General features: G+C 47.7%; 2 protein-coding genes across 2 annotated transcripts in view; both read right to left on the reverse strand.

Moving 5' to 3' along the window:
• The window catches only part of SEC11C (SEC11 homolog C, signal peptidase complex subunit), a 15,004-nt gene extending 13,372 nt beyond the window's left edge, over nucleotides 1-1,632 (reverse strand). The window contains exon 1 of the mRNA XM_066247264.1: nucleotides 1,437-1,632. Coding sequence (XP_066103361.1) covers nucleotides 1,437-1,523 — 87 coding nt within the window. The 5' untranslated portion in view covers nucleotides 1,524-1,632. The remainder of the gene's footprint in view (nucleotides 1-1,436) is intronic.
• Nucleotides 1,633-26,134: 24,502 nt separating this feature from the next.
• On the reverse strand, nucleotides 26,135-60,566 carry LOC136315030 (O-acyltransferase like protein-like). Its single transcript, XM_066246234.1, has 12 exons — nucleotides 60,562-60,566; nucleotides 58,276-58,517; nucleotides 54,102-54,281; nucleotides 53,300-53,402; nucleotides 48,262-48,363; nucleotides 43,377-43,542; nucleotides 41,624-41,703; nucleotides 33,688-33,801; nucleotides 31,843-31,972; nucleotides 31,133-31,319; nucleotides 27,223-27,365; nucleotides 26,135-26,922 (listed from the first exon to the last, which is right to left on the reverse strand). Exons 1-12 carry the CDS (start codon nucleotides 60,564-60,566, stop codon nucleotides 26,788-26,790), a joined length of 1,587 nt encoding a protein of 528 aa, XP_066102331.1. The 3' UTR covers nucleotides 26,135-26,787.
• Nucleotides 60,567-71,767: the final 11,201 nt, after the last annotated feature.

Consider the following 71,767-nt stretch of genomic DNA (forward strand, 5'->3'; position numbering starts at 1 on the left):
AAACAAACAAATCATATGCCTAAAGGATTAAGCTATGCCCTGCCATGGGCACTGCCTCACTCCTCAATACAATAGGGCAAATGAAACAGGACGCCATCAAAATCATGAGAATACCATTTCCAAAGACAATCACAAGTTCCTACTAGGAAAGTTGCATTTTTCTTAGCACACTTCATTATTAGTATCAATAGAAGTATTAGCATCCATTAATATCCATCATGGTGTTTGTGCTCTACAGGTCTTCTAGGTCAGTGGTCCCCAACCCCCGGGCCGCAGACCAGTACCAGTCCAGAGAAAGAATAAATAACTTACATTATTTCCATTTTATTTATATTTAAGTCTGAATGATGTTTTATTTTTAAAAAATGACCAGATTTCCTCTGTTACATCCGTCTAAGACTCACTCTTGATGCTTGTCTCGGTCACGTGATACATTTATCCATCCCACCCTAAAGGCTGGTGCATGAAAATATTTTCTGACATTAAACCGGTCTGTGGCCCAAAAAAGGTTGGGGACCACTGCTCTAGATTCTCTATCTAGAAACTTATGAAATCTCATTTTGCTTCCCTTCTAGTCCCTACTCCTTTTGCTTTATACTGAAAAGAAGACCCAAAAGAGAGTGAGCTAGACCAACAGCTAAGAAGAGGGCGAGAAGGAATTTTTCCTCTGAGGTCACAGAATAATGAGGAATCAGCCCCAGCTGCGAAAGACCCCACACTAACTGCCTCCTACATTCAAGATGCAACCAGACGGCAAATTCTGAGAAAGAAGTTAGAGGTACCCGACACTAAGATAATACTGTAAGTCAACTGTACTTCCATTTTTAAAAAATAAAGAAGTTACAGACTCCCTTCTGGAGCACTGATTCAGTCCACGATGATGAACACCAACCACCACTTAGCTCTCCGGGCAGAAACCACTTTCCAGGATGGGCAGTAGTTGCTCAGGGAGGCACTACTGTGCAGCTCCCCTGTTAGAAAGCCTCTCCTTCCGCGTGCCTTTCTGCCCCTTCCATCGGCAGGCTGCACTCCTCTGGGCGTCAGGCCTCAGGAGCCCCGCCAGAAAACCTGTTCCCCCTTCCGCCGGGTGGCCCTTTAAATACTTGCAGACAGCTGTCACTCACAACCGAGTCAACTTTCCTCGCTTTCTCAACCACGTCTGACATCCATAGGACTGGATTTCGTTCTCTTTCCTCTCCCAGCCACCCTCCCCTAATTGGACTCTTGTCAGTGCAAGAGAGCACACACAAGTGCCCACACTTGGGTCGGTGCGGACTCGAACCCAGGGCCTATGAGAACGTGGCGCGGGAGTCGCGTGGAGCTGTCCATGCCGCAGCCCCAACCCGAATGACTCCCCCTAATCACAGCCAGCCGGGGTCTCGGTCCCGGTCCCGGTCCCGGCCCCCGGGCGCGCCCCCCACGCGAGCCACCGTTACCTGGCGCTTGTTCATCTTTCTCAAGTCCCCGAAGATGTCCAAGCCGGACGTGGGGAGACGCGTCCCCACAGCGCCCCCACGAACCATGCCGGGGTCTCGGGGCCAAGGGGGGGACCCGCGAGCTCGTGGAGTCACTGACAGCTGCGGAGCACCGGACGGGCCCCCGCCCACCAGCCCCGCGTCCTTGCCGGACACGTGACCAGCGATTCGCTCAGGCATCTGGGAATCGCAGTCTCGCGAGTCTTGGCCACCAGTGAATCTGGAAGGAACCGTGAGGAAGAAAACTACGACTCCCAGAACTCCGCGGGGCAAGAGCCTCGTCCAGTGAAGACCCAGGGCTCCTGGGGAGGGCAGCGATGGGGCTTAGGAGCTTGTCCGGCCCTTCTAAGGGATTCTAGGGGAGCAGGTGATCCTGTATTTCTCAGAGGTAACTCGGGGAAGTGACTACTCAAGAGGAACAGAATTCCCCAAGACTCTGGTCAGGCGCCAAGAGGACACCTAAAGATTCCTCGCGTTTACCTAGCCGTGTATCTTGGCCATTGGATGACTGCACAAGGAAGGCGGGGCTTCTACCCTGGGCGGGCTCTGCTGAATTAGGGAGGAGCCTAAAAATGGGCATGGTGGGTGGGCGGAGCTTGAAAGAGGCGGGACTTTTGTAGCCTCTGGGTTCTGTGCTCTTCAAGGATAGTAGGATTTGAATGTAAGAGAGCAGGAGGATACAAAGATGTAGCCCAGGGGTCAGGAACCTTTTTTACTGAGAGAGCCATGAACGCCACAAATTTTAAAATGTAATTCCGTGAGAGCCATACAATGACCTGTGTACGTTAGGCATTATCCAATAAAAATTTGGTGTTGTCCCGGAGGACAGCTGTGATTGGCTCTAGCCACCCGCAACCATGAACGTGAGCGGTAGGAAATGAATGGATTGTAATACATGAGAATGTTTTATATTTTTAACATTTTTTTTATTAAATATTTGTCTGTGAGCCAGATACAGCCATCAAAAGAGCCACATCTGGCTCATGAGCCATAGGTTCCCGACCCCTGATGTAGCTTCTTGATCATAGCTGTGTCGCATAGGATATTAACTGAATGAAGAAATAATCAATTAATTTCATACACGAGGAAACAGAGACCCAGAAAACTTAAATGACATGGCCAAGGTTAAGTGGCAGAGTCTGGAATAAAATTCAAATTTTAAAATTTGTAAATCATAGATTATTACAATCCTGATGCTAGATTATCTTTAGTTCATTCATTCACTCATTTTGCATTATTTATGTCATTCATATGTACAAATCTTTTTGGATCATCTATTATGCACCTGGCCCTGTTCTAGGCACCTGAGAAACATCAGTGAACAAAACAAGCAAAGACCCTTGCCCTCAGAAAGCTTACATCCTAGCAGGAGGAGACACAGTAAGTTATACACTACCTATAGGAAATAAGAAAAGGCAGGTAAGAGAAATAAGGAGCTCTGGAGAAGGGGGCAGGTTGCAAGTTAAAATAACCCAGAAGCTGACTTACCATGAAGCTAATGAAAAGTGATATTTGAGATGCTTCATTTCCAAAGGCCCCTTACAAAGGCTTGAAGAAAAATGGTCATGTGGTTTTGCAAAACTTTAAAAACAAGATATTTGAATCAAAATTGGTTGAGTCCTGTTTCTTTGCATTCCAACTTCCTTTCCATCATACATACCTTCCCTCATGTTGGACGGACAGGGGGCATTTTGAGAACTCAGCTAAATGAAATTTGAGTTTAGGGGTACATTTCGATGGTTTACTGGATATATGTATGTGGTTCATGATTGTTTCCTGACATCCGTGTAGGAATAGCTTCTGAGAATACTGTCACCCACTGTGCCCATTTACCGGATATCCTGGCAGGAAGTTGCACTGGGGGTGGTTTCCTGATATGAGGGTGCCCTAGAGCACCTGGCCTAGCAAGTATGTGGGTAATGAAGGAAAAAAAAGGTTTTAAATTTATGGAGCCAAAAGCTAATCTATGTAAGGATTCTTTCAAACCTGAGATGTATAAAATCAAAAGTGGAAGACACGTTCTCTTCAGTCCTTCAAAATAAACACAGTGATAATTAAAATTAACACTAATAGTTGTTTGAATTATTACAGGTAGTAGTGAAGGTGTGTTCAGATTCTGGGTATATTTTGAAGATTGAGTCCTTGAGATTCTTGAAGGATGCATATAGGGATGAGTGAAGAAAGGAACTTAAAGCTGACGTCAGGGTTTTTAGCCTGAGAAACTAGGAAGATAGAGTCGTCTCCTCAGCTGAGACAAGGAAAGCTAGGGGTGGGGCAGGTTTGTGGGAGAAAGTAAGAGTCCACATTGCTGTGGCCAGACAGCCAGGGTCCCACGTGTTCGCAGCCCAGTATCCGCAGGTCACATCCCTCGGACTGCCTCCATGCTCCGGCTTAGGCTGAGCACTGCATAAGGGGGTGCAGAAAGATGTAGGGTGGGAATCCCCATGAACTGTCCAGCGTGGAATGGTTGATTAACTTGCATGAGCCCTTCTCCTCATCCATAAACTAAACTATTTTGGTGACAGCCCTTTTGGAAGACAGTTTGCTTCTTACCAAAGAAAGCCTACTTGTACCATACGATCCGGCAGTCGTGCTCCATTGTATGCACCCAGAGGAGCTGGAAACTTATGTCCACAAACCTGCACATAATGTTTATAGCAGTTCTCTTCATATTTGCCAAAACTTGGAAGCAGCCAAGGTGTCATTCAGTAGCTGAATGGACCAACTCTGGCACAACCAGACCATGGAACATTATTCAGTGCTAAAAAGAAATGAGCTGTCAAAATATGAAGGAAACTTTAAAGCATATTACTAAATGAGAGGAACCAATTTGAAAGGCTAGATGCTGCATTATTCCAACTCTGTGACATCCTGGAAAAGACAACTGTGGGAATAGTGAAAACGTCAGTGGTTGCCAGGGGCACTGGGAGGGATGAACGGGCAGGGTGCAGAGGACTTTTAGGGCAGTGACACTACTACTCTGGGTGGAAACACGTCAGAACCTACAGAATCTACAACACCAGCAGTGAACCCTAGTGTACACTAAGGGTTACAATAATGTGTTAATTTCGGTTCATCAGTGATAACAAATGTACCACTCTGGTAGGGGATGTTGATTATAAGAAGCCTATACCTGCTAGGGCAGGGAGTATATGAGATATCTCTATTTTCCACTCAGTTTTGCTGTGAACCTAAACCTCCTCTAAAGAATAATAAAATAAAGATTATTTTAAATTTTAAAAAAAAAACTATATTGGCAGTATCTGACCTGTTTGTCATAACAACCACCGCTATAACTGTGCCCACCAAAGTAGGGGCTCATAGTGGTCAAGGAGTAGATGAAGTCTTAGCTCAAGCCTGACTCACAGCGGACGAGTAGGCATATGGACTCATCTGTGGTTTTATCTCAGTTCTTGGATATCTATTTGGAATAGAAATACTTGTCATATTCAGAATCCCCACATTCTCTCTCTCATCTGTAAGTAAGAGCCATTAGAGTAGAAGGAGCTAACTAGAAGTCCTTACAATGCACCTCCTTACCAAGGGAGTACACCAGAAGCAATAGCCCATCACTGGGAGAATGACAGAGAAATAACTTTTCAGTGTTACACAATTAACGAAAGCTGGAGGCGGCAAAGAAAAACCCTTAAATTGTTTTTTTATTATTGCACTAGGCTTTAAGGAATTACATTTAAAATAATGGTCAGATATTTAAATCTTGTCAACCCAAAGTAAAGTGGAGAATTTGTCCCACGTTTCCAACAAAATCATCTGTGTTTCAGTCGTGGGTGATTTTAGAGCCTGAATCACCAGCTATTGGGCAATTTCTCTATTTAGAATCATAACAGCTACTACTTCAAAGGGATGAAGAACCCACCTGGGCCAAATTTCTACCCATGGCTGGCATCTCTGCGGAAAGATTGGACGATCAGAAAGCCTCTGTTGGAACATTACTGAATGGCTCCTAGATTTTCCAGCAAAAATAGAGCAGGGACACCACTTATCAAAATTTATGCTCAACAACTGTTTAAATTGCACTTCCTTCACATTAGTCCCTTAAAAACCAGAAAAGGGGCTTATTCTATGGAGAAAAAACAAAAGCAGAAGCCGCAACACACCATCTGCCATCCTTCCAACCTCACACCCCAGCCGCAGGGCAGGCTCCTCTCTCAGCAGCCACACATCCCCTCCGAGGAGGCGGCATGGCCGGTGTGATCTCGGAGATTCTTTGCACACCAGTTGTGGATGCTGCTGGGTCCCCAGTTTTGTCCGTTTGACTTGTTCTTTCAGAGGAAGTCATTAAAGTTAAGTCTTAATGGACCACCAAGCACCCCAAGAGTCTCCAGCCCCACCCTTGACAGAGGCTCAGCCTTCCTCTGTTCTCATCTCTCCATCTCAAATCTGTGATCTCAAACACAGAGTCTGACCTCCTACTGGCCTGTTTCCACCAAAGACCTAGGCACAGGGTTTAATGAGTATTGGTTCTACTACCAACATCTAGGGAGACCCAGTTTAGCTAGCACCATAAATCAAGCCTTTCTCTGCCTAGGTCTTGATCAGTCCGCAATTGTCTTTGATTTATTGTGTATCTTGAACCAAAAGACAGTATTGCATTATTTCTCCTTTTTCATGGAGAAATAAACATATTAATCTCCCAAATGTAATTCCCTAAACACAGGTTGACACCACGTACCCTATCTTTATAATTCTCAGGCAATCCCACTCCCTTCAAGTGAGATAATCAGTAAGAAAACTTGAAGAAATCATCCACAGGACAATTGCCTTGCTTATTGATTGACTTATATGCTCCACAGTTGAAGCTGTAAGCAGGCAGCCATGATGACCATACAGTATAACAGGTGGATGGAGTAGCCCATAATGAAAGGTATACACTCTGGTTTAGAAACCCCACCTGGGTAGCCTCTGTTAGTAGGGAGAGGAATTGCTCAGAGCTGATACCAGCTAACATCTTTGCATGCTTATTTTATATCAGTTAAGTGCCCTTTTCTATTTATTATCAATCTCATTCTTACAAAAAATCAATTTTAAAGACAATGAGAAATAAGTCTCAGAGCTGCTAAGTAACTTGTCTAATGTCACAGAGCTAACGGGAGACAGAGCCAGAACTTGAATGCAGCTCTGCCGAAGCCAATGTCACCCTCTCATCCGCTACCCTGCAGTCTCCCCTGGGTTCTTTTCTGCCCTTCGAAAACCCCCCCCCCAAAAAAAAAAAAAAAACCTGCATGAGCAGACATGAGGCCAGGTGGGAGTTTCAACTTCCACTTTCTAAGTTCAAGTTGCTGCCTGCAGACAGATGGTGTTAGAAATGAATGTCAGCTCAGGTCACAGACACTGTGGAGTCTCAGGGACCCTCGTCACTTGTGCTTGATGAAGAGGGTAGGACTCATTCTTATACGGAGCACAGACAGGAAGACATCTGATGGATGAGTCAGAATTCGGTCAGTCCTCGTAGGAACGCTGGAACCTGGCTCCCTGGGTAGGAGTCAGTTGTGCAGGCTCAGATCTGAGTCATCAGCACCTGCCTAATGCTGCCAGACACCAGCTTTCTGAGTCACTCTCTGCCTTCGCTGTCTTTTGCATCTGTGGAAGGCTATGCTCCAGGAGAACTGCATTCATGCCCAGGGTGGAAATTGGGCTGCCTCCCCTGTCCCTCAGTCTGAGTCCCGCTGCCCAAGTGCTCTTGTCAAAATAAGCCGTTTCTCCAACTAGCACCCTCTTCTATTTCAGCTGGCTCTAATCACCTCCCTTTGTCTTACAGCTGTGACAAGCGGCCACATGGAGTCTTATGCTAAGGAAAGTGTCAAGAATAGGAGAAAGAGAGAGAGAGAGAGAAGAGAGAAAGAGGAGGAAGAAAGGAAGGAAGGGAAGGAGTGAGGAAGAGAAGGAGGGAAGGAGGGAGGGAGGGAAGGAGGGAGGCAGGGGACATTTATTGACCAAAGACATTCATTTCGTTGTATGTCCTATCATGAGACAGTCAAGAGCTTTTAAAATTTGGCTTCTAAGTTTAACTGAATGCTCTACTTGAAAAAAAAGAAAAGGCTAGGGAAACATTTCTTACATTTGCTATAAGCTGTGGCTCAATACTTTCTTCAAGAGTTTGATAGAGCCTGACCAGGCAGTGGCGCAGTGGATAGAGTGTCAGACTGAGACATGAAGGACCCAGGTTCCAAACCCCAAGGTCACCAGCTTGAGTGCCAGGTTGAGCATGGGATCATAGACATAGACATGACCCCATGGTTGCTGGCTTGAGCCCAGGGCTTCTGGTTTGAGCAAGGGGTCACTCAGTCTGCTGTAGCCGCTCTAGTCAAGGCACATATGACAAAGCAATCAATGAACAACTAAGGAGACTAAGGAGCCGCAACAAAGAATTGATGCTTCTCATCTCTTTCCCTTCCTGTCTGTCTGTCCCTATCCCTCTCTCTGTCTCTCTCTCTCTCTCTCTCTGTCTCTCTCACACACACAAAAAAAGAGTTTAATAGACAAAAAAAGGAGCCCCCTGTGGTGCTGGGTACCCTGGAACAAGACTCCTCCTGGCTGTGCCCCCACATAGCAGTGTCACCTTGAACTACCTTTTCCTTGAGCCTCAGTTTCCTCTTCTGTAGAAACAAAATCGTGGCCTGGAATGTTCTGTGGCAAGAATAAATTTTATAGTCACAGCAAAAATGTAAACCATACTGTTGTATAACTTAAAACAGTGATGTTAGAGCCCCTCCTGCCTGGTTTGCCACAACTTAATATATTCAATTCCAGATTTAAAACTGGGTCGACTTGAGATTATTTAAAAGCTCTCTCACCCCCTCCTTCTCCTCCCCAGATCCCTGATGGCAGCCCAGTTGAGGGGAGCACATCCTGACTTCCCCGGCCACGTCGGCATCTGCTTTTCCTTCTTGGTCCGCCTCACTCGGGCTCCAGCATCCTTGGAAAGGTAGCCTCTCTGATCTGGTCCTGAGATGTGGCCTCATCCACTGCTCCATCATTGGCTCTGTCCTCACTGCCCACAGAGAAGTACCTTGAGTCCTGCTATGGCCTCCGGTCTGCACAGCCACATGCACCGCTGGCCGTCCAACCTCAAGTCCCAGATTCTGTGAGTCTACCAGTCCTCCCTCTTTCCGTCATTTCTTGGACCAAAATTTCCTGAGTGTTCTATTCCCAGGTGAGTTTTGGTGCGGTCACCTCATATTATTTGTCTTTAAAACCCTCCACTCATCTCTATTCCATGGTCCTACCACCCCTGTGGCCCCGGGGACACTGGCAAGGCACTCAGGGGTCCAGATGATGCATCTCTGCTCTGAAGCAGTCAACCTTAAAAAGAATGTATCTTTACATCTGGCTCTACCTTCAAGACCCAGCTCAAAGGAAGGATGCAAAGACAGCCCTTGTAATCTCCACTAATTCTCTTCTAACTGTTCTCGCCACACCCTAGCTTAGAGTGTCGAAAGGAGATCAAAGATAACTTGGTAATGCCAGATAGTGTCCCCTTCAGATCTTTGGTTTTACATCTGAACAGTACCTTTGATCTTAGAAATCAAAAATGTATCACCATAGTCTGAGACTCTGAAGTGACCCCTTATTCTGCTAAGTGGGTAACTCGTGTTCGGTTGTCTATGCTGGGGCAAGGACAGAGGCTTGGGCACAAAGGAAGAGGTTATAAAGTAGGACATAGGGAGGCGGAGCAACTCTATTAGTACTACATATGCCCATGCTATGGCTGAATGACTTGACCCTGCTAAATGCAAATGCTAAATTTAAAATCAAGGGTTTGCTGTTCTTAAAGAAACTCATTAAAATGCATATATATATATATACACACAATATATATATATATATATATATATATATATATATTGAATTCTCACTACTTGCATTGTTCTAGGACCTGAGAGACTTCAACAGTGCACAAAACAGATAAGGTTCTTGCTTATATGAGATTTTATTCTAGTAGGAAGAAAGACAATAATCAAATAAACAAATAAATAATTAGAAATGTTTTAGAAATTGTTAATATTATTTATAATGATGAGGAGCCACCTGTGCCATCTAAATCTTGGGAAGATTTAGAACCTGAGTTCATGTCTACAGCTACCCCTCAGACCCTATGGCAGGTCCTGGGAGACAGGACAGGACAGGAGAGACCTGTCCAGAGTCCCACATGGTGAAGGAGAGAGCTATGGTACAAGCAAGCCCTCAGCTTCAGGGCCAACATCTAAGAACGGGGTATGGAGACAGGTAGGAGAGCTAAGGAAGGCAGGAGCAGGTTGGCCAACCATGTACAAGAGCAGCTGCCATGTTCCAACAGGATCCTGATCGCAGTCACGGGTCCTGGCAAAGAAGCCCAAGCACACAGGGCCAATCAAACCATCCAGTCCAGGGGTGGGCATCTAATGCAGCTTGCATGGTGAGGCTTTCCCTCAGCGTCTGTGGCTGCCTGCAGTTACATGTCGCTGCAACCAGAGAAGAGACAACGTGTTTGTAGAAAAGAGGGAGAGGAGAACCAGATGGGACACAGAGAGCCGAACAGAGACGGGAGCTGGAGAGGGAGCCCTGACCATGCTTGAGCTCCATGTTCCAGAGGTTCCAGGAATGACCCGCTCCTGTCCTGCATTCCATCAGACCCCTGGTATCTTTATAGTAAAGTCCCCTTTGGGTTTAAGCTGGATAAAGCTAGGTTTCTGTCACCGGCTACCAGTAAAGTCTCAGTCAGTGCAGAACACCCTTCAGCAGCATAGGTGGACTTGATGGGGGGTTAGGGGGCTGGCTCCAGCAACAGGAGAAATTCACAGGCTGCAGCCATTCTTCTGTCCTTACCGCCCTGACCCTTCCCCACACAGAGGCCATCTGCACCTGGGTAAGAGGAGCCTAGGCTGCTGCCGACAAAGGCTCAAGCGCCAACTTGCTCAGAGGCTAGTAAACTGGTCACAGGACAGATGTTGCACAAAATGTAACTTAACTTCATTAGCAATTTTGATTTGCCAAGATTTGTCTTTGCCAGCCCATTGGGGTTTTCTGTTTGTTAGAACTGAACAAGACCCCGGGGAGTCCTGGCACCAGTCACAGGGCACCTGGCACATTGCTGCTTCAAGTCCCGCTGGTAGGGAGGAAGCACAGTGAGCCCCACAGAACTGGGCCCCTCCCTGTCCTCACGGGGCGGGCTCTGCACAGATGCGGCTGATTAATGAGCAGCAGCCCTTCCAGACCAGGGCTACTCACCCCTCCCTCCCGCAGAACCCATCCTCCCCCCCTACCCCACCCTGGCCCCCCTTTGGGCCCTGCAAGAAGCCACAAGTGCAGGTGACAGGAGCACACAGGCATTGCCCTGGTCCAGCAAGGCCCTGGGTAGCAAAACGTAATGAATATGCAACTGCTGAAAAAGTCAGTTGGAAGGACTTCCATTTTAATCAATATGGCAAACTAGAAATTCAGAGATGTCTCTTTCAATTCAGCCTACTGAGCTTTTTCTCTTTTTCTTTTTCTTTTTTTAAATTTAAAGCACAGTTGATCATCATGAAAATAAAGGAATTCCTCAGAGACCAGAAATGGCAATAGAGCTTGAACTCAGAGGGCAAGCAATACTACTCTGCTGGTGTTTTTTCATGCCTGCTAGTCTACCAACCTGGATTTTAATGGGCCACATGCACAGGAGATGGGAATACCCAATATGCTCTTCCAAAGGTTTAAAAAAACACAATCTTGTTCAAATTCGTAGGGAGCATGTGTCAAAGTTTTATGTAACTCGTTAATGAGAGAACCCGCAGAATGATGCAGACAGTTTAAGGGAAAATAACCAGAAACTTGATTAGATACAAAGAGAGATAGAAAAAATTTTGGATTATGGTTCCTAAATGATATTTTTTTAAATGGCTTAATATTCTGCAGGAGGAAAAAAAAGACATAACTTTTAGAATTGTCTTTTCTACCAACAAAAATCATTTGCATTCTGTATCTTACCAGCAACTGTTTTCTACAAACTATTATCTAACTTTCTAGATCATAGGCTTCTGGGCACTAATCAATAGGAAACAATGCTCCCTTCCTCTCAGCTAGAGTCACATCACCTGTAGGAAGTCTATTAGAGAGTCCTTTAAAATGACAATGAAGTTAGGCCTTTAACTGGTGGGTTTGTCATACCAGACAAAATGACACCGATTCTCAAATACATCTCTAACTGTGTGTCCGGCCATTGACAAGGACGAGGTAGAAGTCTTCAGAAAAGCCTCTCCCATCCTAAGATAGCAGCCTCGCTCTTAGACCCGGCATCTGCGGACTTAGGGCGCCTTCCTCTGAACAATGAAGATCCTCTGTACTTGGAGCAAGGACCTACGCCCACTCATGCTCTCAGAATTTGATGAGCAGATCTTCCTGGGTGCCCCTGATCAGCTGAACTTTATTTTCATTTGCAAAATAATATATATTCCATCATTTCATCTGCCTTGCTGGTGAGAGGTCTCTGTACTGAGATGGCCTTCCAGCTCCTCACCCAGCATATGCAGCAAGCCTGTTCTAGGTCTGGTTGCCTTCACGAGCCTGCCGAGGCGGGATCGGCAGCAGTGCGTTCCTGAACTGACGCACTGCGGTTCATCGGGATCGAAGTTCGTAATCAGCCAAGCCCAGCAGGTAAAAAGTGGGGACGGAGCCCTATTTGCAATTACCTGTTTGTGCAGAAACCCTGTAGGCGTGTGTGCAGAGCACTGGTCTTGGAGACAGTCCCCAAGCACCCACTGCACTTCCTGCTGGGTCTCAGCACATGCAGCAGCCACTGGGTGTCTTCTTCCCGCCTCTTCTACCTCCTGCGCCAGGAAGACAGAAGGTACAGAAAACAAAGCCTTGAGGACAATGAACCCAGGGCTGTCTCCCCCCATTCCCAGTGCTGCCTCTGAAACACTCAGAATCACATTTTTTTAAGTGAGAGAGAAAGATAGAGAGTCAGAGAGGAAACAGATAGGGACAGATGGGAAAGGAGAAATGAGAGGCATCAATTCTTCATTGCGGCTCCTTAGTTGTTCATTGATTGCTTTCTCATATGTGCCTTGGTGGGGGGGGGGGCTACAGCGGAGCGAGTGACCGCTTGCTCAAGCCAGCGACCTTGGGGTCAAGCCAGCGACCATGGGTCATGTTTATGGTCCTACACTCAACCCAGTGACCCATCCCTCAAGCTAGTGAGACTCCGCTCAAGTGAGATTGAGCCCTTGTTCAAGCCAGCAACCTCAGAGCTTGAACCTGGGCCCTCTGTGTCCCAGTTCGATACTCTATCCACTGCGCCACTGCCTGGCCAGGCCAAAATCTCAGTCTTATATGTGTGCTTAGAACTCTCCTGCCCAGCAGGCTGGTGGCATACCTTGGCCTCACAGTCTAAAGCAGGGGCATTGGAGTCAGCCAATGGCAGGTGTATTGGTCGGCCGGAGTGACCTTACCCAAGTACCACAAACTGGGGTACATTTATTGTCACACCGTTCTGGAGGCTAGAAGTCCAAGATCAAAGTGTTGGCAGGGTTGGCTCCTCTGAGGACTCTGGGAGAATCTGCCCATGCCTCTCTCCTGGCTCCTGGAGTTTCGCTGGCCATCTTTGGTGTTCCTCGGCTTCTCTCTTGTGCCTATCTGTGTCCAAATTTGCCTTTTTTTGTAAGGACACCAGTCCTGTCGGATTCAGTGACCCACCCAAATTCAGTATGACTTCATCCTAACTAATTACATCTGTGATGTCAAAATAAAATCACATTCTGCGGTACTGGGGTTAAGACTTCAAGATATGAAATTTGGGCCTGACCTGTGGTGGTGGCACAGTGGATAAAGTGTTGACCTGGAACGCTGAGGTCATCAGCTTGAAACCCTGCACTTATCTGGTCAAGGCACATATGGGAGTTGATGCTTCCTGTTCTTCTGCCCCCCTTCTCTTTCTCTCTTCGTCTAAAAATGAATAAATAAATAAATAAATAAATAAATAAATCTGAAGTTGGAGAACCACCACTATGTTTATATTAAAAAATATGAAATTTGGAGGAGACACAACTTAGCCCAGGCGAGTGACTGGACAAGTATCTCTACCTCTCAGATCCTCAGCGTTTTATCTCTAAAGTTAGGAGAATAAGTTTACCTTGCAGGGACCTGTGAGAAGTGAACCAGCGTTGTGCCCGTCACACAAAGGTCAGTCAAGTTTTCTTCAAATAATAGCAGGACTCCAAATGTCCTATGCCATTGCATCCAGGTCAGTTTGGCCCTTAATGGTTTTATCAACCGGGTTACACTTCTGTTTAGAAAAAAAGGTCTACTTTAAAAATAAAGACACACACTGAAGTAAGCCAAGCAGCACATCGGACTGTGAAGAGTCCTACACAGAGATCAGAAGCACAGGGTCCGACCTCATGCTGGGTGGGGGTACTCACTGGCAGGAAACCCCTGAACTCCAGTGCGCTCAAGTGAGAAATGGGATAGCCACCCACAAGCAAAATAACTGATGCAAAAGCCTTCTATGAAATGTATACTGTGAAAAAGAATGTAACAGGCTGTCTAGCCACACTCTGCGTTCAGAAATAGGAGAGGGATTCAGTTTACGTTCACACCAGTTCTCCCCCATTCGTCAGCTGCATATCTTATTGATCCTAACACTCTTCTGCTCCCTTGTTTCATGCTGATTTACAGGGCAGGGCTAGACCTGAGTTGCCTGTCTCTCCCATTATACCTCATGCCACCAAGAAATCAATATAACTGCTTCAGGAAAGATCAAAAGTTTTTAGAGTCTGCCCCACAGCAATAAACCAAGCCAAGTGCTGGGGACCTGCTGTTCAACTCGGCTGTAAGTCTCAGGAAAAGTGAGAACAGGAGGCCGAGGGAGAGAGAAATCAGTATCAGGAGAGGTCAGGACCCCTAATACAGGCTTTGTGACTCGTTCAGCAGGGGTTCCGGGGGCTGTTAGATTTGTGACCCCCAATGATTCAAACTTCTTCCTGCCCAGAGCATCCATGAAACCCCAAAGACCCTCCAGGGATAAACTCTTTTGGTCAGAAACACCAACCCAGTTACACCCATCAGATGTGTTTTTAGTGATGCCCCAGGTGAAGCGGGACCTACAGGAGCCTGGGGAGGAAGGAGCCAAGGCAGATCGGTCTTCCGGACCCCACTGCATGGTCCGGCATTGGAGGGACGCGCTTGTGCAAGAAATCGGCTGGGCTGGTGAGAAGTCGGACCGCGAATCCCTCTTAGGCCCTCAGAGCCCCTGCCGCCCACAGATGTCTCTCCCCACGCCACGTCTGCACCGGCTCGCAGGCACTAGACCTGGCTCCTTCCAGGACGGGGATTCGCCACTGCTGGGGCTCCAGCTCCCCACCGATTGCTGACGTGTCCTTCCCGACCTCGCCCCGCCCCCGTTTCACTCTCCGTCAGCCTGTCTACATGTTTGACCTCAGCTCTGTGCCTGTCCCTAGCGTCAGCATTCCGGGTCAGTGCAGAGATTCTGGAGAGACTGTTTCCTGAGCAATGCGGTGACCCAGCGCAGTTGAACAACCAGGACTCCACAGGAATGAGGAGCTGTGAGGCCAACTGGGCAGAAAGCGGAGATAGAGCCCAGAGAAGAATGTGGACTTGGACAGGAGGGCCGGGCAGCCAGGGGTTGAAACATATACAGTGGGAATCGTGGATAAGCAGGGGGCCAGCCAGAGTTCCCTGAGGCTTCGGGAGACGCAGGGCAGGAAACCAGGGAGTAGTCTGGTCACACTCCAACACGATGTCACGCACACTGTCGTAGACTAGACACATGACCCTGGAAGTGAAAATCAAGAGGACCTTGACCCTAAGGCAAATGTCTAGCCCAAGAGAAGAACTTTCTAGAATTCTTTCTCAGGGATGGGTCAAGACAATGGAGATAGGAGGTGGGTAACTGCACCCTCCCTGGACAAGAAGACCTGGGAAAGGTGTGGACACCAGCCTTCACCTGCTGCCCTCCATTCTGGACCGTTCAGCCAGGCCACGTGGGAGGGGAGGGGAACAGCTCAGCCAGGCCACGCGGGTGGGGAGGGGAACAGCTCAGCCAGGCCACGCGGGTGGGGAGGGGAACAGCTCGGCCAGGCCACGCGGGTGGGGAGGGGAACAGCTCGGCCAGGCCACGCGGGTGGGGAGGGGAACAGCTCAGCCAGGCCACGTGGGTGGGGATGGGAACAGCCTCATGTGTGCCCTGAGCCTTGCTCCGAATGGGACCTCTCAGCCACCCAGGGGCCCCAGCCACTTCTGTGTCATCTCTCTCTGGCCCCCCACAGCTCACTGGCTGGCTTTTTAGGAAGAGGCTTTGCCGGCACATGTCAGTGATGAGAAGTGTGCAAAAGAGACCCTAAGATCTGATGGGCAGGACGAACGAAGGGAAGTATCATCACCCTCAAGAAGCAGGTCACACACTGACCCTCCCAACTGAAAACAAGAACCCAGGGACTGCTCGCCCTGGAACAGTGCCTTCTCCTGTCCCAGCCGCGCGTCCAGGCCGAGTCCTGCTGGCCTGGCATCTGGGCTGCCCACAGCGGCTGCCCCCACGTGGCCCTCGGCTCTTCTGTCCCACAGGCATGCCTGGTGGGTTCAACTGCAGCCACCCACAGTGTTGGGGGCCATCCAAACAACAGAGTGTCAGAAATCTGCCTGCGACCCAGGGGGGCTGCGGGCCCAACAGGAACTGCCCTCCACAGTCCCGCGCTTAGACCCTGAGACCGGGCCCTCATGTGGGAGAGGGGGCCGGCGCTGCCCTTCTGTGTCTGAGCCCACAGTGGAGCTGTAGTGGGGGCGGGAAGGCAAATTCACAGTGTGGCAGCTGTTTCTGCCTCCCCTTTCAAAGTGCACTGCAAAAATAATAGACTTCGCGGATGCAACATGTTCTGTTTCGATGCCGAGGCTCGCTGTGGACTCATGGAGTGACAGGAATGGTGTCCACAGAGCCAACTTTGCGTTTCCGTGTTCTGAATGGCAGCTATCTCCTGGACAGCGATTTCACTTTCATTTTTAAGTTTGTTCCACACAGCGCCTCTTTCGGTCTCAGAGACATTGTCCAAGCCGTTGGACAATGTTATGTATTGAATTGTGTCCCTTCTTCCCCCCACCCCCCAGATTCCTATGTTGAAGCCTTAACCCCAATACCTCCAAGTGTGGACTTATTTGGAAAGAGAGACCTTAGAAAAATAATTAGTTAAGCCTGACCACGCAGTGGCGCAGTGGATCGAGCATCAGACTGGGATGCAGAGGACCCAGGTTCGAGACCCCGAGGTCACCAGCTTGAGTGCGGGCTCATCTGGTTTGAGCAAAATCCCACCAGCTTGAACCCAAGGTCACTGGCTCCAGCAAGCGATTACTCGGTCCGCTGTAAGGCCTGCGGTCAAGGCACATATGAGAAAGCAATCTATGAACAACTAAGGTGTTGCAACGTGCAATGAAAACTAATGATTGATGCTTCTCATCTCACTTTGTTCCTATCTGTCTGTCCCTCTCTGACTCACTCTCTGTCTCTGTAAAAAAAAAAAAAAAAAAAAAAAAAAAAGAAAAATAATTAGTTAAGCCTGACCAGTGTTGGCACAGTGGATAAAGCATTGACCTGGGACGCTGGGGACTCAGGTTCAAAACCCTGAAGTTGCTGGCTTGAGCACGGGCTCATCCAGCTTGAGCTTGAGCGTGGGATCATCAGCATGATCTCGTTGTCACTGGCTTGAGCCTAAGGGTAACTGGCTTGAAGCCCAAGGTCACTGACTTAAGTCCTGGGATAGCTGGCTTGAAGGGGGCAAGGGTCACTAGCTCAGCTGGAGCCCCAGGTCAAGTCACATATGAGAGGCAATAATGAACAATGGAAGTGGTGCAACTACAAGTTGATGCTTCTCATCTCTCTCCCTTCCTGTCTGTCTCTGACTCTCTCTCATTAAAATAATAATAACAACAATAATAATAATAATTAGTTAAGATAAATCACACTGGAATTGGGTGGGCCCCTTATCCAATAGGACTGCAGTCCTCATAGACAGGAGAAACTCACACACAGACACACGTAGGAAGAGCATGTGAGAAGGCAGAGGTCACGATGAGACAGCAGAAGCCCAGGAACACGGGAGACAGCCCATGGGCCTCAGAATCCAGGTGAGAGTCATGAGTCAATTCTCCCTCGCAGCCTTCATAGGGAAGCAACCCTCCCAACACCTTGATCTTGAACTTCTAGCCTCCAGAGCTGTGAAAGAACAAATGTCTGTCGTATAAGCCTCCCAGTCTGTGGGAGTTAGTTAGAGTGGCCCCACAAAGCTAATACAAAAGGCACTGACATGCAGGAACAACGAAAGTCTAGTTGAAGGAAGCTCTTCAGTGCCATCTGATGCGTTAGAAGATTCTGGGTATTGAGAGAGGGTGAAGAGTCCGTGATTCAGAAGAATATTTCACCTTCCTGAAATGTACTGTGTCCCTGGAGAAACAAGGTAGGCATTCAGGGGTCAAGGCTTGGGGCTTTAGCCAAATTCCAATCTCCGGTCTTTAAAAAAAAAAAAAATAGCATCATAGATATGGTGATCTCAAGTCTCACAATTCTGGTTCCCAATTCCGTCCTACCGGCAGGCTAAATCCCCTGGCCCAAGAACCAATGGTCAGTCGTCTGAGATCAGGGAAGGTCCTCAGGGCTGCTGTGTGACAGCCTTCCCTTATTCCCACTCTCCTTAGGGACCTGCGCAGGGAAGGGACAGTTTAAGTGCATTTAGCATGTCTACAGCAGGGCAGCCCCAAGAGCCTGGTCACCCACTGGGCACTGGCACTGAGCCCTGGAGAGCTCTCTGCATGAGGAAGTGAGGGTGGGTGATGTTCCTGCAGCCAGGGGGCAGGTAGCAAGTGGAGTACAGCTGCCCTATGGGCCACAGCCTCTGCTCTTCTGTTGCACCACTGCCTTGAGCATCTTTGTTCTCAGAGCCTGCAATTTACTGCTCTGAGGACTGCCTTCTGCTCTGTGCTTGAGCACTAAGTAGAGCCCAGGAGCAGCTGGCCTTGGTTCAAACCCTTCTCTATCAGTACTAGCTGTGTGACCTTCGGCAAGTTACTTAACCTCTATGACTCTCACTTTCCCCAGCCATATTATGGAAATAAGAGTAGTGACTCTGGGTTGGGTTAAGTAAAATAAACCATCTAAAGGAATTAGCCCATTTTCAGGTCCCTGGCCGGTCCTTAGTCCATGTTAACTCCTTTGTAAGCTCACTTCCACAACTGAGAAAGGTATCACCCTGTTTGTTCCTCTCCCCTCTGGGAATCGCCGCCATCTTGTTTAACCAAACCCACTCCCCCTGTTCACAGCAGCAAGCAAAGCTTTCTCTTGTTGCTGTGATGGACCACAGCAAACCGCATTAGAAGTGGATCATTAGATACTGACGACACCCATTCCTAAATAAATCGTGCGTCCCTGTCCCCCATCGAAGGGAACCGCGCAGGTCCCTGCAGTTGGAGAACTGCGTGGCTTGTTCCCCTGCATGTGCAGAGAGCACTGTCACACTTTAACAAGATATGGCATACCCGTAATGAGAGGACACTGGTTGACCGGGAAGCACTGGGAAATTGTATTCTTCCAAAGCTAGTTTGCATCTGAATTTGGGAGATACAGAGTTAACTGAGACAGATGAAATCAGTGTTACTGAATTCATAAGCAGCCAGCATATCTCTGCCCACACGGCCAGCTGTCGGGCTGGCTTGGCCTCGGCTGTATGTAAGCAACACGTCTGTCTCTCCTGGCGGAATCGGGAGATATCAAGCACTTATGTATATTGGCATATAAGTTAAGTAAATAGATGTGGGTTTCTTGTCAACTATTTTAAAGGACTTCTTTTTTTTAGGTAGCAACTTTAATTGAATTTCCCCAAACACGTTTCTGTTGCTCACAGGTGACTGGCTGCAGGACGGTTCCCTTCCACACCTGTGAGGGCACCATCAAGTGCGGGTCTCGGCCATGTCCCACCCCAGGCTGCAGGGACAGGGAAGAGCATCCCAGGTGGTGGCACGCACCACTCCTGCTCACTGTCTATTGGACGGAGCCTGGTCACATGGCTACACCTGCAAGGGAGGCCGGGAAATGGCATCCAGCTGGGTGACCATGTGCCTATCAGGATGAATGATGTCGGTGGACATATAGCAGTCTCTCTCACAAAGAAGGAAAAGGTAACAAGATGGGGAGGGGAGAGGATTAAAGAGTGAGAAAGAAATGAGAATAGAGAAGAAGAGAGAATTATGGGTGGAAGAAAAAACTCCGCGTGCCAAGGGAGAGCCCAGGGCTTGGACTCCGGGCCGTGCCTGCAGCACTGGAGCCTGTCACCGGTTGTTATTCCGGGACTTGGGGGGCGGAGTGTCTGTGACTGCGGTGGGGAAGGGCCCCTCTTGGGTTCCCTGGCCTTACCAGTCCGCACGGCAGGTGCGCCTTGCAGCTTCCGAGTGTGAGCTCATGCTTCAGACTTTTAAAAATGGCTTTCCTTTTGTTCCCTCTCATCTGACCTATCTGATGAAATAATTTGGCCGGACAGCCTGAACAGAAACAGTGAGGGGACAGGCGTGAAGGACACGGGGTCTCCTGAGAGCTTGACAGTATGCAGCACACTCCCTTCCCTTGATGCGGTGGCCAAATGTCTTCACAAGGTTCTTAGAGCTGTCACCTGTCCTTTTATGACAGAACACCGAGGCAGGGAGAGCCACATTAACAGGAAGTAGCCGTGAGGCCCAGCCACGAGAGCCACAGGCCGGACCGGAGCCCAGCTTCACTGCTGACTGGCTGTGTGATCTAGAGGGATTCAGGCCACTCCTCTGAGCCCTGTGTCCCCCAACTATGAAGTGGGGACATCAATACTATGGACTTCCACAGGTTGTTTAGTACCCACTTCAGAGGGTTGGTATAAGGATTAAATGAGAGAATCCTGTCTGGCCCGTGGTAAGCACTTTATACATAGGGAAACTGAGGCTCGACTGGCTTGTTTCACGATTCAAAATCAGAACTTCAGCTTCCAACTCTACTGCAGCTCAAGGCGTAGGTTTTGTGGACTCCACGAGACAGGCAAGTGGCTTGCTGGACGAAACGAAGATTAATTCAAGCTTCTGAAACAGCACAAACTCTGCGGTTGGAGAAGGAAACTCAAGGCGTGGCGACAGCGGACCACCAGGAAGATCGCGGAGGGCTGAGAGAAGAGAGCGGGAGCGGAGGTAGACGGAGGACTGGCAAACACGCCCAGGCCCCGAGGCTCTCCTTTCCCAGGCAAGGAAACCGAGGCACGAGGCAGTCACATGCAACTCCAGCAGCTGGAGCTGCGGGAATCTGGCAGGACTCCCGTGTGAAGGAGAACGTGCTCGTTGTGGGGGAGGTGCCGATGGGACACACCTGCGACAGCTGGAGCCTCCCGGGCTCGCGGTGACATTTTCAGGAAGCACTCCGGACTCTGGCCTCCAGCTGCCCCCTGTCAGATGGGCACCCCTCCTCTCTTTCGTTTTGTTTTCATCTTTCTAGGTCCAGGAGACAGATAACCTTTCAATAATCTGAAATCCCAATAAAAAGCAACTCTCTCCGTAACGTACACAGTGTTGGGGAAGGCTTTCATACCGAGTAGACGTGGATGATTTTCACCAGTCCTGCATTTCTCTGTGTGCTCTGGACGCGGGGAGCGGACTGGCGTCAGCTAAGAGAAAGAACACCACCATGAGAGATGGTATTAAGTTGCTGATAACACCCACAGTTCCCTCACACACCAGGCAGGGGAGGGGAAGCTCTTCCACACTATGTATGCTCTCTGTTTTTACTGTTTTCTATAGTCTTGCTCTCATCGTCTCCCTAATTCACGTCAAGCTTCAGCTGGCTTTGCAACCATGAACATTTCCACTTAGATACCAATTGATACAGCTGAGACTTGAGCCTGCACTGGAATTATCTGAGGGCCCACTGAAACAGAGAGATGGCTGGGTCCCCCTGCCCCCACCCCCGAGTTTCTGATGCTGGAGTTCTGGGGTGGAAACTGAGAGTCCTCATTTCCAACAAGGTCCAGGGGCTGCTGCTGGTCAAGGGGCCACCTGGAGAGAAGGACCTGCTCAGATAAACCCCGCGGGCTCTGTCTCAGCCAGTGTCTCCCAGTCCCTCTGCGCTGGTGTCTCCCTGTGGTTCCAACATCACTGATGTTGTGGCATTTCATGCGACACCCAAAGAAGCACCGAGGAAGCTTCCAGAAGAGACTGTGGCGGTCAGCCCGGGGAGCAGAGCCATGCCACGTGGCACTGGGTCTTGAGCATTGAGTCCCAAAGTGACCCCAGGAGGCACTCAGACCTTTCCTCGCTCCCAAAGGGGGTGTGGGGCCCATGTCTTTCCTGAGGTCTGTGTGTCTCTGGACTCCCCACAGCCGGCCTCCACCCAAAGTCCGGAGACCCCCAGAGCAGCCTAGAGCTGGCCTTTCTCCTGGCTGTCCTCTGACCCAGGGATTCCAGCACCCTCCAAAGAGATCTCCATCACCAAGGACGGAGGTCCAGCGTTGTCCCTCAACTTGGGTGCGGGTGGCATTTGTCCCGTGCATTGGGTGTTAAAGATCCAAGAACATTGAGGTCAAATCCGACAGGTGGTCCTCATCTTAACAACTGAAAAATAAATGAAACATAAGATTCATTTCAAGTTCCTCAGAAAGAAGGCAGTGAGAATTACTGCAAAGATGTTGTTTTCAGTTGAAAATAACATACTCGATGAGAAATCATAGTTATATTTCCAAAAGAATTAAGTGGAAACCTGTTCTGGTCCTCATGACCATCCAAATTTCCTTGTGGGCTGGCCATGTAAGAGGAGGGAACCATGAATCCTTTGACTCTTGTAATTCACAGTTCAACAAGTGCAGTTTTTCTAGGAAGCTTCAGGGGCATTTCAGCAAGGCAACGGAGCCCTGCACTGGTCTGGTAAGTGCTGCCCTCTTGTGGCCACCTGAATATATGCAGCTAACACTTTCTGGAGTCTGTACATCTTTTCCTTCAGATCAAAGGGAACCGAGCCCAGAAACTGACTTCTCCCAGCCGAAGGGGAAAGGTGAGGGACATTTGCCACACTCACATGTTTCCACAGGATAGAAACTGTTGCTTTGATGGCTGTCTGCTTCAGCGATGTTCTGCGCACAGAGGAAGTAAGAGAAACTGTCCAGACAGGTAATATTGATATTTCTAGACTTTGTTAAAGAGAAAACTTGGGAAGAAAGAGAACAGGTTTGTATATATGAATATGTATTTATGCATGCATGTATACATGTATAGATGGACACATATGCCTACATACGTTGCACGTGCCTAAGCACATGCATTGTATTTTGCTCCTCTGTCCTGCCCAGACAGACGAGCAGGAAGAACAGGCTCTGGTCCTGGCTCCCTGGTGACTGGAGTGTGAACTTGGATAGGTAACGATCTTCCAGGGCCTCAGCCACCTCACTGCAAAATGATGCCATTGACACTAATACAAAATAATATGGAATGCAAACTGTAATTGAAAAAATAAGACAAAAAATCAGCAAACACATACACAAAGATCACATTGAATGCATCATCTGTAAAGTCCCTGTCCGTTCCAAATTCTGACTCCACTTAAAACAAAATCAAAGAGAAACCGTTTTCTGTCGCCCATGTCACATTCCTGAGCTGGCACACCTTGCCTTCCTTCTTCCTCTTGCTGCTCTTGGCGTATTCCCTAACAAACAACTCTATCATTTTGGGTTATTTAGCTGCTACCCACTTTTTGCACCTATTGAGATTTCCATATCATATAGTGAAAATTTCCATGTTTCTTTTTTGAATCCTCAGCCAAGGGCCACCCTCTGTCCCAGTGCCCATAGGCTCCCAGTGCCTCCAAGAAAGAAGGACTTATCTTAGGTGAGGAGACAAGAGCAGTTTTTATGAGGCCACGGTGAGCACCCAAAGCCTGAATGAGGGGGCACAAGTGTGGGAAGAGGGGACGTCTCTGCGTGTGACATCTGTGGAACCCACTGTGCTCTGAGTGGTCACAGTGGCCTGAGCACCAAGCCAGCCCAGCCCACACCCTGTGCGGAGAAGTCACGGGAGAAGGCGGTATGCTTGGCAGGGTGGCGTGGGGACGGCGGAGGGGGTAGAGACACTGGCCCTGCCAGCAGCTCTCAGCAGCTCCGATGGCAGAGCAGGTGCGGGTGGAGGAGGACCAGCTCCATCAAAGGGAAACAGCAGAGTCCACATGTTCACAGACAAGCGAAGATGCCCCAGGCTCTCCCAGAACCGCTGGGAGGAATGTGAGGAGGCTGGTGTTCAGTACACCCACCTGCTGGGGGGATTCTGTACTGCTGACATTACCTATTTTTACCCACAGGCTGGTTGTGAAGAAGGAACATGGGTTTCAGAATTTAGGAAGAATCAGAGGATGCTTACTCTATGCTGGTCCTGCTGTCTCCAGAAATTTGTTTGACTGTATTCTTATACAAACTTCAAGCATATAAAAGAAATAGAGAAAATCCTATAATGAGGTCCTATGTATATACTTAAAAAATTATTAGTACATCACCACTCTTGTTTCCTCCATCTCACTTCCTCTCAATGTTACTTTTAGGGAAATACCAGATTTTTATTTCATCTTGTTCATAAATACTTCAGTATGCATCTAACAGATAAAGACTCTAAAAAAGAAAAACATAACCACAATGCCATTATCCTATTAAAAAATTAATAAGTCCTTAATATCATCAAATGCCCAGGCAAGGCTCGAGTGCCCAATTGTCTCATAAATGTTACATGCTTTTTTGCAGCTTTAGAATCCAAATAAGGTCCACACAGTCTATAAATCTTCAACCTCTGTATTGAACTCTATATTGAAACAAAATCTAGAACAAAACTGATCTTCTCTTTATGTTTTATGAAATTGCAGTAGTGAGGAGGGTATATATTGTTTTCCTTATTTTTTTTAATTATTTTTATTTTTTATTTATTTTAGAGGAGACAGAGAGAGAAGGGGGGAGGAGTAGAAAGCATCAACTCCCTCCCATATGTGCCTTGACCAGGCAAGCTGAGGGTTTTGAACCAGCAACCTCAGCATTCCAGGTCGATGCTGGATCCACTGCGCCACCACAGGTGAGGCCATGTTTTCCTTATTAAAAAAAAACAAAAAAAAAAAACTTCCCACCGCTGTGTTAATCATCGGGAAGCTATTTCCAAGGGCCCCAGGTTTCTAGCCTCATCACCGGAAGCACTTGGCAATCGGTGGGCCCAGCCACGTTGGCAGGAGAGTCCTTTCCCGCTGGGAACCATCTGGGTCTGTAGTGTTCCTCCTTCCTGTAAATGCCACCCGCCCTCAAGGTCTCCTCGGAGGCCTCATTAAATCAGAGGGCTCGTGTGTCGAATCAGCCACCAGGGGGCTCCCGAGGAACTCGAAGACCTTCCGAGTTCCCCACAAACCCTACTTGGTGTGCTTTATTACAGAACATGCTATGGTGGGTCTCCTCACTCAGGACAAAGTCTGCCAGCAGAAAAGGCCAGATCTTGGGGAGATGTGGCTTTGTTCCCCAAAGCCAGCTATCCACCGCTCTGACAAAAAATGTAAGGTGGGCAGCCCCCACTCCCTTGGTGGTCTTGCCTGAATAACCACTGGATGGCAAAGAGAGCGTGCGCAGATAGGGGGCGTTCCCAGCTAATCAGTTCCGTGTAGCCCCGTGATTATGCATACATTTTTCTATTCATACGTACACAAAGAGGGTGTTGTTATAAGCAATGCTAGACACGTAAGTAGGGATAGTCAGCGTGAAATCACATACTCAGGAAGAAACTGGACCTCCAGACTCTCCACTGGCCTCACCAGTCTCTCCCCATCTCTAAGCCTCATGGCTGGAAACTGAAGGGTGGGAACAGAAGCCACGTGCGGGGCTCTCCTTCCTCTCCACGGGGAGTTTTTGTTGGAGGACTGTATTAGTTTGCTAGGACTGCTGTAACAAGGAACCACAGACTGGCTGGTTTAAAACAGCAGAAATGTCTCACCTCACTATTTCAGAAGGCTGGAAGTCCTCAGCCAAGGTGTTGGCAGACCCGTGCTCTCTTGGAGGGCTCTGGGGAGAGTCCTTCCCTGCTTCTTCTAGTGTCTGCTGTTTGCCGGCCACCCGGGGGCTCCTTGGCTTGTAGATGACCATCTTCTGCCTTTACATCATCTTCCTTTGGTGCATATCTACCTCTGGGTCCAAATGTCCCCTTTTTGGAAGGACACAAGTCATATTGAATTAGGGCCACACACACACACACACACACACACACACACCATGGCTTCATTTCCCATGATCACCTCTGCAAAGACCCTATCTCCAAATAAGGCCACACCCTAATATACTAGGGGGATTAGAACTTCCTATCTTTTGGGTGGAGATACAATTTAAACCATCGCAGGGACCACGTTGTAGAACAGATAATATTTAGAAGACTTATAACAACAAACACATGAATTGCGCACCCTAGTGAGTCACATCATCCCGAGGGTCCAAGGAAAAGTTAGAGTCTACAAAGGCGTTACAGTAACACAAAGACTATTATAATGAGGAAAACTGCATACTGTGATTTTAATAAGAAAGGTGAGTGTTTTTAACCCAAATTACATTCAATTCACTGCAGTTGATGTTCTTCTACAGTCACTGATACAGAAAATAAATACAGAATGAGACCAAAAATATTCAGAATATTTTTTTTGGCTAAAAATATACATCAAAAGATAATTATTATGCTACTAAAAAGATTATCATAGAACTCTTGTATATAGTTAACACTTAGAATTCTTCTATAGATTAAACATAGAGGACTTGTGTTCTGTAAATATTCATAAAATCAGGTTCACACCCACTTTCAGGAACACAGGCTTTTGTCACATAAACAAGGCCACCCTTGCATTTGTCCTTCACTGCCAATAAAGGGCCATCCATTCTTTCTTTTTTCTTTTTTTTTTTTCTTGTATTTTTCTGAAGCTGGAAATGGGGAGGCAGTCAGACTCCCACATGCGCCCAACCGGGGTCCACCCAGCACACCCACCAGGGGGCGATGCTCTGCCCATCCGGGTCGTTGCAACCAGAGCCACTCTAGTGCCTGGGGCAGAGGCCACGGAGCCATCCCCAGCGCCCGGGCCATCTTTGCTCCATTGGAGCCTTGGCTGCGGGAGGGGAAGAGGGAGACAGAGAGGAAGGAGAGGGGGAGGGGTGGAGAAGCAGATGGGCACTTCTCCTGTATGCCCTGACCGGGAATCGAACCCAGGACTTCCGCACGCCAGGCCAACGCTCTACCACTGAGCCAACCGGCCAGGGCCTAGGCCATCCATTCTTTAGGGGTTTTACTACAACATCCCTGGCCCTGCAGGCATCGATCCCAGAAGGCACTGCTTCAGGTCCTGGCATGGTCTCTCAATGAACAGCGTCAGAGCCAGCCCAGCGATGAAGGTCAGCAAACAGTGTCCGAAGAAGAGATAGAACTGGAGAGAAAGAGGGCACAGCGGACACAGTCTCACTATAGGAGCTCTCTTGTGTTTGGATCTTAAAGTTGTACCGTCCCGGTGTGTGAAATGGCTCTGTGGACAAACAGCCCTACACATTAAAAATAAAATAAATAAAGCAAAGATATCATCCAGCACTGAAGCCTGCCCTTGAATAAAACAAAGAACAATGGGCTCCCAACAACAACAACACCAGGCTTCTAACAAAGCCAATGGGTTGCTTTGTTGGCCAAGAAGAGACCAGCTGGGTGGCCACAGCGCGGAGAGCTACTGACTCACCATGGTGGCCTCCGTGTAGTGAATGAGTGTCTCCTGAAGCCCGTTGTAGAGGATGATGAGGACGGGGTGCACCAAGTAGCAAGCGTAACTGATGCTGGCCAGGAAACCCCAGACACGGCAAGAAAGCAGCTGGTTGACCAGACCTGGAGAGGACAGCACCGATTCATGGAGCCATGAGCCCCTCTTGGGCCTGTGAAGACACTGTGTCATTGCCACTCCTGGGAGCCACACCTGAGTCTGTGCGCCTCTTCTAAGAAGGCCTTCATTCATTATCATTTTAAGAGAATGGACCATCCCCCCAAAACACCCCTCTCCCCATTGCAGGAAGATGGGAAAATAAGAGATGCTAGTATTGAGTTTACAGTTAGTTTACTTCCTTAGTGTGCTTTTGACCTCTGAGCACAAAACCTTCCACCGATAAAACAAGGTGCAAAGTCTTTCCGGTGGCCTGGGTTCTGGCTCAGAGTGCAGCCACACAAGCTTCTGGGCCTGAGCACGAGGCAGTTGACAGCCGGGCCTCAGATTGTTCATCCATTATTGGGCGGCTTGCCTGCGATCAACCTCTAGGTCCCTTTCAGAACAAACGTTCCACTACTCGGATCCCAAAGACTTCTTATTCTTTTAGAATGGGCCCATCTAGTATTGAAGTTTGAGGACCACTGTTGTGGGGGACAGGGCCTCACAGAAAGATTTTAACTGGAGGAGTAACATGGGCACCTCAACAGAGTAAGACCTTGAACGGAACCGGACCAGCATGGGTTGCATTGGCTCTGACTGACAATGGCGGGAAGGGTGATTTGAGCCCTCAGGGTCCCTTTTCGTCCTGAGAGTCTCAGTTAAACACTTCTTCCAATGTCCTTTGATGGATATGCTTTTCTAAAGGTCATCACGTGGACACATATTTTCTCCAAATTTATCTAACCCATCACCTCCCACATTCACCTATTAATCAACCGTGATATCTTCAAATAGTGCTGGAGACACAAACTTGGGATATCAGTAACACCTCTCACTGTGACTGGCTAAAAACAACACACTTTGCAAAGATAAATCACTCAAGAATGAACCAAAGGGCTTGCTGGTGCCCTGGGTTAACAGAGGCATCATTCGTCCTTAGGCTGATGATGGATAATAGCAGCTACTAGTCCCTCTGTAATGATACAACCGCAAATCTGTTTCATCTTCAGACAACCTTAGTCCCTCTTCTCTAATCAGAATAGGCACGAGCCCCTATTCTTCCTCCAGCAGGACTTTTGTGACATTGCCACCACACTGTGGGCAGCTCTGTGGACAGCTCAGGGTCATTGTCATCAGTAGGGAGCAGTGTGAGGGAGGGTCACGGGATCCAAACAACTGCCCATCAATGCAGATACACGTCAGAGGAAAGGCAGCCGTCTTCCCTTTAATGTCATTTCTCCATAGAAGGCAACACTTTGAAAACTAAAATATTAAATTAAAAAAAAAAACCCTCATCATTATATAATCCTAAAACTCAAGAACAATTTGAATAACCAAACATCTAGGAAGGGAAACTATGGAAAAGACACAAAGAACACAGGTCTTAGGCTTCGCACCTGGTCCCTGGTTCACTTTCCAGCTCAGCCACGGCCCAGCCATGTGACCGTCCCACATGGCTTCATCGCCAGACATCGTCCTCACTGAGAAGCAGGGCTAATTAGAGCCCTACCTATATGGGTGTGGCCAGTACCACCTGGGACCGTGCAGCCCAGTCTCCCCGGGGCCTGGCATGACCCTGTGCTCCGACCATGGAGTGGTATGATCACTGTATCATTTTTCTCCTTAAACCATGGTTTCCAACAATCTCTGCTGACTGGATGAGGTTCACAGGTCAAAATTTAAACCCATCCTCATTATTTCCCAAGGGTATAAAGCAGGAGTCCCCAAACTACAGCCTGTGGGCCGCATGTGGCCTCCTGAGGCCATTTATCTGGCCCCGCTGCACTTCCGGAAGGGGTACCTCTTTCATTGGTGGTCAGTGAGAGGAGCACATTGACCATCTCATTAGCCAAAAGCAGGTCCATAGTTCCCATTGAAATACTGGTCAGTTTGTTAATTTAAATTTACTTGTTCTTTATTTTAAATATTGTATTTGTTCCTGTTTTGTTTTTTTACTTTAAAATAAGATATGTGCAGTGTGCATAGGGATTTGTTCATAGTTTTTTTTATAGTCCGGCCCTCCAACGGTCTGAGGGACAGTGAACTAGCCCACTGTGTAAAATGTCTGGGGGCCCCTGGTATAAAGGGTAAAAATGGACGACAATTGCCGGGACGCAGAATCTCAAGGGATTGAGGAGATGTTCTGCACAGTGGCAGTTTCTCCGGGATTGTACACATTGGAGTCAGAGGGGAGGGCGAAGGGGTTGTGGAAACCATGAAATCCCCTGGTCGGAGGCAGGAGACCAAGCAGGAAAGCCCTGGGATGGGATCGGAAGGAAACCAGTAGACACAGACTTCTTTTACAGATCCGGTATAGGATGGTTAAGTTAGCCACGAACAGGAAACTATCACAATGAGGGTATAGGATGGTTAAGTTAGCCAAGAACGGGAAACTATCACAATGAGGGTATAGGATGGTTAAGTTAGCCACGAACAGGAAACTATCACAATGAGGGTATAGGATGGTTAAGTTAGCCACGAACAGGTAACTATCACAATGAGGGTATAGGATGGTTAAGTTAGCCACGAACAGGTAACTATCACAATGAGGGTATAGGATGGTTAAGTTAGCCACGAACAGGTAACTATCACAATGAGGGTATAGGATGGTTAAGTTAGCCACGAACGGGTAACTATCACAATGAGGGTATAGGATGGTTAAGTTAGCCACGAACAGGTAACTATCACAATGAGGGTATAGGATGGTTAAGTTAGCCACGAACAGGTAACTATCACAATGAGGGTATAGGATGGTTAAGTTAGCCACGAACGGGTAACTATCACAATGAGGGGACGTGAGGTCTCTGCCCTGGCACTTGGTCCTGCTGTGATATCCCAAAGGTATGTTATCAGCTATGTTAACTCAGATGCCGAAAACACAGGCTCAGTTCAGGTGGAGACTGGCCTTTGTTAGAGACAAATACCGCCCTCGGACATGACTGCCTGCCATGACTTGCTGTTAGAAAGTTGTGATCTCAGATCATCCTGTGTGGTTACTTCAGATCTCTGAATGTGAAGGGTCGCCATGCAGGCCCCCCTTGAGCTTGTTGGGTTCGGTGTGTGGCCCCTTTTTTGTCCACATGGGCCTCCACCTGGCTCTAGGGCCACCGCTTCGGGGCCCCAGGGCAGTGAGGGGCTGGCGGCTTTTCTGAGTGTCTCCTGCCAGCCTTTGTCACCCGCTTACTGACACCTCAGTGCCCTGGCTCCTACCGCGTGCCACACTGAGGGGTAAGGGGAGAGAGCATCAGGGGAGTTGCACAAACATTTCTAATCTGGAGAACATTCCTTTCTTTCCATTTAAGCCCCCCTTTTTCTGCCTGATTTTCTGCATGGTGACGGCCGGGCTCAACAGGAGCAGTGTCCCTGGTTATCAAAGGGCTGGAGGGGACCTTGGTGGCTATTCAGTCTCTACTCCCTGACAAGTGAACCAAGGCCAGGGTGGGTTTCCCCAGAATCTTGTTCCCTGCCCTGGGGTTTTCTGTTGTGCTGCCTATTCACTTCCATCTTCCAAACCGCCTCCATCAGGGGCTGCGTCCATTCCTCCGAGGACCTGCATTTGCACATAAACCAGTGTAAAAATCCAAAACAGAATCTGGGGCCGTTCACCCTCAAAATATAAACAAACGGATGTAGCTGAGTCATTCCCCAGCAGATAAAAGCCCCTCTGTGCACACTATTTTCACACCTGTCACCTTTGAAGGGGCGGGGGTGGGGAGACACACGCGCACCCTACCTCCATAGCCCTCGCGGCACGCGAGCAGGACCCAGCCCACGGCCGCCGCCCACAGGGTCCGGTGCAGCGCCTGGTAGAGGGCGGCGGCGGCGGAGGGCGTGGCAGAGGTGTCGTCCAGTGCGTAGGCCACCGCGACCACCGCCAGCAGGGTGGACAGAGAGCACGCCCACCCCAGCAGGGCCTGCACCTGCAGGGCGAGGGAAGGTGCCACTCACAGCTCACCCTGGCCACTGCACAGTCACTACCCTGTCATGTAGTCTTACTTGTCACGTCAGGTGTGTATATATAAACCTTCACCGGTACCCAGATTGGACTAAAATGGAAGGCTCAGATTAGGGGTTACAAGGGTTAGGGCTGGGCAGGGTGGGGGTGGGGTAGGGCTGAGGCCATGGAGGCAGCACTGAGGAGCCCTTTGTGGTGACAGAGGAGTTCTGTGCCTTGGCTGTGCCGGTTACACAAGTCAACACACGTGACAAAGCCACACCCAACTGTCTACCCACACATAAATGAGTACACGCAACACTAGCGGGCCTAAGGTCCCTTATTGTCCAGTGTCACTTTCCTGCTTGTGACTGTGAACCATAGTCAGGTCCCACGTTACCGGGGTTGGGGGGGAAGCCTGGGTCACGGGGACACAAGACCTGAACTGTTCTTGCCACAGCTCTTGAATCATTTTTAAATGGAGAAAAAGAAAAGAAAAGAAGGCTTACCTTGGTTTTGAGAAGGTTTGCCTGGTTTTGGTGCATGAAGAGGCTCAGCAGGAGGCCCACAAGGAAGGGCCCGAAGCGGCAGTAGGGCTTGGTGTAGTACTCCGAGAAGTACAGCGCGGCTGCCTTTTCCCTGCCATACACAAGGGAATAAGACAGAAGGTTATGTTGGACCTGGACACAGAAAAGGGGGTCTCTCAGATGCCCACTGAGTCACTCAGCACATGCGAAGTGAAATCTGGGGTGCATGCTCCTTTCCTCAGTAACGATCCATGAACAGTGACCTCATGACCCTGCCATAGCCCACAGCTGGCTTGCTAAAATTCCAAATTCCCCTGGGCCCTCCACCCCAGATCCCAGGAAATGAGATGCTTCCATTCATTTTCAGTAGTTGTTTCTGGTGGCTGGTATGTCCGAATGACTTGAAAAACATGGTTCTCAGAAGTGAACCTCTCCTGCAGAAGTGACTCTCTTCCTGGATGCTTGCACAAAAGTCGGTTGCCTGGGCCACACCCCAGTGGTTCCCCTAGAGGACCCTCATGTGCATCAGAGTTGGGTGAGGCAGAGGTGACCCCCTCTCAGTCACCTGGCCATGCCCACAGAGGCCAACGACAAGGAGAGAGGGCATGATGTTCTTCTGGTTAAAAGTCTTAGGGTGTAGTCATTCACTCATTCATCCTGCTCACAAGTACATATTAGGCACTTATATACCAGGGATGGTCCTGGGCTATTTTATTTTACATCAGGTGGTCAGTGAAGGCTACTCCAAGAAGGCGACATTTCCATAGACACCTGTAGGAGCAAGCCCTGCCAAAATCTAGATTCTAAAGGGAAAGCATTCTAGCCTGACATGTGGTGGTACAGTGGATAAAGTGTCAACCTGGAATGCTGAGTTCAGCAGTTTGAAACCCTAGGCTTGCCTGGTCAAGGCACATACATACAAGAGGCAACTGCTGAGGATTGATGCATCTCTCTCCTTCCCCCTGCCCTTCCCCTCTCTCTCTAGAATCAATAAATAAAATTTTTTTTAAAAAAGGAAAAGCCTTCGAGTGTAAGGGAACAGCAAGTGCAAAGGCCCTGAGGAGGGAGCATGGCTGGTGTGTTTAGACTCAAGGAGGCTGGTGTGGTTGGTCTAGGAGTCAGCAAGTAGGGGAGTGATGAATAAGGTTAGACAGGGATCCTGCTTTGAGATGAGTGGATGGCCACTGGGGGAATTTGAGCAGATGACTAACAGGATTTGAATTTCATTTGCCTCACTGATGGCCACACTGAGAATAGATTAGCAGGTAATTGTACCAGTTTTATCCTGTATAATAATACACAGGGTGGTTATAAGGAAGAATTGTTAGACGCATCTCTCTGGGGAGGCAAAACAGCATAGTGCGTAAGGTCCTAGGTTCAACTCACACCTATGCCACTTACTAGCCATGTGACGTTGATCAGGTAACCCCCAGCTTCCTCAACATTCAGTCTCCCCATCCAACACCAGAGCCTCACAGCCGGGTTGCCGCTGAAGGAGAAACGCAATGCAGCCACACGGGGGCGCTCCTCTCCTCCGAGTAGCATTTCAGTGGCAAGAGGACCCCCCCCACACACACACACACACACACACACACGCCACCCTCCCACACACACGCCACCCCCCAATGCAAGCTGAAAGATTCATAAGTTTGGAAATAAAAGTGCAATCAACTTTTTCATCTGGGACAAATATTTCCCACCCAGTTTTCCCACCAGTTGTGCACAGTGCGAAACGCCTGCCATTCATTCCCCAGCCCTCCCTGGGAGATCTTGACCATTCTCAGAGCAGACGAGGGAAAGAGTCCGCGGGCTGAGGACCGCGGTTACCTTGCTTCTGATGGCGCCACCACGGGAAGGTTATAAGCCAGTGTGAGCGAAGCAGCGGCAGTGAAAGATGCCAAGAACAGCATGGCCCCGAGGAGGACAAGGACATGTTTACTTCTGCAAAGAAGAGAGAACATTGACAAGAGAGCTTATTCTCTTTCACCGCAAAACGTGTGGACATGGGAGGCTTGAAACCTTGGCAAAGGCGGGGGTGGGGGGCTTCCGTCCAGCCAGGCTGATGGGGGGGGCGGGGTGGCTGAGGGAGCGCGAGCTGGGCTGCAGGTGGAGAAGCGGAGTTAGGCTGCAGAGCTCACCATGCACCAGCTGCGCGACCCTGGGCAGGACCTTGAACGCGAGTTTCCTGTCTAGAAAGGGATAGTAAAGGCCTCCTTACCCGCCTCACCCTGAAGTTGACTGTATAGCTCAAAATGAGACCATGCTTGGGACACTGGGCACACAGGGGAGGGAGACCCCCCCACACCAGATGCAGAGTCTGAGAACAAATATCTGGGTGCAAGTACTTCGTGTGAGGGTTCCAATGTGGGATAAGGTAGTGAAACAGGGAAGCAGGGAAACCCAATGCAAAGATGAGCTACCAAGGTAACCAATGCTCAGTTCTTCCAGAATGTTCTGCAGAGCCTTATGGAATGCACCTGAAAACTGTCCTGGGAGATGAAAGAGGGAAGCGTTTTTTCTAATGTCATCTGTTCCCCTGGGGTCAAGGGTGAGGCCACACAAATGAATTCCTGCACGTGTTGGGATTGTGCATGCATGAGGTGAAGAGGGTTCCTGAAGGAGTCCCAGCTATAGCATGTAAGAGGTTCTGAGGCAGGAAGCGAGATTCAGGGCACAGGCTCAGAGAGGGGCACCATCTGGTTGTACCTACTCATAATTCTGAGAGTTGGGGCCAAGAATATCTGCAGTGGTCCTCTGCAGTGGAAAGGTATAAGACACTCCAGGCGCAGCCTTAACCAGAGATACCTTTGACAATCCTATTCCTCTGCTTGAAGCTGCCATGGTTCTTCATGAGGAAGAGATGAGCTAGCTTTCAGTTATCACCATAATAATACAGGGAGAAAATGACTGTCATCCAGAGTGCCAATTCTAGTTTAGTATTAATGCTCAGAATGGAGGTAGAGTCTTAGCTCAGTGGTGCTGTGATTGATTAGTAATGTCTGCAGTGAGTGTGGGTGGGGGGGGGGGGGTATGGTAACAATGCTGTATATTTACCATGCCTTTTGCCAGACCCTAGCCCTGTCCTTAAATTACTTGCATTCTGTGCTAGTTTATTCACTGAAGAAAAATTAAAAGCCTACCTTTTATCCTTCCCTTCATCCCTCCCTTCATTTAAAAGCTCAGTGTAGTTCCACAGTCACAGCCTTGGATAGTGTTGGCTTATGGCTGAGGGAATAAAATCTGTCTTCCACTACAGACTCTAGGAAACATGCTGACATTATGCCTGACTAGTGGTGGCACAGTGGATAGAGTATCGACCTGGGATGCTGAAGTCTCTGGTTCTAAACACAGAAGTTACTGACTTGAGCATAGGATCATCCAGCTTGAGTGTAGGCTCACCAGCTTGAGCACAGGGTCGCCAGCTTGAGCGTGGGATCATCAACATGATCCCATGGTCGCTGGCTCAAGCCCAAACATTGTTGGCTCAAGCCCAAATGTTGCTGGCTTGAACCCAGAGGTTGTTGGCTTGAGCCCAAACATGGCTGGCTTGAGCCCAAAGGTTGCTGGCTTGAACCTCAAGGTAGCTGGCTCAGGCCCAAGGTTTCTGGCTTGAGCAATGGGTCACTGAACGGTCAAGGCACATATGAGAAATAATCAATAAACAACTAAAGTGACTCAACTACAAGTTGATGGCTTCTCATCTCTCCCCTCTTCTCTCTCTCTCTCTCCCTCTCTCTCTCTCTCTCTCTCTCACACACACACACACACACACATACACAAAGATGCTGACATTAGAGTCAGGTCTCCTCAATCACAAGGACACTGAAGGGTGTTCCCTCCAGGTGTGGAGTAGGGAGGTACCAGGAACTGACTGTCCGAGGTGCATGGTGAACCATCCAGTCAGGTCATCTAATAAAAACCCACATTCAGGCCCTGGCCGGTTGGCTCAGTGGTAGAGCGTCGGCCTGGCGTGCGGGAGTCCCAGGTTCGATTCCCAGCCAGGGCACACAGGAGAGGCGCCCATCTGCTTCTCCAGCCCTCCCCCTCTCCTTCCTCTCTGCCTCTCTCTTCCCCTCCCAGAGCCGAGGCTCCATTGGAGCAAGGATGGCCTGGGCGCTGAGGATGGCTCCATGGCCTCTGCCTCAGGCGCTAGAATGGCTCTGGTTGCAACAGAGTGATGCCCCAGATGGGCAGAGCATCGCCCCCTGGTGGGCATGTCGGGTGGATCCCTGTTGGGCGCATGTGAGAGTCTGTCTGACTGCCTATCCATTTCCAACTTCAGAAAAATACAAAAAAAAGAAAAGAAAAAGAAAAAGAAAAAGAAAACCCACATTCAGCCAGGTCAGTATTTGTTTAACTCCCTGGGGGATGTGAGCCCAATCTGTGGCACCTCCTCTCATGAGTCAGATGAGCCTCCACGAGCTACTGCTCCAGCTAAGCCAATCAAGCTTCCTGAGAGAAACTGCTGTGGGCTGGCTTGTGTCCCCCCAAATTCTAACCTCAGCACCTTAGAATGCAACTTTATTTGAAGGCAGGGCCTTTAAATAGATACTTAATATGTAATGAGGTAATTGGGACAGGCCCTAATGCAATGTGACTGGTGCCCCTAGAAGAGAGACTAGGACACAGACACATGAAGGGAAGCCGTGTGAGGACACAGAGAGACCTCAGAAGCAACCGACACTGCCGACACCTTCATCTCGGCCTCTGGCCTCCAGACTGAGGAGATAAACGTCTGCTGTGTGAGCCACTCAGTCTGCGGTGCTGTCATGGCAACCCCAGAAAATCAATACACGAAGGTTCCAAAACACCCAGACAGGGACACAAAACACCCAGACAGGGACACAGTGACCCACACCCCACCCTCCCTCCGGTCAGCCCGTTGTCCTCCTGAGTCACCAGTCTGGACCTCTGCCCACAGCACTAGCGGCCTGGAGCTAAGGCCTTCCCTCAGCCAACGTAGGTCAGTGGTGACATTTTCAGCCTCCAAGGAAGTTGCTCCCAGGACAGTGGGACCAGAGCCTCAACACTACCCACACTCCCACTCCCTCAGGAACAGCGGTCCCTCAGAAAGACCATGGCCCAAGAGGAGGAAGGAGTAGCAGAGAGCCTCTCTCTGGTCTGAAAAGAGCCTGGGCGGCCTCGAAGGCCTCTGCCTGCCCCAGCGTCCTGGGCGGGATGCGCCACAGGATCTGCCCTTTCTTCAGTGACACCTGGCCCAGCAGTCAGAGTGGCCTGCTGCAGACACCACTGCCAGGAAACCTGCAGGGGTGTGCCCTTTCTCCCCCAGGGCTGCCAGGCTGACGTTACTGCTGGAGATGGTGGCAGGGGGCAAGGGCAACTATCTCAAAGGACAGGTGACCACCAGCACCTGCAGGCACTCGCCAAGGTGCCCAGAGCCTTCAAGGGGCCCTCGCCTCTCACAGAGCCGAAGCCTGGGACAGGACAGAGAACAGGCCCGTGCTGGCTCTGCTGCGCCCAGCTACGCCCCTGCTCCCCAGAAGCTCTTAGGGGCTCCCTATCTTGCCAGAGGAAGGGTTCCTCCCACGTGGAGCCCCACTGGGCCTCAGCACGTCTCAGCTTCGGCTCGGGGAGCCCCTCCTTTGGTAGCAGGAGGATCAGTGACCCAGGGGTCCTCTGGGTGATCGGCCGCCCCTCTGAGGGACTTAGGGGTAGGGAGTTTGCTCTTTGTACAAAGAGCTTTTTTATTTTTGTTAAAGTCTTTATTCCAAAAATAAATAGCAACATGATTACCAGACCTTATTTGCATAGTCAGTCTAATATGCTTTTTTCAGTTTTAGGATGCTATCAAAAATTGCAAACATACACACCCACCCTGAGAAAATAAGACATGAGATTAGGATGTTTTTGTTCTGGGGGAATGGGCAGGAGAAAGCCTGGGCCCACCCCTCCCTCCCTCCAGTATGCATGTAGGTACAACCCCGCCCCCCGACTGGGCCCCCATTCAGGGTCTCCGCGTCCCTCCGTGACCCTCAGAGGAGATGGAGTTGAGAAGTTAAGAAGCAGGACGTGTGAGAAGGGGTGAGGCTGAGCAGAAAGAGGGGAACACAAACTCTCCAATCTCGAAGCCCTCCTTAAAGCCTGCTCCACCCCAATACCTTCTAGAAAGGGTGGTTGGAGAGGAAGGGGGCCGAGGAAGGGGACCAGCTGCACAGACAAGGGAACCCTCTGTGGAACAGGGACCACACGGAGCTGACAGTGAGCGGCCACCCTGGATAGCTGTAGCTGAGCAGATATGCACAGTGGGCTCTGCGGCCTCCCTCCCCCAGCCCCTGCAGAGACTGCGAGGAGCCCTGTGGTTACTGCTGGAGATGGGGGGAGGGGACAAGGGTAATTCTCTCAAAGGACAGGTGACCACAGTGACATGGGTTTGCACATCACTGACAAGTAAGTACTGAGCTAGTTCCCGTGCGTGATCTCGTCCAATCCTGCACCGCTGAGGAGAAGTGTTACCGCCTCCACTTTGCAGGTATGAAAAATGATGATGAGAGTCCAGCGACTTACCCCGGGTCCTCTAGCTGGTCACTTACCTGTCAGGATTTGAACCCACGTCTTCTGACTCAAGCTCACTATGCCAGCAAATCACCTCCTAGTGGTTAGCCGTGGAGCAATATTTTAACCCTCAGTCAAAAACTCTTTTACATTTGAATTTAAAGGCTTTGTGTGTTTAAGATAGCATATGATAACACAGATGCGCTTTTTTTTTATGATCAATTCTTAGATTAAAATAGCCTTACCAGGCAGTGGCACAGTGGATAGAGTGTCGGACTGGGACACGGAAAATGCAGGTTCGAAACCCCGAGGTCGCCAGCTTGAGCGCGGGTTCATCTGGTTTGAGCAAGGCTCAAAAGCTTGAACCCAAGGTCGCTTGGCTTAAGCAAGGGGTCACTCAGTCTGCTGTAGCCCCCTCCCCCCCCCCCGTCAAGACGCATATGAGAAAGCAATCAATGAACAACTAAGGTGTCGCAACAAAGAATTGATGTTTCTCATCTCTATCCCTTCCTGTCTGTCTGTCCCTCTCTCTGTCTCTCTCACAAAAATTAATTAATTAATTAATGATGTCTTTCCCTAGCCCAGGAGCTTGAATATTTGCATGCAGCTCAAAGGGCAGCCTGAGATTTAAATGTCTGCTTTGAGCAAGGCATGAATGGGAGACCATGAACAGAGCTGGTCAGCACTTATATGGAATTTAGCTCTATCCCTTAGGAATCCACAAGTCACAGTTGAATGTGAAAAATGAAAGGTGTTTTTTTTTTTTTACATATCAAAATAACAAATTTTGCAGTTTGCTCGGTGTTGTTAACATCCCCTACTGTCAATGGTGTGCTGAGATGGCCAGAGGACTAGGTGCTGAGACAACCTTGAAGGAAAGCAATTTGTCCTTATGCCTCAAGATCCCACAAGAGCCTGACCAGGCGGTGGCGAAGTGGATAGAGAATCAGACTAGGATGCAGAGGACCCAGGTTCAAGACCCCGAGGTCGCCAGCTTGAGCACAGCCTCATCTGGTTTGAGTAAAGCTCTCCAGCTTAGACCCAAGGTCACTGGCTCGAGCAAGGGGTTACTCGGTCTGCTGGAGCCCCACGGTCAAGGCACATATGAGAAAGCAATCAATGAACAACTAAGGTGTCGCAACAAAAAACTGATGACTGATGCTTCTCATCTCTCTCCATTCCTGTCTGTCTGTCCCTATCTATCCCTCTCTCTGACTCTCTGTCTGTCTCTGTAAAAAAATAAAATAAAAAATAAAAATAAAAATAAAAAGATCCCACAAGACACCTCTAACCTTTGACCAAGTAATTCCTCTTAAGGATATTCCAAAGAAACATCAAAAGTGGAGACACGTGTTGACCACAGAAATGTTTATCAGACTATTACTTATATAGGTGCCAAACTGGAAATAATCCAAATATTTAACAATAGGGGAAGGTATTAGCAAACAGTAGTTTATTCACGGGATGAACTATTATGCAGACATTAAATTATGTTTACTTAGAAAATAAAATGCTCTAGGGAAATGCTTTTGTCATAAATCTACAAAAGACAGTTAGTTACTAAAGTGTATATCAGAACCCTTTCAAGCAGAAGAAGCTGTTCAGAGAAAGATCAGAAGGGTAAACACTCAAAATATTGACAGTGAGTTCAGGTCTCTTGAGGGAAGAAATGAATCAAGGGTGATTGTGTTCCCCTCTTTTTATCCTAATGGGTTTTTGTTGTTGTTGTTGTTTTATTTTTATTTTATTTTTTTGTGACAGAGACAAGGAGAGAGATACAGAGAGGGATAGATAGGGACAGACAGACAGGAAGGGAGAGAGATGAGAAGCATCAATTCTTCGTTGCAGGCCCTGGCTGTTTGGCTCAGCGGTAGAGCGTCGGCCTGGCATGCGGGGGACCCGGGTTCGATTCCCGGCCAGGGCACATAGGAGAAGCGCCCATTTGCTTCTCCACCCCCACCCCCCTCCTTCCTCTCTGTCTCTCTCTTCCCCTTCCGCAGCCGAGGCTCCATTGGAGCAAAGATGGCCTGGGCGCTGGGGATGGCTCCTTGGCCTCTGCCCCAGGCGCTAGAGTGGCTCTGGTCGCGGCAGAGCAACGCCCCGGAGGGGCAGAGCATCGCCCCCTGGTGGGCAGAGCATCGCCCCTGGTGGGCGTGCCGGGTGGATCCCGGTCGGGCGCATGCGGGAGTCTGTCTGACTGTCTCTCCCCGTTTCCAGCTTCAGAAAAAAAATACAAAAAAAAAAAATTCTTCGTTGCAGTCCCTTAGTTGTTCATTGATTGCTTTCTCATATGTGCCTTGACTGGGGGGCTACAGCACACCAAGTGACCCCTTGTTCAAGCCAGCGAACTTGGGCTCAAGCTGGTGAGCCTTGCTCAAACCAGATGAACCTGCGCTCAAGCTGGCAACCTCGGGGTCTTGAACCTGGGTCCTCCGTGTCCCAGTCAGACACTCAATCCACTGTGCCACTGCCTGGTCAGGCTCATCCTAATGGTTTTTAATGGTTTTTTCCAATGTTCTTAAACTTAACAAAAGAGAAGAATAAATCTTTTAAAATATGGCATGAATAACGCACAAACCATCAGTTTCTTCCTGAATTATTGAGGCCTTTGTCTAGAGCTTTTCTACAACGAACAAAAATTCAGGTGATAAATCTCCAATGGGGAGAAACAGGAATACCAATGGACTGCTTGGGGCGCAGTAAATCACTTCACTCTTTCCGGAGAGCAATCCCACAGCATGTCACAAAATTGTCCCTGCCCTTGGACCCAGTAAGTCCACTTGCATGCATGACCCTGAGGAGAGAACTAAGAGAAAGGGTAGCGTGTTCTAAGAGTGCACTGTGGGGCCATGCAGAATCGTGAGAGACCGGAAACAACCTGGACGCCCCGCCTTCAAACTGGTGCTGAATCCTAGAACTGACAAGGATCCAGGTCCTGTCAGTGTGTGGAAATGTCCATAAGGACAGTCACATGGGGAAAGCTGAGCACAAGGTGGTGCACACACATACTGATCATGACTCGGCAAAAACGCGACCGGAAAAAAAAACAAACCCGCAGACCGACTGCGTAGGACAAAGACCAGAGGAGAACAAAGAAGGAGGGAAACAGTGGAGCAGTTTGTCTTCCTAACCTTCCTGAGCAGCTCAGAGCCTCAATTTTCAAAGCTGCTCTCCCCAGAACTGGAGCATTCTCTCAGAGTCTTGTGGGAAAGGCCACACAGGGAGAAAACGTGTATCAGTAAAGACTCACTTTCCATGGACGAAGACTATGGCCGGGGTGGTGAGGTGGAAGTGAAAGTCGTTGGCAAGGTACCACGTCCAGCCGTTGCACTGGAAAGAGAGCAGAGGTGACTTACTGCTGGCCACCACCCACCAGGTCTGCCGCCCCCTGTCCCCGCTGCCTGGACGGGGACTGGTGTGCCTTAGGCAGGTGGGGGAACTTCCACGGGGAGAGAAGGGAGTGTTGAGCTACAGACGCCTTGCACACCTCATCTCATCTCATCTCATCTCATCTCATCTCATCTCATCTCATCTCATCTCATCTCATCTCATCTCATCTCATCTCCTCTTTGTAACAAGCCTGGATGGTGGGATCCAGCTGACAAGACAGAAATCCGGTGTTCTATCTTGCTTAATAAAATTAGATAAAAACAATAGCTGATCTCCTAAGACAGTTGTGGGAACCAAACTCGATCATGGTACACAAAGGCAAGGACTAATTATCGTCACAGCAGTGCGGCCGGAGTCAGAAGGGTCACGCCAGTCTCTCTCTCTTGCCCTGCCACCGTCCCCACCCCCACTCCAGACGAGTTCTGTGGGAAACCCAGAGTTCCCACGCATGATTGCTGGGAGATGGTCTGGCCAAAGCCACATCTTCCCCCGGGCTGCCCACATTTATGTGAAATGAGGCAGCTAGCTGCATTTCTTCTTCACAGGGAGAAGTTCGGGCACTAATCTTCTCCAGCGCTTCGGTCCCCCCTCCCACTCCCTCTGTCCAAGGGAGACCAGGTCTACCCAACGAAAGTCACAGCTTCCCTTGTCGCAGTTGGAGAGAGGTTTCATGGTAGGGAAATTTGTGAGGGCTCAAGACATGACAGCCCTCACAGCTCTGCTACCAAGGATCTAAAGTGGGCTTGACCTCAGAGAGGTGACTGGCTGGTGTCCCGCCTTGACCTCAGAGAGGTGACTGGCTGGTGTCTTCATCTCTCATTCTCACCCTTGGTCCAAGCCAGCCGGCATCTTGGGAAACAATCGGGCCGTCCTCCATGTCCCCGTCACAGGCATGGGCCCTCCTGAAGTCAGTTAGACGGTGAGACGGGCGCTGTCGGGGCTGCTGGGCACTTGCAAACGGAAGGCAGGGTCTAGTCGCTAGGTGATTATGTGGATCACTGGCCACACTCTAGTGATTCTCTTCAGCTGCACTTTGAAGGTATATGCAAAATCAGTGATGTGATTTAATTACAGCTATCTTGCTTTCATTTGCTCCAAGTTCATCATGAAGAAATGAGGACTTAGGGGAAGCCAAGACCAGGATACACAAATGTTGTTGCTCTGTCAGATCTGGCTTGAAATGGAGAATTCCTTACGGTGAAGGCATGGTGCAATGTTCCATCTGTTATAGGCTCTCCGTGGAGGTGAAGAAGCAGTTCTTCCCCCCTGGGGCGACATGGACTGGGACAGGAACCTCGATGGACAGGGTCAGCTGCATTCAGGACACGCACCTAGGTGGCTGATCCCCCAGTGCCCACTACCCTGCTTTCTCCCTCTGCTTCTCCAGCCACTGCACCTGCCGAGACTGGTGAAGTCAGCGCCTCCTCCATCCAAAGAGAACAGCCTCCCACCCACAGCCCACCTTCTGACAGCATCATCATTATTCCAAAAAATATGCTGGAGAAAAGGAGACCAGATTGCTCAAGTTGAGCTCTGGGAAGTTCACTGAACCATGAGACATGAGACACCCTCTGTGCCCATCTGCCCTTCACAGCCAGCGCTCCGGGACTCACCGTGTTCTGGACCGACAGGAAGTCATTCAGCAACAGCAAATTTGTCCACCACGCTTGCCGGCAACTGTCCACGTGGAACTTAGGCACCTCCCAGACGGGCCCCCAGGGAACAAGGGAGAACAACCCGACCAACAAGCACATGGAATATATGTGAAGAGGCTGCAACCTGGCAAGAAAGAGCCAGATGAGAGAAGGTGACTCCACAGTGGTTCCATGGAGTCCCCTGCATGGGTGGCATTAGCCACCAGACCCAATGACCAGCAGCTGCTCCCCCAGGCCTCCCTTCCCACCATCTGCAGCCTCCCCTTCCCCGGGGAGGGTGAGTTAGCCCCCTGCTCCCCTCAGAAGCAGAGCTTGGGTCAGATGTCCATGGGAGGGACCGTGGTACCATCTGTGTCCCCCCCCCATTAGCTACAGCCCTCTCTGGGGTGCAGGGGGAAGCTGTGGGGGGCGAAGCAGAGGCTGCTGGGAGGGCTGTGACTCAGGAGTGAGGCCATAGGGGAAAGAACCAGAAACGTAAGCTCTGGTTTTGTCTAATTGTACACACTAAGAAAATCGTACCACTTCTCCCTCCCTTCTCCCCTCTTCTATGGAAAACACAGGTGGTGATTTCTTCTACTCTTTGAAGGAGGAGGATTTCTGCCTCCTAAGATTTTTTTGAGAATTAAATGAGATCAACAAGAAGACAGTTTGAAACACTGACAGTATCATATAAACGTACATGTGCTTCAGTCTTTTCCAAGCTTTCAGAGGATTGAAAGTCAGAGTAGGTTTTCAAAGACTAGAATGTACACTGTTATTAGCCAGCGTGCAGGCTTGAGAAGCAGGGCTTCTTAGACCAGGTGGGCAGGAAGGTAGATTTAAATTTGCCTTCAAAATGTCGGCTGCATCAAATCAGCAACTGTACTGGTAGGAATTTACCTGCAAATGTGCTCATACAATATCACAAATATGTATGTACATTATTTGAAATAGCAGAAAGCTTGGAAATTACGCCCATGCCCATTAATGGGTTATAGACATGATGCGGTGCCCAGGCAAACTTTAAAACCAGCGGGGCAGTTCCTTGCATGCAAACAGAGGGGAATGCCAGTGAGGAATCATGAACTGGAAAGAGCGCTGTGGACAATAGTGGGTATAGCAGAGTAGAGCAGGGGCAGTCAACCTTTTTATACCTACCGCCCACTTCTGTATCTCCGTTAGTAGTAAAATTTTCTAACCGCCCACCAGTTCCACAGTAATGGTGATTTATAAAGTAGGGAAGTCACTTTACTTTATAAAATTTATAAAGCAGAGTTACAGCAAGTTAAAGCACATAATAATAATTACTTACCAAATACTTTATGTCGGATTTTCGCTAAGTTTGGCAGAGTAAATCTTTACAAAACAACTTACTATAGTTAAATCTATCTTTTTCTTTATACTTGCTCCGCTACCGCCCACCATGAAAGCTGGAACGCCCACTAGTGGGCGGTAGGGACCAGGTTAACTACCACTGGGATAAAGTATAATCCTTTCAGAAAAAAACAGCGCATATAACTGCACAGAAAACCTCTGCAAGATATCACAAGGAATTGTTAACAAAGGTGCCCTGTGGGAGGTGAGGCTGGAAGGAGGCCCCTTAATTTCAGTGTATAAACCATCTGTTATAGTGAAACAGTTGTATCACAACCTATTTTTTACAAGCCTAGTTTTGTTTTCTTTTTCTTTTTTTTATTTTTATTTTTACAAAAACAGAGCAAGAGTCAGAGAGAGGGATAGATAGGGACAGACAGACAGGAACGGAGAGATGAGAAGCATCATCAGCCCCTCGTTGGGACACCTTAGTTGTTCATTGATTGCCTTCTCACACGTGCCCTGACCGCAGGCCTTCAGCAGACCAAGCAACCCCCTGCTCGAGCCAGCGACCCTGGGTCCGAGCTGGAGAGCTTTGCTCAAACCAGATGAGCCAGCACTCAAGCTGGAGACCTCAAGGTCTCGAACCTGGATCCTCCACATCCCAGTCTGATGCTCCATCCACTGCGCCACCGCCTGGTCAGGCTGCAAGCCTAATTTTGTAAATGTGACTCCCCGTCAGAATAGCACACAGTTCAAGGGTTGGAAGGACCCACTCTTCTCATCCTGTACGGTAACCTCTGAGCTGGTTCACAGCTTGAGGTTGGGTTTTTGCTTTTTCTTGTAATTGTAGTAGCTCTGTCTCCGTCCCCGTCCCTGCCCAGTTACAGTGCATTCTCTGCCCTGCAGCCAGTGATTCCTGTAAAAGGTAGACCTGACCATGCTACGCCTTACTGAAAAACCCTTCCTGTCTCAGCATCGAATGGGAAGTCCTGCAGGTGGCCCACAGGCACTACAGGACCTGGGCCATCCTACCCCACCCCCCGCCTCTCTGGCCCAGTTCCTTCTCCTCCCTGCTCCAGCACCCTCGTGCTCTTGGGGTTCTCCAAACACCAAGCGTGCTCCCTCCTCAGGACCTTTGCCCCTGGTTCCCCCTGAATGGACCCTTCTTTCTCCAAAGCATTTCCTTTGCTTAGAACACTCCTTGACGTCCTTCCAGACTCTTGACAAATGTCACCTTCCCTGAGCACCCTTACAGAGGAAGACCCTGTCTTACCTCCTTCTCCAAATCATCACCTTGTGGCACTTCTCATCACTGACCAACTATAAACTTATTTGCATATTGCAATAGAATGTTGACTATTTATTTGTTTATTGTCTTCCCTAGTCAATAAAATGAAACCCCGTGCCTAAAGGCACTGGGTGATTTATTAGCTACTACGCCATCCAGGCTCAGCACAGCGCCTAGCACACAGCGGACCCCGGACAGTACAGAGAGGGGTTGTGGACCACAATCTTCCTTCCACTCCTCCGGGAGGGAAGTAGGCAGGCAATAAATCATAACTGAGTGGTTAACAGTGAGTCTGACAGCATGAACAGAACATCAAAGAGCACAGCACATCTTCTCTGGGTCCGCCCTAAAGAGGACAGGTTCAAACTACGGGTTGGTGGCGGTCCCTCCATCGTTCAAGTGTTGTCCCAGGTTGGACTCATTCCCTCCTGGTCCAATCTGGCACTCTTCCGACCTCCCTGTCTCAAGAATGCTACCACCATCTGCCATGTTGCTCAGGCCAGAAAATTAGAGTGTCCTTGACGCGCCCTCCCTCCCTGCCACTGCCAACCGCCACTGCCAACCCTGCCCTCCCGCCGAGACAGGGCCGTCACTCGCTCACTGGACTCCTTGCCGCCATCTTGCCCTGCAAAGCCTCACCACCCCCGCCCCCACCTGAGCTCTCCCTGCCCCCCACCACGGCTTTATCTGAAACACACCTGGCTCTCAGTCCCCAGCAGCAGAATGTTTCCTCTGAAGCAAGTGGACCAGGCAGAACCCACCACGTCATTGACTCCCCCAACGCAGACCCTAACCAGCCCATTTTATCACTATGGACCCTTGGCCAAAATGCCAGTCCCTCTCCTCCAGAAGACCGCAGGGCAGGACAGGCTACTTGACCCCATGCCACACACACAAGTGATGCTGTCAGAAAGAGCGCCCTGTCCTTCGCAGGACGAGGGCTAGACTGCATGAGGCTGGGAAGAAACCACACAGCCATGGTGAAAGAAATCAACAGAGGTCTATTCCCTAGCTTGTACTCATTCTCAGCCTATTTACAGGAAGTGCTAAAAGGTACAGGTAACAACAACAGTAATAATGACAACTGACATTTATGGAAGGCTTACTATGCATCACGCCCTTTTCTAAGTTCTCCACATACATTACTCATTCAACCCTCATGAGAGTCCAGCGAAACGATGTCATTATTCTCTCCCGTTTTGAGACAAGGAAACTCAAGCGCAGAGAGGCTACAACACTTGCTCAAAGTCACACAGCTGGTAAGTGACAGAGGCAGAATACAAGTCCAGCAGACCAGCTACAGGCTCAGATCTTACCCACTCTATTGTATCAGCCCAGGAGATTATTTCAGCTCTCCCCTTCCTATTCCGTGAGAGTCTAGGGAGGGCATGGACCACGAGTAAAGAGAGCTGGGCTCTCATTCAACAGTTAATTCACTTAGAAAAGATATGATATAAATGGAGAGGTTGGGTTACTTGAGTTGAAGGTCCCTTTCTCCTTAAACTTAGGCTGGCTTACTACATACGTGTCACTCAACTATGCCACTGATTTCATGTTCTGTCCCAATGTTGTCATCCTGCTCCAACCAACCACAGATCATCACCCTGCCTCCTTCTCAACAGAATGACAATTGTCCCAAGCGTCAACCAGCCCCTCTCCTGGTTGTGTCTTACTTGATTTATATCGTTACCATTAACCCTCTTATTTACAGGATCCAAATATTACCCATTTACCGGAGCCATTCAAATTCCCCTGTGGAATACAAGGTCCATGGGAAGCTAACAGTATGTTGAAATGTGCTGCCCATCAGCTAAGGAATAAGGAGGCTTTCGCTGGTCTAATATATCTCAAATTGTATAAGGACAAATATTGTGAAAATGGGAACTGTCCACTGCAAATGCCATTAAATCAATAAAATCAGCTGTATTCGGGGAAGACAACTATTTCTCTTCATTTATTTTTCTTTGAAAAAAATTTTTTTAATTTTTAAAATTTATTTATTTTAAAAAGGAAGAAGAAGGAAGGAAGAGAGAGAAACATTGATCTGCTGTTCCACCCATCCATGCATTCACTGATTGATTCTTGTATGTGCCTTGACCAGGGATAGAACCCCTAAGCTTAGTGTACCAGGATGATGCTCTGACCAACTGATACACGACCAGAGTTAAAAATTCTTTCAAAAGAGGGTTAAAGAACTTTTTAAAACCATAAATTATTACACAGCAATAGTAAATCGAGAAATTATACAAATCAACCTACCTTATAAGGCGACTAAAATAGTATCTGAATATGACTTTAGCAGTTATTCCTTCTTCTGAAGACTGCTGCATCTTTAAAAATGACCTTGCACTTAACCAGCCACTGAAAGAGAAGAACAGTCACAGGAATAACTGATCAGTGATCCAGATCATTGGTTTATTAATTTGGCTGTTTCTATCGAGATAGGATAAGTCATGCTGCAGCAACAAAACACCCTCAACTCCTTATGACAGCAATTGTTTTTTCTTGCTTATGTGACAGGCTCACAGCCATTCACTTCGCGTTCAGCAACTTCCTCACTACGGACCCAGGCTGACGGAGCAGCCACTATCTCAAGTCCACCAGAGATCATGGCAGAGGGTAAGAGAGGTCTGGAGGGCCTCAAGCCAGCAAGTCACGTCGTGGCCCAGAAGGGATACACAGCATGATGGCAACACCAGCGACCACTCGATGGCCAGACCAAGTGACGGGGCCCACCGACCACATTGGGGCCGGGAAGTAGAATGTTACCAAGTGCCTGCAGGGAGGAGAGCCAGAAAGATCTAGTGAATACTAACGACTGCCTCATCGGTCCTTTGCAGTAATAATGCCAAGACCTTTCATTTCTGTAGCAGCACATCATTTTCCAAGTACTACCCCTGGAGTTGCTTCTGCTTCTTGACCCATAACAAACTACTTTGCAATGGTATTTGAGTGAATAATTAAATAGATGAATAAACAGCCCTATTAAGTAAAAGTGACAATATTGCCGATCCTGCTTACCTAAGACTCAAAGACTGTTACAAGTGTCACCCGAGATCCCAGTGAGAACTCTCAACTGACATATCCTGATGACAGGCCCATCACTCAGAGCATTCAGCCAGAAAAACCAAGGTTATACCTTGGGGTTATAACTTGATAGCAAGCAAGTTTGTGAGTTTCCCAACATATTGGCTTTTATACCAAGGATCCTTGTGGATGTTTCCCTAAGGAACAAATGTATCTCTTGTAAAAGGCCTTGTGTGTTGGGTAGGACCCTAGAGGGTTGGAGAATGTCTTTATCTTCAGCCAGCTAGATTTTCTTTTGAAATGCAGCAAATAGTAGCCCCTATAGTAGGCACAGCATTTATAGAAACATCTAAGGGCGAGCGCTGAGATGTGGAATCAGGACAGTTGATCCTGATTCTGGCCTCCTCCGAAGTTGGGGAAAGAATGACTCTGGGGCCAGGGTAAGCCTTTCCTCTCAGCGTGACTGGCTCCTCTCGCCCCCGCCAGCACGGTTGCTAAGCAAGACTGGGCCTCTGTGTGCAGGCATGCACCAGCCAGCTTTCAAGTTCATGAAGACAGGACAAAGGGGAAGTCTGGCAGGAAAACAGGCGCTGAGCAAAATAAGTAGTTCCCAGAGACGGAGAAAGAGCCAGAGACCTAAACAGACTGCGAAGGAGTGAATTCCTGCAATAGAGATGTAGGAAGTCACCCTGAAAGGAAGGGAAGAATTCTAAACCATCACTGGCTGGTTATTCGTGTCTTTGGTTTTCCTGTGTAAGCCCATCAGTGACTCAGTGGTTAAGACATAGTTTTGCCATAAAACAAACATTATATTTGACTTCTGATTCAAACTTTCCCAGCTGGAGGACGTGGACAAATTAGTTCACTTCTGAATATCAACTTCCTCATCTGTAAAGATGGGCCTGCTATCGGCTGGGCTTTATGGTTTATTGTGAGAACTGTATGGGGCGGGAGATTTCAAGCCCTCCGCATAATGATCCTACGAGGTCTCACAGTTAGGAACGTTTCCACGGCTCAAACAAATGTTTACTTAAGGGACTGTATGTACTTTATAAAGTAATGAAATGAAAATTGGAAAGAAAAAAGATAGTTACCAAGACTGACAATGAAAAATAAAAGCAAACAGGGATAAAGAAAAAAATGCATTTATCTCCTAGACAGTGTTGGGGTCTACGTGGCTTCAAGGTCCACCGTCCATCTCTCCCTGGGGCTCACTCGGTGGCTCCCAATCTGTTGTGGCAGTGGCAGCAGCTGGAGGCTTGGACCAGCCCAGGTATCTGATTCTGGCTGGGGCCTGAGAACTTGCATTTCTGACAAGCTCCCAGGTGATACTTGTGTGGCTGTGTAGGGACCAGGCTCTCAGGACTGCTGACAACAGGCACAGACCTCTGAGGCCTCAGACGGAGCTTAGTGCGGGGGGGGGGGGGGGGGTGCCTAGATGTGTAGTTTTCTTGGACATTTGGAATTTCAGTAACCTGTGGTTTGGAATCTCAGGGCTGACCCAGTGGCTTCCCTGTTGTCTCAGTTCCCCATGGAGCACCCAGGCTGGCCAGCGGCCTCTCCTGCCCTTCCTTCTTCCCTCCTAGTGGCAGTTCTGCAGCTTGAGTTTGGGTTTGGGCTCCAGCCGTCCTGATGTGTCCTTGCCAAGCGCCCACCCAGGGCTTGGCACTCTGCCCATCAGTGCATTCGGCATATAGCGTGGGGGTTTTTGCTCTGTTCTTACTAGCCTCCTTTGCAGGGAATGGAGTTCTGGTCTTTGCTGGGCTGTGGGTGGGCTGTGGGTGGGCTTCCCTCCCCTGGGGGCCACCCTAGCTCTCCTGCCACTGGGTTTCACTTCCTGGTTAGGTTCAGCTGTGCCCAGCGGTTCCGTATCTCTGCTGGGTTGGCTGCTGAGGGTGGACTCTGCCCCTTGCCTGTCTGGGCTACTCTCTGTTGTCACCTTGCCACCTCCAAGCATGAGCTGTTACCCAAGTGGACAGGTGTCCGCTTATCCTGTGCCCTCTGTTTCCTGCCTTGGCCCGAGAAGCTATCACAGAGTCTTGAGACAAAACAACTTAGTAGCCATTTCAACAGCTGTTTATTGGACAGTACGACATGCCTGGCACTGCTTTTGGCGCTGGTGAGAGCTGCACACAGGACAGAAAATATCCTGCCTTACATTCCCATGGAGACCAACAAGAAAGAGAGAGCCTGCAACGCTGGTGTATGGGGACAATGCTCAACTGTGTCTTGCCTTAGCTCCTGTGCACTGGCTGTTCCCTCTGCCTGAAGTTTCTTATCCTAGGTTTTCCCATGGCTGGCTTCTCCTGGCCATTCAGGTCTCAGGTCAAATGGCCGCTCATCAGACAAGCCTTCTCCAAACCTGCTGAAACAGCAACCCATTCTATACCCTTCTTTCTTTCCTGACATTTATTGCCATCAGATTGTTTCTTGTTTATTGCTGGTTTCCCATGCACACACACACACACTAATGGAAGCACCATGGGAGGTTCTTGCTCGTATCATGCACTGATGTATCTCAGGACCTAGAACAATGCCTGGCAAGTACACGTTCAATAGATCATGGTTGAATGGATGGATGTTTAGCATCTGATAAAAAGAGCTGCTATCTACCACCACATCTCCCTGGGAAGGAAAGGCCATCTAACTCAGAAGAAGAACAATGGCTAAGACATGAATTCCAGAGTCAGACTGCCTGGGTTTAAATCATGGGTCCACCTGAACTCTCCCCCTCAATCTCAAATTCCTTCCCTTCAAAGGGATATTCTGTGGTCCATCAGAACAATGGAATACTAGGCATAATAAGAATGAAGTACTGATACCTGCTACAGCGTAGATGAACCTCAAAGACATCATGCTAAATGACCGAAGCCAGGCACAAAAGGTCATACATTACACAATCTGTTTACATGAACTGTTCAGAACAGGTAAAGTCACAAACACAGAAAGCAGGTGTCCAAGAACTGAGGGAGGGTAGCTAGCGAGTACCTTCTGAATTAAGAGGCATGAGGTTTCCCGTGGGGATGATGAAGATGCTGGAAACTGTATAGACAGACGTGGTGCTTGCACAACATCATGAACATGCTAAATGCCGCTGAATTGTTCACTTTATTTTATTTTTATTTATTCATTTTAGAGAAGAGAGACTGAGAGAGAGAGAAGGGGGGAGGAGCAGGAAGCATCAACTCCCATATGTGCCTTCACCAGGCAAGCCCAAGGTTTTGAACTGGTGACCTCAGCATTCCAGGTTGACGCTTTATCCACTGCACCACCACAGGTCAGGCTCTGAATTGTTCACTTTAAGTGATTAGTTTTATGTTATGTGAATTTTGCCTCAACTAAAAAAACAAAATGAGGGTTTTATTTATTTATTTTTATTTTATTTTATTTTATTTTATTTTATTTTATTTTATTTTATTTTATTTTTTGGTGGTGATAAAGAGAGAGAATCAGAAAGAGGGACAGATAGGGACAGACAGATAAGAAGGGAGAGAGATGAGAAACATCAATTCTTCGTTGTGGCTCCTTAGTTGTTCATTGATTGCTATCTCATATGTGCCTTGACCCAGGGGGCTACAGCAGACCAAGTGACCCCTTACTGGAGCCAGTGACCTTGGGCTCAAGCTGGTGAGCCTTGCTCAAACCAGATGAGCCCATGCTCAAGCTGGTGACCTCAGTGTCTCGAACCTGGGTCCTCCACATCCCAGTCCAATACTCTATCCACTGTGCCACTGCCTGGTCAGGCAAAAATGAGGGTTTTAATAATGGTCCCTACTGCACAGGGACATCATGAGGATTATACGAGGTGATGCTTCAAAGTACGTCACAAGGTTGCTGACGCTCGCCAAACAATTAAGAAATTTAGCTCTTAGTAGCTCGTTTAAATCAACATAGCTTTATGAAACAATACACCATTTTCTTTCTTTTTTTTTTACATTTTACTGTAGGGAGAACTGGAGACCGTATCATGGATTTACATCAGTCCACGAGACAGAATTTGAGAACCACTAAAATAAACAATTCTTAGAAATAAAATCACCTTTTGTGAAAGGCCCGTCTTAGAGAGCCGCCCTAACTCACTTACTAGACTGAAAACCCAAAGGGGAGGAGCTCGTCACAGCAGTCCTGTCCAGAGAGGGACAGAAGCAAAAGCCGGGCGAGTGAACGTGAGCCTTTCATTTTTCTCGCTAAAGTGAGAATGGCAACACATGCACACATCCCCCAAACAAACAGCAACAAAGCCCAACAGCAGAGAAAACCACCATGTTACCTGATTAGGAAAAATGTGTCCACCCCAAGATAGAATGGGCCGCTCCGAGAATAAAGGTACAGTGGATTCTTCAGCACTCTGGTTTTCCATTCAAGCACATTATCTGTGATAGACATAAAAAGCGGTGTCTCATGGGAGAAAAATCATGCGATTTATCTTTTCGGAAATAGCGAGAGGAACACCTCCAACTTTCAGCTGTATGGGGAGGGTTTTATGCATCCCTATAATTCACTTACGGGGGGGAACTTGGACTGAAAATAAAAGGGGGTGACTGAAGTTCCTAACTGTAACTCTGTGCCGTCACAGTGGCCTCAGTCTGCTTGGGGCTCTAGCAACATCACCTGTTCAGGTACATCTGCGGGTCTCTAGTGAGATTCTTCCCACTACCCTGGCTTCCCTGCCCCATTCTGACGCGTGTCCATGGCCCCCAGTGAGAGACTACCCCTGGGAGTGCTTCAGGAGGGGAGCAGCTGGGAGGTCGAGAAATACTGGTTTTGCCCATGCACGATATTAATTTATGCTTGCCTGTTTCTCCAGGAGAAAAAAAAAATGTTAGTTTCTGGTTTTATTAATCATGATGAGAGAAAATACAATACTTAGGTATCACTATTCACCTGGTCGGCAGTGCCAGATTTATACCTTGACGGGGGTAGAGCAGCCACGGGACACTGGCCCGGGAAATTTACTTATGGGAGGTCACAGTCACACCTCTAAAGCAGAAGGAGGGCTGCGGCCTCCCATCCCACAGTCCAGCGTGATGCCCTCACACAGAAGATGCTCAGGAAGGCTCGTCAGTTCGCACCCAATGACAGCCATGCGGTCATCTGACTGGTGTGTCCCGACATGATCCAGAGGAGGCTCAAGACCCGGATGCCATTCAGTGCAGGGCATGGGCTTCCTGGCGTCTTGGTAGTCCAGATGGCCGGCACATTCTTCTGCCAAGAAAAGCATTTCAGAGCACGGTCCATGGCTCCTAGAAATCCTGGGCGAGAGCAAAGGTGTCAGTGCCCACCCTGAAAGCCAGCCCAGCCCACATGCTGCCCCACAAACCAGAGCTAGCACACACGCCAGTGACCTTGGCTGTTACCCAGATGCTCCCTCCCTGTGACCCTGGACTGGCCAGGTCAGTTCTCCACAATTCCCTATTGATCTATATGTTGACCTTTAGATTTGGTCTCCTTCCCCAGGGAAACTTGACTTTGCCGAACAGACATAACTCGAGGTTGACGCCTACACTGCTTTGCACAGAATACACGGCCCAAGTTCAGGCCCCAGGACACCGATGCCTGACCGCAGTTCCATGTTAGAAAGGGGTGGGGGGAGAGGAACTTAGACATCGGTGAGACCAGCGTTTTTCTAGAAATGGCATCTCTGGTCTTCTCCCAAGAATGAACCACTTGCAAATAACATTCCTACTAGTCAAGGTACAGGTGTGAAAACAGAGGGGCAGGTGGCCCAGAACTAAGGGTGTGGGCCTTACAGGCAGACCTTCCTGCTCTGAGTCTGGCTGTTACACAGAGCTGTTACTCTCGCTCTGTGACCTCCGGCAAGTAAATTAACTTCTCTGTGGCTAGTTGTTCACATCTGCCAAATGAGAATCGGAGTGGATCTTTAATCACAGGACTACTGTAACAAACAGGTGAGATAGATAGTAACATAGCTAGGATGCACACTATTTTAAGCCCTACGGCTTTAAGAATAGTTCATCCCTTCAACTTAATTTATTTCCCTTATTTTTTAAATTTAATTTAACTCGTTCTAAGAGCCAATGGGGTGGCTCCAAAGTTCAAGCTATCGCCAAGAGACTCATGTTTTCTCCTGGACGTCGTTTGGTGCCTTAAACATTAAGGGCACCGGAAGTCCTTGCAGAATTCAGATTTATGCACAAGCGAGAGCTGGCTTCTAACCAAGCTCTGGAAAGCCAAATCAATTTCTTACACAGAAGAATGTAATTGCCTAACATTTTGAGGTTCCAGCCATAACAATGCTCTTTCCACTGGAATGGCTCTCAGATGGGCCTGCCAAAGGCAGCCTCTGGGTTAGAGGACTTTGCACTTGGCAGGAGTTGGCAGGGCCCCAGCACAACGAGCAGTCCACACGGAGCACCCTCTGGCTCCCCTCTGTGCCCCAGGAAGCCACAGACTGAGTAGAGAGACACAGGACCTGGGTTCTGCCGGGGTCCACCACATCCTTAGCCTCCCTGGGCCCGTTTCCTCACTTTGCAATTAAGCACACTTCGGGGCAGGGTTCTTGTGAAGTTTTGAGAACATTTTTCAGACATCTGGCTCAACGCCTAACTTGGCAAGCAAATACTGAATACACGCTGCTATCATTAATTTCTTTCTTTCCAGCTAAAGTTGACTTGTGGGTCAACTTAATGAGCAGCTGCTTAGCAAATCTTCAGAAAAGCACTGGCCACTAGGGAAGACGGCCTTCCTGAGTGCCACTTGAAGCTCTTGTGAGTGGAAAAGAACAGGAGCACCAGGAGGGGCAGATCAAAGGATGCAGGTGGTCACCCCCGGGCCATCACCCGGGACCTAGTTAGAAATGCATTCTCAGGTCCAACTGCTAACCTACTAAATCAGACTCTTTGGGGGTGAGAAGCCCCGGGAGATTCTGATGGTCACCAGCTTCAAGAACTGCTGGCTAGGATAGGGCTTTAAAAGCCTTGGCAGCAGCCCCTGGCTGGGTAGCTCAGTTGGTTAGAGCATCGTCCTGATATACCAAGCTCAGAAGTTTGATCCCTGGTCAGAGGACATACAAGAATCAGCCAGTGAATGCATAGATGAGTGGAGAAACCAATCAATGTTTTTTTCTCTCTCTCTCTAAAAATCAATAAATTTTAAAAAAAATTTTAATTCCCTGTGGAGCCTCTCAGTTGCTGTTACCATGAGCCCACCGTAAGCAATGCGCACAGAGCAGGAGAACCCAGGCTGCCGGGGGCTGAGGTCCTCAGCGACTTCTTTCACAAAAATAGCCTCAAACATTCGCGCGTATTTTCCTCACGGAAATGGTAGAGGACAGGCTCCTGTGACAGGAAACCACACTGAGCAAATGCAGTGATTATTTGGAGGATGAAGAACGAGGAACCTGAAATACCCACTCAGGCCCCGAACCTCAGAAGACTCAGCGGTCTCATGTCGATTTGACTCGCTGGGAGCATGAGCGCGGCGGGAAGAGAGGCTGAAGCGGGTCTCCCACCTCGATCTCTACGCTCAAACACTCGGGGGTGTGGCATTTCACTCTGACGGTATGAAGTACAAAAAAAATGCTACGCCACAGAACACGGAAACCCCCTATTTTGAGGCCTCCGTTAAATATAGCTATTAAAAAAGCTAACATAAGCTTGGTTTCCCGATCATAGGGAGTGTCCTTTTGGGTGAAGAAACTAGAATTTCAGTGGCTGATTCTTGACACCATACCAGGTGTGTCTGTCCTAAATTCTGTGATCTGGCCTTAAAAAGCAAGGCTCTTGGGTGAGCCTTCTACCGATGACCAGCTGTGGTGGATTTAGTTAACTGTAGGCTCACCCTCAGTGTGACAGTTAGAAGCACACGGCAGTTCGCTGGAACCCAGTCTAACTCCGGGAGGTCAGTGTAGCAAGACCACACTGAGAGCCTACCCACACCCCTCTCCTGGCCTAACCCAAGAGAATGAGAAAAGGAACAACCAGGAGGGAGGAGGTAAGGACACCACCTCAATTAATTCCTTCAACAAATCCCATCCTATGCCCCCATTTTACACATGTGGAAACTGAGGTTCCTAAAGACCAAACAACCCGACTGAGGGCAGAGTTGGAAAGCGAGGCAGGTTTGTATGGGGACTACTAAGCTTGAGCTCTCTGTGCCTTACCCACTGTGGAACTTCCTATCAGGAAACTAGGGAGCCAGCCACGTAAGAAATAATTGAGGGGTTCTGGCCTCGGGGAAGGCCATCACACCTGTCCTCAAAATTTGATGGGGCTGTCATCAAAACAAGAGAACAAGTAAATTTCTTTTCTGAGGCCCCAGAGGGCCAGCCCAGGGCCCTGCGTAGAACACGCAGGGCAACAGAGACTGACTCTGCACAGAAGCCTAACAACGGACACTGCCCCTCACGACGGGGTCCAAGGGAGCCCCCAATCTGGTCGCCGGCTTCCGATCTGGGGACTACCAACATGTTCCTTGTAGCTTTCCTTGTTGTTGGATTTTTTGTTGGTGTTGCTTTTGTTTGGTTTTTTTTTTGCCTGAAGATCCAAACAGAATCTGATGATGTCGTGAGGATGCCCTCCGAAGGACAAGGACAATTGTGTGGACCTACGGAGGCTCTGCCAAAAATTATATCACATGTCCTGAAGGTGTATACATGACAAGGCTATTCTTGCTTCAGGGTGTGTGTGTGTGTGTGTGTGTGTGTGTGTGTTCTCTTTGCTTTGCTTATGGGCAGGTGGAAATGAAGGTAATGCTCCTGATTTTTAAGTAAAAGACAACACAACGTGATTCCCGGAGATCCAGCCTCTTGCTACACTATGCAGGTGTCTGTTTCTGGCTCAGATGCACTCTTCTGTGTTTTAATCAGCTGTGTTGCATACTCACTTCCCCCGTCCCCCACGCCCCGGCTTCATGTACATGTAAATCATTTACCGTGGCCATGCCAGGAAGGTTCTGTGAGTCATCTGTGTGGCTATGACACTGAAAATAGACATTGAGATCACGGACTTGTTCCTTAGAGGATTACTACAGAGAAACCCAAGCTCTGCGCTGACTTAGTCTTGAGTAGCATGGAAACACACTGGATAATTGTACCTGAGAAATAAAACACTGTTTTTAGGGACCTCGCCTTAACGCAGAGATGGTGAACCAAGTCTCGGTTGTGAATTGCAGAGACCCAACCTTCACATGGGCGTTGAACATCCTCTCGAGTCCAGCCCTGTTGGAATTCTTTTCCAGTCATCTAAGTCACCTCTCAGGAGTGTCTTAGTTTATTAAAATACCTACTTTTTCCTCTGCTCGGGGTTCCTGTCAGCGAGAGATGAGCCAGGCAACCCGTCCACTGTTGGGTTTCCAACCCAATTCTGGTTCCTGGTCCACTCCTCTCTGTCGCTCTCAAAGGCAGACTCCCGTAAGTGGCCGAAGGTGCCCCATGTGCGGGGGACGCCCCATGATCTGACCGCCACACCCCGGCTGCCACATATGCAGTCCCAGCCAGAGGAAGGACGAGGCCAAGCAGGGAGAGGAACCTGCAGGGAGAACACAGACACTGTGGACAGGCCTTCCCTCACTCCAACACCACACCAGTGAGATGCAGAGAAATCGGCCCGCAAACACAAGGCCACTGGAGCCCCCTACTGGGAGACAGGTAAATCTCTAACACTCTTAAATGTGGGAAGTAGCTCTCTAAGAACAAATAAATGAAAGAAATTACAAAGTAAGAGATTAATGGATTTCACAAAAGCCTTTATTATAATTGTAAAAAAAAAAAATTAAAATTGGCCTGACCAGGCAGTGGCGCAGTGGATAGAGCGTTAGACTGGGATGTGGAGAACCCAGGTGCAAGACTCCAAGGTCGCCAGCTTGAGCACGGGTTCATCTGGTTTGAGCAAAGCTTGAGCCCAAGGTCACTGGCTCGAGCAAGGGATCACTCAGTCTACTGTAGCCCCCTTCCTCCCCCATCAAGGCACATATGAGAAATCAATCAATGAACAACTAAGGAGCCACAACAAAGAATTGATGTTTCTCATCTCTCTCCCTTTCTGTCTGTCTGACCCTATCTGTCCCTCTCTCTGACTCTCTCTGTCTCTGCCACACACACACACACACACACACACACACACACAAAATCGGAGATAAACCAACAGCAATGAAAATGAAAATATCTCCCAATATTTGCAGCTGATATAAGGATTCATATACTTTATATAATGAACTTTAAAAATATCTAAGAAACCAAATAGCACACACACATGGAAAAGGGAGAAGAGACTGTGAACAGCAGAGGAATAAAATTAGGGGGAAAAACCCTCGTTACCAATTTTTAAAAATGCAAACTAAACCAACTTACTTATCTATCAAATTGGTATAGTTTTTATAAAGGTAGCTGTGGATGCTGGCTGGTGACAGGGTGATGAAGCAGACAGGGACGCCTCCTACTAGGGGGCAGTTTAAATGAAGTTTTCAGGAAAGCATCGTACCAAGTGATTCAAGCTAGGGACCAGCAATTCTGTTAGTTACCCATAAGAAGCAAGGCAAAATGCAAACAAGAAGTAACAGGCAAGACCACTGAGCTGTTTGTGAAAGAAGCCATCCCTCAAATAAGAGAAATTCATCTTCAGTGGTCACACGATAGGAACAGGAATACTGTATTTCCCCATGTATAAGACGCACTCTTTTTCGATAAATTTGGGGTCTAAAAACTGGGTGCATCTCATACAGTGGTTGTGGCATTTCAAATGCCATTTGTAACTGAGGACAAAAGAAATATATGAAGATAGTGATTCGTCATCAGACACAGATGAGGACAAGCTAATGGATGGGAGTTTTGACAGTGATGAGGAGCTGTATGAATTTTACGATGAATAAAACTTGAGTTCAACAACTTTATGTAATACATTTCTTTCAAATTTCAGGCCCCAAAATTAAGGTGTGTCTTATACATGAGAGCGTCTTATACATGAGAAATACAGTATTTGGGAACAGGGTACTTCTCTCAGGGACCACAAAACCCAATCACCTCTGGGTGTGGCCAGCCTACCTCGAACTCCTGCATTTTCTTGTTTAGGGTGAATGGTGATCTCCCTGCACATGGGGAGCATTGGCCAGACATCCTTCAAGGACTAAAGATTAAAGGGCTCAGTGTGGCTGGTGAGTAGGAATTGACAGAACAGCCCCCACATACACATCCCAACCGGGTATAGCAGATGCCTGTACTCACAGACACATGGCCACAAACTCGTCAAGGGGGAACGTTCCAGTAGCACATCTGGCCACACCCCCACCAGGTAAGGAGGAAGCATTCATTGTAAAGAGAGGAGGAGCCAAAAATGAAGCATTTCTGAATCTTAAAATATCTACCAAGAGAGAGAGAAAAAAGATTGTATTAATAACGCTTGCCAATAAATACTTTATATTTTTTCCAAGTGTTTTCATATCTCTTATTTCAAAACACAAGACTGACATTAGAAAGGGCTGCTGGCTTTTAATATACTGCTCAGAAAAATTAGGGGATATTTCAAAAGTGAATATGAAGCTATAAAATATGCCCTAAGCAGTCTATATCCTACTTACTCCATGTGACAACAGAGGTGAAGATTGGAGTCATGTGTCTTAAACTGCCCAGGTTATAATATTTTGTTATAAGGCTTCTTTTTTTATTTTTAATTTATGGACTAATTTTAGAGAAACAGAGAGAGGTTGTTATAGGACCCCAAGCAGAGCAAGATATGCCACCACAAAGTACCTAGAAGAATGCCGATGGGGAAAGCTATTACCAGAGATAACTTTGATCTGAATGATCCATCTACACGGCAAGGCAAATAGCTAACTACTGAACATCTGTTCTTCTTGTCCTGTGATTTACTCTCCTCTCCTCGGAAGTCCCAGGCCCCAGTCCCATTCCTTAGCCCAGGATGGCACATAAGCCTCAACTTTCCAACATGTCCTTGGGCCTCATATTTTTATGGGGATCCCATACATTTGAAATTAAAAATGTGTTTTTCTCCTGTTAACCTATCTTATGTCAGTTTAATTATTAGGCCAGTTAAAGAACTTAGAAGGGTATAAGGAAATTTTTTTTTCTTGCCCAACAAACCCTGGGAAATGGAATTCGGTAAGCGACACTGAAATAAGAAGACATAAATTGTTAGGGCCAGTAATTGGGTTTGTAATCATCACACTCAAATTTTACCCAGAATCTCAACACCCTGGTGTCACATATTTTCATTTTCAGGAACCCACACAAAGTCTGCCGGTTGAAATTTTACAACACCCGACGGCCGCCACACTGCAGTTTGTGCGAACTGTGCTGCTTTGCCCAGTTTTCTTCCCTCGCTCTGCCATACTGGGCTCTTTCTTTTCGGCTTATCTGCTGCGGCCTCCATGTGTTAGCTCCTGCCCTCTAGCTTCAGATGAGTCAAGTCTGCACAAACAGCTTCCTCCTGCTATTGCCTTGCTGGTTACCCCACATCTGTAGGGGAAATATTGGCAACTCCATCAAAGAGCTGTAAGGAATAGCTAACAAATCCTTTCCAGATGCGAACCTTTCCCCCTGGGCCTGACACGCCCACCTCTATCCGCTGCCTCTGTGCAGAGGCTGGAGAAGTGCTTTGGCAGCAAAGACAGTTATATCCACCACGCCAGCTCTGCTCACCCTAATCCTTTTTCCCGTTCCTCAGAGAATCATTAAAATATCTTTATAAAAAGAGAACAGATTGGTGGTCAGCAGACTGGAGGGGGGTTGGGGGGTAGGCAAAAAAGTTGAAAGGGATTAAGAGATACAAATTGCCAGTTAGGAAAATAGTCACGGGATGTAAAGTGCAGCACAGGGAATATAGTTGGATAACACTCTAATTACTACGTATGGTGTCAGACTAGTACCAGACTTACTGGGGTGATCACTGCATAGTTATACAAATGTCTAATTACTATGTTGTACACCTGAAACTAATCCAATAGTGTATGTCAACTGTAATTGGAAAATAAATTAAAAATATGTCTTCATATTGATAATAGTTTCTAACCTCCCATTTTATTCTAATCTCAACTCTGACTAATAAGCTTAGCATTTAAAAAAAAACTAGATTAACTGATAAATCTCTTAAATAATAATGAACATGAATTCAGATTTAAGAAGTCATTTATTCACTTGAAATGCTAATGTAATAACCACTCTGCAAATTTATCTTTGTTGCTAGGATATTTATGACTTATTCAACAAGAGTTGACACTTAAATTTGATTTATAACAATTGGTTTGCTTTTTAACAGCACATAAAATATTTGCCTAGCCCTGGCTGGATGGCTCGCTTGGCTGGAGCATTGTCCTGCAATGCAGAGGTGGCTGGTTCGGACCCTGGCCGGGGCACATACAGAAACAGTGATGCTTCTGTCTCCCCCTTACCCCCCTTCCTCTCTGGATTCAATAAAAATAAAAGATTAAAAAATAGAAAAAAGCCCTGGCTGGTTGGCTCAGTGGTAGAGCGTCAGCCTGGTGCGCAGGAGTCCTGGGTTCGATTCCCAGCCAGGGCACACAGGAGAAGCGCCCATCTGCTTCTCCACCCCTCCCCCTCTCCTTTCTCTCTGTCTCTCTCTTCCCCTCCTGCAGCCAAGGTTCCATTGGAGCAAAGTTGGCCCGGGCACTGAGGATGGCTCCATGGCCTCTGCCTCAGGCGCCAGAATGGCTCTGGTTGCAACAGAGCTACGCCCCAGAGGGGCAGAGAATCGCCCCCTGGTGGGCGTGCTGTGTGGATCCCGGTCAGGCGCATGCGGGAGTCTGTCTGACTGCCTCCCCATTTCCAACTTCAGAAAAATACAAAAAATATATATATATATATAAAAATAAAATATTTGCCTAGATAACTAGATAATGTACCCAAAACTCTAGGACTAATCATAAATTCAGAAGACAATGTAAGGTTATTGAAAACCAACTGCAATAGAAGCACTTAAGGACTTTTAATACTGCATGTGATATTGTGACATAATAAGAAATATGTATTTGGTCTTCATCCCCAGTTCCTGGTTCAGAGCTCCAAAGCCCTTGGAATTTCCTGAGTGTTAGGGGTGAGAGGATCATCTGTTTTTATTCGTAATAAGCTCCTTTCAACCATGCTTGAACTCACGCTAGAGTCCTGGAGGGTAGGGGCTGGTTCCCTAAGAACCAACCATGTGGTTAGAAGATTGGAATTTTCAGCCCATCCCTGACTTCTGGAAAGGAGAGAGCGGCTGGCGATTGAGCCAATCACCAGTGGCCAACAATTTAATTGATTGTGCCTAATGGAAACTCCATGAAAACCCTAAACCAAGGCATTCCCAGAGCGAAAGCATTCATGTTGCCAACACATTGAGCTGGGAGGGTGGTACACCCTGAAAGGGCATGTGTGTGTGTACCCCTTCCGACATACTTTGCCCTATGTAGTTCTCCCCTTTGGCTCCTCCTACATTTTGTCCTTTATGCTAAGCCAGTAATAGTAAGTAAAGTGTTTCCCTGAATTCTGTGAGCCATTAAAGCAAATTAACAAATCTGAGGAGGATGTCCTGTGAACCTCTGATTTGTAGCCAAGACAGAGGTGCGGGTAACCTTGGGACCCACTACTTCTGATTGGCACCTGAAGTAGGGGGCAGTCTTTTGGGAACCTGTGAGGTCAGCACTACCTGTGGGTAAATTAGTGTTAGAATTACCTAATGTGAGTGGGAAGCCACACATTTGGTGTCAGAAGAGTTCTCTGAGCAAAGAAAGTGTTTTCCTTTTAATATGTCATGTTAGTTCTTATTTGGATGACCAGACTAAATATAAAAGACACTAGTCATAACAATTTCAGGCTTTAAAGTTAGCCAATTCTTCGTTTGAAAGGGTTAGAGGACATCAAACCAGTTTCCACATAGACTAAAATGCTTGGTTAAGATCCGAAGTGATTGTAAGGCCACAGAGCGTTGGCTCCAGCCTGAACGTTCTTGTCCACCCCTCTCTGCACAGAGGATGAGAGGGGGGTACAGGGACATTAAGTGATTTGCCCAGGATCACACAGCTCGGAGGAGACAACCAGGACCAAAGCTAGGCGCTTCCCACTGATCCATGACCACACTTTGGCCCCACAGAGTCCTAGTTCAGCATGGCATCCTGGGTGGGCAGCTGACAGAGCTCCGTATGGGGCAGTAGAGGGCACTGGCAATAGAGAAATGGGCACCGCCTACCTGCTTTCTCCAAGCCCCCCCCCACCCTCCCACCCCCACAGCTGACTGTGAGGGCAGATGCTCTAAGATTAAACTGTCATTGATTGCATAAGGATTCAGTCCCTACGTTATTCTCACTGACTTTCTCTTCCTTCCTACTTTCTCTCTTCCTGTGCCACCACCACCACTCCCAAGACCCCGAAACGCCATGAGTCTCGGTTTATTGCTCTGATCAGGATGGAAGGTTGGTTCGATCTGGAAGCAATGGCCTTTCTTGGCTCCAAGGAGTTGGGGTTTTTCTGCTGAGACAAGAGTTTCACAGGGTATGTTTTTGGACCTACCCAGCTGAGACATTGCAGTCACATCGTCTTCCGCACAAGAATCAGGGACACACATGCCCACACTGTAGTCAACGCCACCCTGGGAAACACAAGGCCACAACATTCCTTAACGCTAGTGTTCACAGAACACACCCACGATGGTTTCTAAGTAAGTAAGGCTGTGGCTGCTCTACTAATGAATTAAACACATTAACACATTGAGCAGGAAGGAAGGAAGGAAGGGGGGAGGGAGGGAGGGAGGGAGGGAGGGAGGGAGGGAGGGAGGGAGGGAGGGAGGGAGGGAGGGAGGAAGAAAGGAAGGAAGGAAGGAAGGAAAAGCCATCTCTTCTTTGGAGATGGCTTTTCCATAACAGAGCAGTTCTGTCATGTAGTTGAGTATTTAGAAAGCAGCCCCTTGTGGAGAGTCTGCCCCAGGATATCACTCTCCCATATTAAAAGTTAACATTCTTACAATTTTCAACAATACTGCCAAGTTGTCATTTTTCTTGGCATGACATAATGTATCAAGTAACGATTTTACTAATAAATCAAACCAATGATTAGAATGCCTATTCCAATAAAGCAAAGATCAAATTATAAAGAAAGACTTCTGGGATGCTTCTAAACCTATCACTTGCATGGTTATGTAGGCCTGACCTTTCGCTCCGATATCAAAAACAATAATTTACTTTAAAAACAGGATAGACATTCATATAGACTGATTAAACCCTGAAGCAATCATCATAATTCTCAGGGGGATAAATGGAGCTGGTGGTAATCTTCCTATGTCCCATGGTTAACCATTATAAGGCTGTTTTATAGTATTACTATCAGAGAGCTTAGATTTTAAAAGTTATTTTATAGTATTGTTATTAGCCAACCAGTAATGTATTTTCTTTTAGTGTTGTGACACGCATAACATCTATCTTTATATTTAATAGGAGGCTGTGCTTTTACTAGATTTTTCCCCCAGCAGTAAAAGAATTAACATGCTTTAGAGATAATGAGTCCTGTGACTTCAGTCAACTGATTTAGTAATATAGCCATAAAAGTCCCCAGCCTATCTGCTGAGATAACCTCAAATTCCTATCTTGCAGCTCGTTTTCTGGGACAGGATTATGGGTAAAAGTCCACCCTCCCTTTGGTATTCCACAAACTGATGCTAAGTCCGGAGTTAACACCCACGAACATCGGCTGGGGCTTGACCTTGGATTCCCCACCGAAGCCCTCCAGAGCCCTTGCCCATGTAACAGTAGGAAGAACATCTGGAGGCCTGGGTGGTTGGTGACCCACTGCCTCCTATAATGTCCCATGCTCAGAACACACCAGCAACGTTCTGCCACTGTTTAAAATTTAGTTTTGAACTTTATGCAAAACATTTTAATTGCTGTTTTTTATTTTTAATTAAGAAAAGCATCGGCAGAGCTGTGATGCTGTGCACAGGCCCCCGCGCTCACCTGCAGGACACGAAGCTTGCAGTACTGCCCGTGGAAGCGCCCCGAGGGAGCACGGGTGGAGAGGCACTCACTGTAAGATCCCAGCCTGTCCACGTTTCCGTGGAGAACGTTGCTCCCAAGTTTCCCGACAGAGTCGTACACTGAATTTCAAAGTAAAAAAGGTGGGCAAAGTTAGCTTCCTTGTGTCACTTTCAAATGAATTTATAGGTACTCAGTGCCACCATTTATACCTATCAAAGTTAAATGACAAAAGAGAGAGAGAGACAGGTGTATTCAGATGACACTCCCTGAGCCTGCACTTTGCATCCACAGTCCCTCTCATTGTTGAGGGAGAACAGTAACATATGGTCTCGTATCATTTGCTATGTATCCTCTCATATGTAGGTGTTCTTGTTTTGTGTAAGTGTATTTTTAACTTATAAAAATGACCTTGTGCCTCAGACCTCCTGCTTCTACATGTCACTCAGTGCTACATTTACACCAATTCCTTGTGTTTCTGTGCTCCTCTATCCAGAGATGCTAACTGCTGCATAGCCGTTTACCACTATCTCAGACTTAGCCATTCCCCCAGTGCACACGTGGATGGCCTCCAACCCATAAAAACTCATGGAGCCTGACCAGGTGGTGGTGCAGTAGACAGTGTTGGACTAGGTTGACACGAAGGACCCAGGTTCGGAATCCTGAGGTCCCCAGCTTGAGCACAGGCTCATCTGGTTTGAGCAAGGCTCACCAGCTTGAGCCCAAGGTTGCTGGCTCGATCAATGGGTTACTTGGTCTGCTGTATCCCCCTGGTAAAGGCACATATGAGAAAGCAATCAATGAACAACTAAGGTACCGCAATGAAGAGCTGATGCTTCTCATCTCTCTCCCTTCCTGTCTGTCTGTCCCTATCTATCCCTCTCTCTGTCTCTGTCACACACACACATACACACACACACACAAAAAAAAAACTCACGGAGACCAACTCAGCTGCATCCCTGTACAGACCTACTGAGAAGATTTCACTCTGACTCAGTCCCACACCCGTGAGTGAGGCTCTGGGTCACAAGGTGCACGAATCCTGGGTCCCTCGCCCCAGACTGCCTTCTGCAGGGTTCTGCTCCCACGATGCTGCTTCCTGCTTTCTCTTTATTGTTGTCCAGCTTTCTCGTTTGGGGCACTTAATGAATATAAAATAATATCCAACTGTTGCTCTAATGTTCATTTCTCTAATTACAAATAATCCAGGACAGTTTTGTTAGTGAGCCATTTAAGTTTTCTCTTCTGTAAAGTACTTGCTTGTACCCTTTACCCATTTTTTTAATAGGATATTCTCTTTTTGATTTGCTCGAGCTCCTTAAGTATTCTACATATCAGTCCTTATCTACCTGAGTCATTGAAAATATTTACTCTTGGTGATGCCTGTCATTGGATAGAAATCCATCCTTTGAGCCTGCAGTTTTTGGTCTAGTCTCTGAACAACTTTTGTTCCAGTCAAGAGAGGCTAGATAATTTTCTGGGCTAACTCAAAATAAAAGTGCAAAGCCTCTTATTTTAAAATTACTAAGAATTTCAAGAGGGTGCCAGACAATCACACTAAAAGCAAGCTTGGGACCCTTTGAAGCGTGGGTCTTAGGTGATTGCAAAGGCCACATGCCTATGATGCCTATGATGCCCCATAGTTTTCCTGGCTCTACTGCCAAAACCATGTGGTTTTGATTACTCTGAATTTGTAGCATATTGAGTATTCTGCTATAAGTTTCCCCCATACACACCCCAAAGTTGAGCTAGAGAGTGATGGACCATTAATCATTTATACAAAACTTCAGAAAATGTGTGTGAGAAAATTTTCAGACATTTCAGAAAAGTTCAAAGTTTATTGAGCTCTTCAAAACATCCAACAAGAATATAGATTGATATTGCTTCAAATTTATAAATTATATGGAGGGAAACTGACATTACTTTTGTCTTACGCCATCATTGGATATTATGCAATTGATTCAAATCTACTTTTGGGTTCTTACTTATAATTTTATATTTTTCCTTGGTGATCTTAAAACAGATTACATAGACAATTCCTAGATAGTATATTATTGGCTATTTTTCTTGATACACTATCTAAAATAATTGTTTTATTTTTAATTATATTTTCCAATTGATTGTTGCTGGTATGGAAAAATGCTATTGATTTTTGTCATTGGTTCTGGTACCTGGCAAATTTGTTGAACTTTGTCATTAGTCCTGCACTCTTATTTCTTCCTCTCTAATCTTTATCCTTTTTTCTTTTTCTTCCATCATGACAGAAGCTGACGGGGTCCCCAGAAGCTGCTCCCACTCTACCTTCCCCATCACTGTCACAGGACATCAGTCCTCTCCCAGGGCATGTGTGGAGCAAGTCAAAGCCCAAATCAAAGCTTGGTCTTCATTTGTCTGACGGTGGCCCCCTGAGAGGCTGCAGAACGACCACCACCTTGGAGGCTGTCTAGACCTGTCTGGTTCTCCGCCTAGCGGGTCCTTGGCCTTCCTCTCCATCCAGTGCACTGCCCCATAGTTTTCTTGAAGAGCTCTGCTTTCTGCTGCAGCTTTCCAGAGCTGGTGTCTGGTGTAACCACAGGCTCCTTCCTAACTGATATTCCCAGGGACACGGTGCCCAGCCTCTCAGCGTCTTTCCCAGGTACACACAGCACACACTGAGCTGTGTGGCCGTGATGCTTGTAAAGGCCAAACTGGGGAACAAACTGTTGAACCACATGACAACTCCATTGTATGGAGGGAAAAAAACAGTTTAATGTTGGCAATTTCACATAGTTCAGCTGCAGTTAGGCACAGGTCATGTGAGCTATGGTACTTCCATATTTTATAAAGCTATGTAACCACTAAAATGAGATCAATCATATTTGTTATTGAGGGAAATGCTCTGAGGCATATTATATGAAAAAGAAATGTTTAAGGATAATAAAGATATTTCTCTATTTTACAAAACAATATCTTTCTAGTGGATAGATATGCACAAAAATGCAAGAAGAAAATTCCAGAAAGTTCTAGAAGGAGACACACCCATTGATAACAGCAATTTTCCAGGAAGAAGACTGAGAAATGAATGAAGGAACAAAAGACTTGAACATTGTCTATATTGTTTTGATTCCTTTACAATGAGGAGATATAGATAGATAGATAGATAGATAGATAGATAGTAAATATGCTATAGCAGTCCCCCCTCCCCCTTACCCACAGGGGATGTTGCAAGGCCACCCATGCCCAGTGGATTCCTGAAACTGGAGATAGTACCAAACCCTATGGATAGTATTATGTTTTCTTTTCCTGTACATGCATACCTATGATAAAGTTTAATTTATAAATTAGGTATAGCAAGAGATTAAGAACAATAACTCATAATAACAATATATTGTAATAAAAGTTATGTGAATGTGCTCTCTCTCACTCTTTCAAAATATCTTACACTCTGGGCTCACCTTGTCACTTAAATAAGGAAGCATTTGACGGCTTCTCTGTGGCCTTTCCAAATTGCCATCATCACTACTCTTGTGCTTTGAAGCCATTATTAAGTAAAATAAGGGTGACTTGAACTCAGGCACTGCGATCCTACAACAGTCGACCTGGTAACCTGGGGAATCTACTACATGACCAACAGGCAGGAGTGTTTCCAGTGTGGGGACTCCAGCCAAAGGGATGAGTCACATTCCGGGTGGGATAGGATAGAGCAGGTCCTCCGGAGAGTTTATCCATGTTGCTCAGAATGGCCTGGAATTTAAAACCTATGAATTATTCATTTCCGGAGTTTCCCATTTCATATTTTCTAACGAAGGTTGACCACAGGTAACTGAAACCACAGAGAACAAAACTGAGGATAAGGAGAGACTGCTGAAAATAAATAAATAAAATGTTTAAACAGCTGGAAGATAGCCATCTCCCTCGTTTATACACTGTCAAAGCTGCTTTCACCACACAGACATACGCCAGAGACGCTGCAAGTTGGTTCTAGATAGCTGCAATAAAGCGAGTCTCACAGCAAGCAAGTCATAACCTTTCTCCTGTGATTTGTAAAAATCACTACATCTGTGAAAAGTGAGAGAGCCAAGTGCAATCAAAGTATATTTATACGGGATGTAGTAGTTTCAACAGGGGCTGTGTGACCCACAAAACCGAAAATATTTACTATCTGGTCCTTTAGAGGAAAACTTTGCAAACCTCTTGTCTAGAGCTTTGATTCTCTATCCTGGGCAGACATTAGAATCATCGGGGGCATATTTTAAAAATTCTAATGCCTAGGCCACACTCCAACAAAGGGTGTCTTATGGTCATGGCGGGGCTTGGGAATGAACTGTTTTTTTCACAATCTCCCAAGTGTTTCTAAGTGCAGCCAGGCTTGGCATCTGTGATCTTTAGGATTAATTCCAGATTTCTGAGTGTGGTTTCAAAGGCCCTTCATGACCAGACCTGCTTCTCCAGTCTCAACCCCCCCCCCACACACACACACACACACACCCACACTCATTTTCTCTGCTCCTTGTAGAGGACACACCAGGCCCACACTTGTCTGTCCTTCTGCCTGGAATGCCCTTCTTTCCCACCTGCCTGGGAAATGCTGAATCACCCTTTGAGGCTTGGCTGAAGGATCCTCTCCCCCGGGCAAACATTCCAGACTCAAGCATGTTCCTGTTCACCTATTTGTCTCCCTTGTGGCAGAGGGGCCGTGTCTTCATTGATAGATATCTCAGAAAAGGAGCTCAAGAAACATCTGCTGAATTGAATTAAAACTTTGAAAAAATTAAGTTCCGATACCCCAAATCCAATTCCACAAATGTATGTATTTTGAGGTCCTCCCCATGTCAAGAAAAACAATAATTTTGAAAGCTGGATATATTTATTATAAACAGACTATACAACTTCCAAATTCTCTTCTCCATCACTATATGAGGATCCTATACTGTGTAGCCTCAAGTTTAAGGATCTGGAACTATGAGTTAAGGGTAAAAACAAGACAGATGGCAACGCTGAGCTTGTCTTCACCCTTAGGTAAAACCCCAAAGGATGAATGCACAGGGATACTCAATTCTTCACTTGAGAACATGAAATTCTACTTTTCTTTCCAATTGGTGTTTTGCTTTGTAAACTGGTTTTCTTGGATTGTGTTTATGTTTTTCTAGCTGAGGTCATTTTGTACGCTATGGAAATTTCCAATTGCATTAGCTTCCTTTCTGATTATAAACGCAAATGGACAAGTTGCCCTTTTCTTGCCTTATCCTTAATTAGTTTCTGTCAAGGACCTGAGATGCCTGGCCATGGGCACCCTCCAAATAAAAATCCATTGTGATTGTCGTGGGAGGGAGGGTAGAATAAACCAATGATTCATCCCACCTGCTACATACATCAGCACCGTTGTCCAAGTTTTCATTATGAAAAGATTAAAACGACTTCATTTCAATTTTGCTGGGATACTTGGCAGACAAATTTTCTTTCTCACATGACAGCAATGCCATATGGGTATTAAAATACAGAGCTAATAAATTTCTGGGTTTGAATGGAGGAAAGCAAAACCTCGACCAATGATCTTAAATTTTAAAATATGGAAGCACCTATACCATGAAGTTGAAGGTAGCAGAAGCTTCTAGAATGCTAAGGCACAATCAGATTCTGAAAGTAATGATTATCTTCAGCACTAACAGCAAATATGTATTAAGCACCTACCAGACCCCTGTGTTATACTGGAGCATTTACAAAATGAGAATTGAATAGTCCCTTGCCCTATAGTTGATAATACAAGGCATATGCAAAAAATGCTAACCATTTGTTGTCAGAAATCTCCTTGTTAGTAAGAAAATGATCA

This window comes from Saccopteryx bilineata, chromosome 11 (genome assembly GCF_036850765.1).
Source record: "Saccopteryx bilineata isolate mSacBil1 chromosome 11, mSacBil1_pri_phased_curated, whole genome shotgun sequence".
Taxonomy (NCBI): Eukaryota; Metazoa; Chordata; class Mammalia; order Chiroptera; family Emballonuridae; genus Saccopteryx; species Saccopteryx bilineata.

Coding starts and splice junctions, on each gene's coding strand:
- LOC136315030 (XM_066246234.1), bottom strand. Junction 54,282..58,275: donor AACCCCGAGCAGAGGAAAAA/GTAGGTATTTTA, acceptor GCTCTCGCCCAG/GATTTCTAGGAGCCATGGAC. Junction 31,973..33,687: donor GTGGCGCCATCAGAAGCAAG/GTAACCGCGGTC, acceptor TGTGTATGGCAG/GGAAAAGGCAGCCGCGCTGT.